At 41.7% G+C, this 60948-nt stretch overlaps 4 protein-coding genes and 1 non-coding gene across 6 annotated transcripts; 1 reads left to right on the forward strand and 4 right to left on the reverse strand.

Moving 5' to 3' along the window:
* The first annotated feature begins 16221 nt into the window (after nucleotides 1-16221).
* s1pr5a (sphingosine-1-phosphate receptor 5a) lies at nucleotides 16222-19617 on the forward strand. Its single transcript, XM_061711998.1, has 2 exons — nucleotides 16222-16358; nucleotides 17057-19617. The coding sequence occupies exon 2, from the start codon at nucleotides 17359-17361 to the stop codon at nucleotides 18493-18495; it is 1137 nt and encodes a 378-aa protein (XP_061567982.1). The 5' UTR covers nucleotides 16222-16358; nucleotides 17057-17358; the 3' UTR covers nucleotides 18496-19617.
* Nucleotides 19618-20895: 1278 nt separating this feature from the next.
* On the reverse strand, nucleotides 20896-25467 carry spc24 (SPC24 component of NDC80 kinetochore complex). The gene is made up of 6 exons (XM_061711762.1): nucleotides 25402-25467; nucleotides 24088-24263; nucleotides 23806-23950; nucleotides 22973-23077; nucleotides 22168-22244; nucleotides 20896-21137 (listed from the first exon to the last, which is right to left on the reverse strand). Exons 2-6 carry the CDS (start codon nucleotides 24251-24253, stop codon nucleotides 21031-21033), a joined length of 600 nt encoding a protein of 199 aa, XP_061567746.1. The 5' UTR covers nucleotides 24254-24263; nucleotides 25402-25467; the 3' UTR covers nucleotides 20896-21030.
* Nucleotides 25468-26440: 973 nt separating this feature from the next.
* Nucleotides 26441-36543, reverse strand: kri1 (KRI1 homolog). Its single transcript, XM_061711146.1, has 18 exons — nucleotides 36354-36543; nucleotides 36145-36218; nucleotides 35966-36068; nucleotides 34766-34865; nucleotides 32764-32821; nucleotides 32625-32674; nucleotides 32455-32554; nucleotides 32296-32373; nucleotides 32087-32196; nucleotides 31769-31997; nucleotides 31516-31686; nucleotides 29415-29481; nucleotides 29111-29238; nucleotides 28856-29015; nucleotides 28648-28778; nucleotides 27454-27518; nucleotides 27285-27377; nucleotides 26441-27191 (listed from the first exon to the last, which is right to left on the reverse strand). Exons 1-18 carry the CDS (start codon nucleotides 36436-36438, stop codon nucleotides 26729-26731), a joined length of 2265 nt encoding a protein of 754 aa, XP_061567130.1. The 5' UTR covers nucleotides 36439-36543; the 3' UTR covers nucleotides 26441-26728.
* Nucleotides 27630-27729, reverse strand: LOC133422839 (Z30 small nucleolar RNA). The gene has a single exon (XR_009770775.1). It is a non-coding gene; the product is annotated as a Z30 small nucleolar RNA (small nucleolar RNA).
* A 7719-nt stretch (nucleotides 36544-44262) lies between the features above and the next one.
* Nucleotides 44263-60003, reverse strand: ldlra (low density lipoprotein receptor a). Of its 2 annotated transcripts, XM_061711065.1 has the most exons (18): nucleotides 59795-60003; nucleotides 57189-57314; nucleotides 56978-57100; nucleotides 55303-55683; nucleotides 53751-53873; nucleotides 53535-53657; nucleotides 53296-53415; nucleotides 52956-53081; nucleotides 52115-52286; nucleotides 51798-52025; nucleotides 51593-51711; nucleotides 51327-51466; nucleotides 50275-50416; nucleotides 48743-48886; nucleotides 47779-48117; nucleotides 46111-46191; nucleotides 45848-46011; nucleotides 44263-45729 (listed from the first exon to the last, which is right to left on the reverse strand). In XM_061711065.1, exons 1-18 carry the CDS (start codon nucleotides 59847-59849, stop codon nucleotides 45673-45675), a joined length of 2763 nt encoding a protein of 920 aa, XP_061567049.1. In that variant the 5' UTR covers nucleotides 59850-60003; the 3' UTR covers nucleotides 44263-45672. The 2 variants fall into 2 exon arrangements, with proteins under 2 accessions (XP_061567049.1, XP_061567048.1); XM_061711064.1 differs by having other exon boundaries at nucleotides 53535-53873.
* Nucleotides 60004-60948: the final 945 nt, after the last annotated feature.

Genomic DNA, 60948 nt, shown 5'->3' on the forward strand with positions numbered 1-60948 from the left:
TGACCTGCATACTCAGATTTTCTGTCACGCCTCAGTGTGCACGGCCTTTTCCTCTCCAGTAAAAATAAAGATGTACATGTGCAGTCCAGACGCTGCTGCTTTATGTGTTCGTCGACCAGAAGACGTAAATCCTTACGAGCCGCACACGTACAGCAGCGGGGGCTCTGATTGACTGATCTGCCTTGAGACCGGATCATCGCTGTTAAAAACCGCTGGTATCCAAACGCAGCTCGAGCCAGGCCCGTTTGTCCTTCCAGGGCCGCTCTCTCATTTCCTGCAGAAGACTTCCAGTAAGACCTTGTATCTACACAAACAAACCCCAGGAGATCTTTGAACATCATCTGTTTATAGTCACATCGGCCAGCAACTGCTCAAAAACGGGCAAGATTGTCATACATAAACATCTGACTCAAAGTGAAGACAGTGGGAAAGGGATTAAGAGATAATTGGCTTGAATTGATCCAAGACGAGGACTCTGGAGATGTTTCCAAAAATCCGAATAAAGAAATCACTGAGGTTAATTGTGATAATAGTAACAGATACCATGTGTTCAATTGAAGAGCTTTGACGAGCTCTCTATTCGCTCTCTACCCAGCTCATCATAATAAACAGTAGAGTAAGATGAGATTAATGAAAACACTGCCAGCTTTCCAAGGAACACTAATGAGAAACGCAACACAATACGTCTTCTCTCCGTCACAGAGTCTAAATGAAGTCAGTTTTGGAGCATGTTGTCTCCCCGTGAAGCTGAGGTGCGTGAAACCTACAGTTAGTCAGCCCCAAGGGCCACACATAAAGCAGGAAAGAATATGGTCCTTGTGTCCCAGCTCGGTTTTATAGTGAAATACCTCACATAACTTCACAGCGACTACTTGAGACAGCAAGGAGTCTGCGTGGGGGGGGGGGGTCGTCTCCTGGTCACCATGTGCTAGACCTTGTCACCATTATACTGCCAAGAGTCCCAAAATATTCATCTCTGGGAGCAACAGGGAATTCACAACTGTTTTTTTATGTTTCTGCACCCCCAGACGTCACCCAAACGCACCGCCCAGGCCTGAAGTGTGGCAACCTGTCTGTCTTAGCGTAGGAGAAAAACTAAGATGTGATACTCTCTCTTTAAGAAAACCAAAGCATCTGTGCCTGGAAAGTGTCTTTGTGAGTTGTTTGAATATTCATCCTGGAAGATAAAGGCTTAAGTGAAATGAATGCAAACGATTCGAACACTTGAGATGAGCTTTAAACAAACTCTGTCACCAAAACACCAAATGAGGGATTATCTTCAAGACGAATGTTTGATCTTTTCTTTTTTTTATTAACACTCCTTAAGCTTCAGAAATTTGCAGAATAAATGCCACCGTCCTGAGGCAGATGAACTAAATGAATGAGAATCTAAGCTTTAATTTGCACTCTCATTTGAATGAACCACATTAACATTTGAAGTCTGCAGCCGAGCCTGGCAAATGAGGCTGAGACGGTGTGTGACGTCTGTGGAAGGATGTAGGCCCGTGTCTGTGTGTGTGCGGAGCGACGTAGGCGTGTGCGTGTATGATTTAAGTTTCTGCACATGAAAGTGGAGCTCAAGTGCAGAAATTGCCACCAAAGCAGTCCCGCTGAAGAACAAAACGAGTGAAGTCTGCAGACGACTGCAGTATCTCGCATCTCACGGTGTGACACACGGCGTGTTTCGTGATGCGTAAGAATCGTGACTGCGTGAGCATGCACGGTTTATGATGGTGTGTGTGTGTGAGTGGGTTGGGTGTGTGTGAGCCAAACCGAGCGGGTTTTAATAGCTTCCAGAGGTTGGACATGTGTCAGCCAATAAAAACACATGGCTCTACAAAATGTTGAGCAATCCAGTTCCTGTTTTATGGAGGTTATCACTCCTGCGAGGGCTGGACCCGTTAAACTGGTCGTGTACTGTATATATAGTTATTGTGTAATACTCTTATATATTTTTTCAGGCTGGTACGACTACTGGGGAGCGTCTGTGGACAGATGCATTCATCATCCAAGACATTCTACCCCAAACTGACATTTCAGAACAGTTATTGCCTTTATGAAAGTAATCAAAATGATAAAAAACAACAGCTCACTTTTCAAAGTAAAGTGCAAAAGCTAAAGCACAACAATATCTAAAACCCACACAAAGTTCCTTCCAGTGGACGAGCATTCCCTTTTCTTCCTGTCTTTTTTTTTTACGTTGTGAAACCAGAGCGGGAATAACAATACTTTTGGTTTCAGTTAAGTACAGGATCAGTGAAACGTGCGCGGCCTGGACTCTGTGATGGTCTGGGTGAGCTCAACAGCCTGCCCGCTCCCCCTGCATGGGCCCGCACCACATTCAGCAGAGCTGGCTTGTAATAAAGGGTTTCTGCTCTGCTTTTTTTGGAACGGCAATGTAAAGATTATATTTACGAACAAAATGAAGTCATTTAAAAAGAAAAGTATAAACAGTGGAACGAGGATGAGGAGAGGAAGTTCGGCCTCTCTGTGTCCGAGCAAGTCAAATATTTTCTAAATGACTGTCGTATAGCTATAAAAATTGTTTAACTACCTGCACTGGATCTATAATCATCTATAATAATGCTGTCATGTGTACAGTAATAAAAAAGGAGTTAATTAGCCTTTTCACTGCAGCGTCAGTTAACAGGCGCCAACTAAATAAATTATGATGTTCTAACTGCCAATGTATTACGGCTCACATTATCTGGATTTATTAAGGCATTATTATTGTACGAAAAGTCCTAAATTTAATTACATACAGTCATAGAAAAGGAATTCACCATCCCATCAAAGCCAATTGAATATACAAAAAAACACTATCATAGGAAAATAAACAGATCAACTCAAATTTTTTCTATCTATGTAGCAATTACCTGAGTTTCCAAATGTTTTACGTGACAACAGAAAAGAAAATACTGCCGTTGACCATTTCAAACAAGAAACAAAGACAATTAAAACAATGGAGAGCCAGTTAAACCAGACACACAAACACTTTTAAAAGAGCTGCTTCTGCAGCTGTGATTTAAAACAGCCGATCCTCTTCCTCTGTCTGCATCCGAGGTCAGAGAACACATTATCCTCTACGTTCTCACTCCAGAGAGAGAAACAGCCAGTGAACTTTACAGCTCCTGGTGCCTGGGCCGTGTCTTTCATTTGCTTAAACTTGGACATGACATCAGAAATGGTATGTGTAGATTTACATTTGATGAGACCGGCTGAACCGTAAGGTACGACGGATGTGAAATGGAATTTTCAGATTATGCTGACGGTAAATAATGAGCAAAACAAGGAGAAAATGATCCAGGGTTTAGTAGTATCCCCCATGTGTGTCAGAAATACAGTACTAGTGGCAAAACAGGAGCCTGTGATCGAAGAGCCGAGTCACACCGATTACCGTGTTGTGTTTTATTTGGCTGTGATCAAAGTCATGGATATGAAAGGACACCATCAGAAAATCATCCTTGGTCACCAGATCTCTGAGACAGCTGTTTCTGGACAACTCAGACAACCAACAACCACTAGTTCAGGAGCAACCAAAGACTTTTCCCCTTCTGTCATCTTTAGTCTGCAAAAGCTCCAAATCACGCTGTCTCCCGCAGGCATTACTCAGGAGATCTGGGCGGTTTAGTAGGAATGTAAGATGCTAAATGCTGACTTGGTGTATTGTGGAAGTTTCACAGACGAGAAAACACCAACGTACCCTTCCTACTGGCAGCAAAGAGGCAGCCTGAAGTCAGACAAGGTCTGAGTAGTAACAGCTTAAAGCAGCACTTTGTAACTTTTCCACCTTAATCTAATATTTCCAGGGTCATTGTGATGGTACATCAACTTCCAACAGGTTTAATGAACCTCTGTCATGGTCTGAGGGGTCTGTATCGCCTTCACTGGCACTATGTAACTTTGAGGAGCATGGTAGGAACCCTGCCACACTAAAAAACTACACATTTTTACGGCTTTGACTGCTTTACGGCATACGTCACTTCCCCCTCCTTCCCGATTCGTAGTGGAGACCAAAGCTGGGCGGGACGTGGAGCTCAGAGCTCAGCAGAAGCTGGTATCATGGCCAAAGCAGCGAAAAAAACGAAGAAAATAAACGTTTTATCGGAGGAGGCGAAAAAAAGAAAGGGGGAGAGTAACAAGCTAAATGCCAGGACAAAAAAAAAAAAATACATTTTAAAAAATGCCCGGACAAGAATAAACATTGGCTCGGCGTTCACTCGCTGGCGTGAGCTGAAAGACGAGGAGGGATGTCCGACAAGAGAGACAGAATTGTTATGATACTAATGTAAATGTAGAGTTCTATGTTCAATAAGAATCAAAATTATAATGTTTTCACATACAGGGGATTCTTCTTGGGTTCTAGTATTTTTCCTGAGAACTGTAAAATTGTGCAGGGCTGATCTGCAAAATATAAGGAATGGGCATTCAGTTATTCACAGGTTATAAAGTATTTTTTTATTTTGTCAGTATGTTTGACTACTAATATATGACGAAGTCCCTCTAAAAAACGTTTGTAGTTTGGGGCGCATTATCTGGCTGAAACAGCACAGGGGGGCGGGGGGGACTTCACTAATAAAACCAAGTTCAACTTAGTGATTTTCAACATCGTCATATTATATTGATTAGCCAAAAATAGATACATTACCTCTTCACTATCCATCCTGCAAACGACCACTGAAAACAGAAAAGTAGTTTTGAAAGTCCGTCCCGTCTTATTTCATTATCAAAACAAATGCAGCGACGGGGACAGGATCTTTCCGGCAGTACGGTGGTGCTCATGGGAAATGTAGTGTTCTTTCTGGTAAAGCACTACCGCTTTTGTCCAAAGGAGCCACAAAACTCAGCAAAAGCTGAAAGTTACATTGTGCTGCTTTAATTCAATAGCTCGAACAAATAAAACAAATAAAAATGCATTAAAGGTTCTTTTCCTGGGAGTTGTCTCTTAAATTAACAGGAAAAGTTAACATTAGTTAACATAAGCTGATTTGGCAGTTCCCTTTTTTCAGTGATGGGACAGCTGGAGGGAAGAGTTTGGGCTCTTCTTGAGTGGTCCTGCAGCAGGGTGAATGTAACAGAGTCTGGGCTTGGACAGAAACAGAAAGATTTACAGTACTCTATGTGAGAACACAAAAGCACGAGTTACCATCTGTAATTGCTGGCAGAATAATGCAAGGGCTATTTTTTCAACATTTCCCAGGTGAATATAGTTGGACTAAAAGACAGACTCAATATGTTAAACAAGTTTTGTTTATAGAAGCGACATATACTGTATGCTTTTTTTTAGCCGAGGATATGGTTTTAGCAGCTGATGGGTCAGAGGAACGGAGGATGTAACAGGAAACCGGATTCAGGACAGAAAGCAGCACTTCAGGGTGCAATGACACTGGGTCGTCAGGACCGTAACCAAACACGACTGACCCCTGACGTCTGGCCCGCTCGGCTGGCTGGAGTCTTAGACACGGGCCAGTTATTCATTAATGTAGGCGAGGTTTCCTGAAGGACGTGGAGGTCATTTCGTTTCTTTCAGGGACATCGTCAACTGAGAAACAGACAGAAAAGCAAAGCTGCTCCAACAAACCTACCTGCCTGTTTAGACGAACAAAATCTCTGTAACCCAACAGGTTTATTTATTCATACACTTTTGTCAATTCACTATTCTCTGGATATATTGCAATTATATCCAATTCATTATCATAATTCTGTTTCTTTACTTACTTTCATTACAATACTGATAAAGAAAACCTGACATTTCCATTATTACACAGCACAGTAATAATTAAGGACTATTTACCTGTCCAATAATGGATCGGGGTTTTTACATCAGTTATATGGAAAACTAGTTATTGTTTCACCAAATGTTAAATATAAAAAGAGAAAGAAAATTGCAACAATAAGAAATTGGGTGCATGTAGAGCTCGTTAGAGTTGCTTAGCTATGATTTAAAAAAATCCTCGTTTGCGGAGGTGTTTCAGTGCAGTTTCACTCAGTTTGTGAAACTACACTGAAACGTAATTGCGTGAAAGTAGTAGTACTTTGAAAGACCTGTAAGCCGAAACGTTTGGGAACCTTTAAGTTTGTGAGGAAAAAATATGGGCAAGAATAGCGTGACTGTCTCTCGCGTTATCGGCCTCACTGCATTTTGTTGCATTTGTCAGTCACAGAAAATGCTTCCTTAGAGGAAGTGAGCCTCCTGTGAAGTTTACAGCTGTATTTTCATTGGAGGTGAAGCACTGATACAATGGCTTGGTGAATGGAAATGTGTGGGGCAAATAGCCAGAGTATGCTGATGAAAAAAAACCCAAAAAACCAAACAATGGAGTGCTGTAATGGTACTTAAAAATCACTTTTACATCACTCTCTAATGCAGCAATTGTCTCAATTTACGCAGCACTTCTGGTTCATATCTGTGGCAGCTCCTGCATGTTTGTATTAGTCACTGTGATAATAAACTATCCCTAACTTTTCTAGCTGTCTGTGTATTGTGCATAGCAGGATTTAGTTTTTTTACCAACTAATGCCCTGGTTGAAGTGATTAAATTCATACTTGGTGTTTAAAGCAGATAAAGCCAAATCAGATGTGGTTTAGTTATATAAATAGACAATACAACCCCATGTGTAATCTTTTGTGCAGTATGGACTAAGTGTCTGTACCAGAAAGGATTGCTGAATTTTCCGAAATGACGTCATGTCACAAAAGGGGCTTTTCATGACTTTCTTTCTCCATGCTGCGTGCCTACGCTCCCCATGTGTGGAAGTGCGGGGAGCTCTTCCGAGAATCTGACCCCTGACAATAAGAGCCGGTCGGTTGCTGGCACGTCTGCCAATGAAAATGCTCGAGTGAACCTCACAGAGGCTAACTGCTAATTCTCATGACTCAAATGCACCATGCAGTCAAGTTATGCATCCTCCCCCCACCCACCCACACTCTTTTCTCCCCTTTTCCCCTGACTGGGAACGCCTTTTCTGCTCTTTTTTGCCATTTTGTCCTCCAGGATGAACTCATCCTCAACCGCCGCAGGATGAACAAAACAAGCTTTCATGAAACTGCCCCTTTCACATGCTTTTACTCCCAAAACATTTTATGTGGAAAATAACTCCATACATATTTAAGTTTGAGCCAGCCCACCAATGACCTGTGTATGAGAACTAGTGAATTATATATATATATATATATATATATATATATATATATATATATATAACAGCTTCACTGGAGAATATTGTAATTGTGGAAAACTTCAAACTGTCAACATTTCAAGAAAAAGCAGGACTTTTCAGATGGACCGTTGCACATGTTTTTGTAGTTCGGTTTAGATCATTTCTTCCTTTGATACAGGTCCTGACCATAAAGGCCTTGGATGAAGTCCTGCAGAAAAATGCGGGACTACGATAAAAAAGTACGGCTTCATCAAAAGACCTTCTGAGGTTTATCAGAGAATGCAAGAAGGAAAGTGGGCAAAAGGTGAAAGGTCAAATGTTAAAATGTGGAATGTGGAGACGCGGAGACAGAAATGTCAGGACATTCAGAGCTTGAAGGGAAACAAAGATGCTTTGGTTTGTCAAAGAACAAAAGATCACAGCTAAAGCCCCTGATTAACACTGTTTTAAAGTAATTCATTACATTGTTTATTGAGGGTAAACCCTTGAAAGTCACATGATCTACCTTGGGTGCAGTAACTTGATACTTTAGCTTTCTCCAGGGGAGTAAGATTAAAGGACTGACAGGCCATTATGGTCCTTTACATACGTAAATAGGGACGTCCGTTTCAAGTGTCTCCATACGTCACACTCCTCATACTTCCAGAGTGTTTTAATTCATCCACTATTGGTGAGTTCAGGGTTCACTGTCCCGTTTTGACGTCAGTTTCAGACACCAGTTGGTGGCGGAAAAGTGTTACTACAAAATAGTTTGCAGCTGCCCAAAAACACAAGAACAGGAAAAAGATGACGAAGAAGAAGAAGACGGAGTTTCAGCAAACATGGAGACGGTGGAGGAGATCATGATAATGCTAACTCTTAAGCCTGATTTAAAGTTCTGCGTTAAACCAACGCAGAGACGTCGTGAACCCTTCGGACTTCTCCGTCACTCCATTTCTCCGCGGTGCAATACCCCCCCACAGCGCTAGTTGATACTTTTGTTTAGCTTCCGGCTTTTCCGGTCACAGTGAATCAAAGAGATTGTGCAAAAAAAACAAGACAACCCCAAAAGAAAATCACACACACACGAAAAAAAGAGCGCTGAAAGTTCACTACTGCTTCACGAACCGGAACTGGAAATGCGTTGCTACCAAGCAAACCAATCACAGCGCCCTCGGTCTGTGTTGGGTGCGCGTCGCCTCGACGCGTAGTTACAATTTTTGGGAGGTGCACGTCAGGTTACGGCGTAGGCTACGGAGAGCCTCGTGTGTACCCTACGGCGTAGGCTCTGCATTGATTTAACGCAGAACCATAATTCAGCCTTTAGTAGAGGCATCAAAAGAGGCGGCCCAGTAGGCGGCGGTGGTCTGTTCCACCTTTAAATACATTGCAACACATGGAGAGCGAATTTCACTTCTTCTCTGATTTGTTACTTTTGCTGATCACATGTTAGCTATGCTGCTCAACACTGCCCCCTGTGGTTTCTGGTGGTATTGCTGGGTTTACTATTGGCGCTTTTGCATTAGTACCGCCTTAACTCGGTTCTACCCGCCACGGCCCCGTTTTGCGCTTTTGCACTAGGGGCTGAGGCGGGCAGAGCCGCTCCAAGCAGATACTATTTCTGTAACCATTTCAGCGAGGTTCTAATCAGGGCTGAGCAGGGACTATTTCTGACGTCACCACCCTCCACGCCTCTGATTGGTCGGGGCCGTCAAACGTTTGAATCAGGAAGCGGGAGTCAGCGCGAGAGCGACCCGCGGCTCGCAGCGATTTTATTATACAGCGCAAACGTCTGTTTGGTGATCCAACTCTGAGGTGCAGATGTTCATAAACCTGGTGGCTGAGGAGAGAATTAAAAAAGGGATGTAGACGGGCTGTTTTACTCTCAGCCGCTCGCGGCTCCAGCTGATTTCTGATCAGCGCCGACATGAACAAAGGTGTTGCGCAATCGAGTACGTCACAGCAGCTTCACCCCAACCTGCCCACTTCTCCCCTGGCAGTGGAAAAACACACGGAGACAAACGGGTAGAGCCGCGACGAGCCGCGCGGAGCCGGGCCGGGCTAAGGCGGTACTAATGCAAAAGCGCCATATGTCAAACGACGGATCCGCAAGGTCTTAAATACGTGTGTAAACAACACAGGAGATGGACGAAAGGGTCAGTCGGTCTGCGTGGAGCATAAATGGGCCTTGAGACTGTTGTCTGTAGTAGACCTATTACAAATGTGAAGCTATAAACTGAGATTTGTTATATATATATATATATATATATATATATATATATATATATATATATATATATATATATATATATATATATATATATATATATATATATATATATATATATCAATTCCCAAATAACCTCCACCTGGAAGTTAGATGGTTGGTGCTTGGGAGGGACTTGCTTACAGAATCGACCCCCCATTCGTCCGCTGGAGGTACAACTGTGATGGAAAGTGTAGCCCTGGCCTCTTGGATGAAATCACAACTACTGTGAGGACTATTTAGCCTTGGCCTGTACAGTGTGCAGACTGATACTCTATCCCTAAAAGATTATCTCTCTTTATCTGAACCGTAAGGATGAATCATCATCTATGCTTTAAAATCATAATGCTTCCCTTTGTTTTTGTCATTTCTGCATCGAGACGCCTGATTTATGTTCTGACTCATTTGCATGCAAATGCTTAATGTAATCTACTGAAATCTCGATCATCTCTCAAGTGTCATTCTTGGTAACTTAGATGCTCTCAGTTTCAATCCGGATATTCACCTGGTGGGAAAGAACATATTATGGAGGTTTTTCCACAACAACAAAAACAACAATCTTCTGTTTGCTCAGACAAGCACGTCAGACTGATGTTATCTGTATTACACTCATATTTATTGGCTTGTGTTTAACTTTTCAATCTCTTGTCATTATTGCAAGTAAGTGCTAAAATACACAGATTTAATATCAATGTAGAAAGGTCAGTACAGATAAATGTTGTTGTTTTTGTATCCATGTTAAACTACAATAACCTTTCCCCAGTGTTTCCAGTGTTTTTGCTGTCAGTCAGCATGTTTACATGGTGTTAGAAAAATGAATCAGACTTAAAACTGGACTAATACACACATGCAGCACGGTCGAGATCAAATAATCCCTGTGTGTAAACAGTCAAATTGGACTGGAACTGGAAACTGGAGCTCTGCACATAATCCACAGCTCCTGCCCCGGGCTTTGACCCACAACTACTGGAGGAAGCCAATGCAGAAAAAATGAATTAATAAAGCGAACGAGACAAACCGGTATATAATATGAAAAGCTGTAAGTCTGCCCTATTCACCATTCACTATTGTTCCCCTTCCAGCTAAATCTGAGTTTTATCTGTTGTCTTACCAGGTGTAATAGTTCAACCAGACAATCCCGGCACTAACAAGCTTCCCAGACATGGATGTATACTGAGATGGAGAAAGGAGGGCTAATTAAAAAGGCCTCGTCTAGCGAGAGCCATGTTTTAACTCAACATATAAAAGTATTGAGTGACTAATGTGTGAATGAGTTCATTTCAGCAACCAGAGCAGATGTGTGAATACAACAAATACAAGAGCAACGAAAGCATAGTGGGCGGCTGTAAACGTCGCCCTGCAAAGGCAGTGGGAATCACTTTCACAGAGGTCGTTGGGGATTTTAATAAACACAGCTGCAAGTCAGTCGTGAACGAGGCCTGAATGACGAAGCAATCATTTATGTGAGAGATGGACACCGTTCCTCCAGAACCTGAGCTCCAGTACAGTACCAGCTTGAGAAGGAGATGTGGAGAAGGTTTAAAGAGGAAATGACGATGTTTATGTTTCGACAGCAGATACAATTAGTTCCTTTTAAATATGAGCCGCTTATGTCTCATCAAAATGGTCCCATATGTTGGCCTCTTCCTGTGTTTATTTGTGCCAGAAAGTTCCCACTAACTGTTGCAACTTTATCCAACAAAGTGTTTTTCCAACTCCTGATTTGTAAGGCATGGTAGTAAAGTAAAAACGGAGCATTTTTACTATGCAGAGGCCTTTTACAAAGATCTGTTTGGGTCCAACGCATTTAAAAACAATAGTTAAACAGTTGTGTTTCCCAGATCAAAAGCATTTGTGGATGTTTTGCTGAGGTGAAAGAATTTACACATTCCACAGAGCAGACTGTATGTAAATTACACATTTTGCAACAAATTGAGGCCAGTTTTGAAGATTTGCATCTGTTTGAATAATGTGGAAAACAGATTTAAACTGGGGCTGAAGGAAGTGGCCCCCCCCAAACGTCTCGTCCCAATGCTCCCCCAGTCTTCTCTGACTTTTTGAAAACTTTGACTGAGGCGTGAAGCAGAAGGAGGAACAGTCAATTTACTTAGGCCCCGTTTACACGTAGCCGGGTATTTACAAAAACGGAGGCGTTTTCATGCGTTTTGGCCGTTCGTTTACACGGAAACGGCGGTCAAAGTCACCAAAAACGATCATTTCTGAAAACTCCGGCCAAAGTGGAGATTTTCAAAAACTCCGTTTTCCCGTTTGCGTCTAAACGGAGGAAAACGGAGGAAAACGGAGATTTAAGCTTCAGAACGTCACATTATGCACCAGAAACTCACCAGCGTCATGTGTGCGACCTGTGTTTACAATTAGTTTGGCCACCGTCAATATTTTCTTGTATTTTACCTGTTTAATATTCTAAAGTCACACTTAAAAGTAACTCCCCCCCCCCCCCCCCCCCCCATCCAGCCTCCTGCTCATTCAAGCCTGTGAGCGCGTCAGCCAGCAGCATGAAGCCTGAATTATGGTTCCGCGTTAAATCGACGGCGTAGGGTACGCGGCGACGCGCAAGGTACGTGCGCGTCGCCGCGTACCCTACGCCGTAGGCTCTGCGTTAATGTAACGCGGAACCATAAATCAGCCTTAACTGGAAGTTACACACGTGTCATTTGTTGATGTTTTTCCAGGATTCTGATTGGCTTGCATGACGTTAAGAGCGTTTTCATGCGGGTCCGTGTAAACGAGGATTTTTTTGAAAACGTAGAGGGGAAAATATCCGTTTTTGTAAATACCCGGCTACGTGTAAACGTGGCCTTAAAGTGGTGTTAGAAACTGCTAACTGTGGGGTAGTTTGCCTAATGGTTTTGTACCCAGCAATATGTAGCAGTGGAAAAAAATACATGTGTTCTTCCTATTTCCCCTTATTAGGGCGACTGCTGCAGCACAGCTGCACGCCAATGACAGGCCAGCCAGACTTTGACAAAAGCAGACTATTTCTAGGAGACCCGTAAATCTAGAACCAAATAGAGTCCTGGACAATACATTTGACTTTATGTACTGTGCTTTTCTCTTGTTCCCAATCACTATGTACTTTTCTCTCAAAAGGACCACAACTGAAAAAAGATCATGTAATCCTTTACTGTCAAGTAAGGCATCTTAACGCAGTTTCCTTCACCTGTTGACTTTTTTCTGTGTTTAACTTTTATATCTTTCATGCATTTTGATTTGATCTGTGCAAAAACCTACCATGAAGTTACAGTAAAATGTACTCAGGCGTGTGAACGTAACTTGCAGAACAAGAAGTCTCAAGACGTTTTCTCACTTAGCAAAGCCAGACTCGCTGTTGTTTAGCTAAGTCTTAGGTTTTGAGCTGAAGGGCTTTGAACCTGTGGCTTCACAGTCACAGGGAAAAGTGAAGAATCAAAACATTCCCACCTAACTCAAAACCCCCAACACCCTCGACTGTATATTCACTTAAAAACCCACTAAGACCTAATTGTTTGATTAAGAGAGGCGTGAATGCTCTCCGCTGTGTTTGCAGCAAGACACGACACGGAGAGGCTGTATTTGTTGTTGTTACCGAGAGGTTTGAAGGAGGTGTGATCCTACACCGTACTGTTTGGTGGCCCAAACAGTACGGTGCAGACGCACGACTGCAACATGTGAAATAACAGTATCACACATCAGAACCTGTTGCTACGGTGGCCGAGACCCGCCATTGCTGAAAATAAAAGTAACCCTGCAAACAGAAACAAACGCCGCTGCAAATAAAATAAACCCTTAGCAAATAAAATAAACGCTGCAAACAAAAAGAAACGCCGCTGAAAAATAAAATAAAAAATGACGCAAATAAAAAAGCCACAACAGAAGTGAATTACCGGGGACTGTTTTTGCCGATACACCGGTGTTTTTATGCGAGGACCAAGGTGTTGTTGTTTTTATCATTAATAATAATGCCAAGAATAATCTAAAGCGTGTGTAACAATAGTTATTTGTATGAATGTGAAGTTGAAGCTGTGTGTGGTGGTCAGGGACTTCTCCTCTCACGTGAAAAACACTGGTGCATCAGCAAAAACAGTCCCCGAAAATTCACTTCCGTTGTGGCTTTTTTATTTGCGTCGTTTTATTTGCAGCAGCGTTTTTTTTTTATTTGCAGCTGCGTTTTTTTTTATTTTCAGCTGCGTTTCTTTTTATTTTCAGCGTTTCTTTAATTTGAAGCGGCGTTTGTTTCTGTTTGCAGCGTTACTTTTATTTTCAGCAGTGGCGGGTCTCGGCCACCGTATGTTGCAGCCCTCGGCCTGTGATAAGGCCTACAGTGTGATGTTGAACAAAACAAGACCTTTTATTAAAGGAACCAAATAAGATAAAAAGTGCATGTGAACTTTTAGGGAAATGATCCTGTAAAGACAGTTTATTCAATGCAAATCATCAATCACTAACCAACAGCCGCCAGACAGGTGAAGCAGACAACCCACAAGCAGCAGCGAATCCCAGAGCGGGCCGTCTCTGCAGGAGGCTGACTGGCCGACTTCCTTTCTGCAAGAGCACTAACGTCACAGGAAAAAAGATCACACCGGTCTACGATATAGTAGACTGAACTTTCTGAAAACAGAAAGGGCCCACAGGCGGGGAGACGACTGGGTGGGTCCGAGCGGTCACTCTGTGCTAAAAGCTTACTTGTGGCCTGAGGGAAGGAATAGTGACAGAGCAGCTCCCTACTGTGGGAAGAAAAGAGAGAGAAAAAGAAAGAGACAGCGGTGAGGGTCCTGCTGTCACGTCTTTGTGTGTTAACTAATCAGAGACATCACACTGAGAGCTTGTCACGGAGACACGGCGGGGGGTTAACCGCCACTAAGCTGACGGGTCTCGTGCAGAGAGGGGGGGGTCTCAGCCAGGTTATCAAAGCAACAAGGCAGGCAACGCAGCTCTTGTATAACCTCGCTCACACGAACTGGGGGTCTCTAAATGAGGTCAAAACACTTAACCAAGACTTGCAGGTGTGCTGAGTGCAGCTATTACTTGAAAAAGTTAGTTAAACTTTTCTGAAACTGAGAGCAATTAGAGGCTAAAGTCTGTACCTGCAAGTCACAAGAAGACCAGGCCACAAATAGCATCCTTACAAATGCAGTTGTCATAAACCCTCTTAATACCGAGAAGGGAAATGAGTAAGCTGGCAAATATGTGCGCTGAGTGGTGGCTGCACGTCACTGTCCTGTGTGTCAGATCCCTACGGTGACCTCATCTGTGTTTTTTCTCAAGGATATCCCTCTCCTTTCGAGGCACAATGAGCGGCTTCCTGTTTAGAGACGGCTCAGTCCAGGCCTTCACTCAACCACCCTCGGCTTACGCAATTTCCTCGTTCTAATGCTGACACCCTCGTTTTAGATGAAGTTATTATTGTTTATTGGAAAAGCCCAGAAAAGCTCCTGCAGTAGCAAACAGGAAACAAATGTAACAGAATAAGCATGCAATGAAATTCCTTCAATATTTCTTCATTTGTTCATTCATTACTTTGTACATGATAGTTCACCAATTGTTTTCTAGAACAAGTCACGTAAAAAAATATTTTCCATGAGAAATAATTTGTCAAATTAATTCCTTTTCTTTCAGATAAACCTGAAATCAGTTGTTTCACTTTGCATTTGTTTGACAGAGAAAGTACAATTTCCCCTATTTAAGGACATGTATTGTAGCTACAATATGTAAGGGGAATAGAAACAAATCCCTTTGGAATTCAGCTGAAATTTGCAGTAGAATTTGATGGAAACTTGAAAAGCAGCACATCAGAGAGCTGAAACTTGCTCTGTGACGATTGACAGATCATAGAAATTGGTTGATGTGGTGGATATTTTTCTTTCTTTTCAGACACTGGCATCTCCAGAGTTGTGGTTGCTATGGTGATAGGGACTTTAATGAAAGGGTGAGTAATATCAGTCTGCAATCCATCAACGTCTTAATTTCTTCAACATGTCTCAAAACACAAATGAGAAGGAAAACAGCATCAGTCCTGCAGCTTGTAATGTTGTTTTTCTCTGAGCCGTCTTGAATCACGCAGAGCCGCCAGGAAAAAATACATAAACACCAAAAGCTGACTTTATGACGAAATAGAGGACAGGTTTGTGTTTAGCGGTTAAGCTTTTGAAATGTGAGTATTACTGATGACTTGCAGCGATATGGAAGGACAATGTAAACTATCTGAAATACCACTAGTAACACTAATAATCAAAGCATAAACATCCATATGTTTTGGGTCATGCCCAGGGGAAGATCTTTAAAAATAATCTCCTAAAAAGGCATGTTTAAGGGGGAAGAAGTGGGAGTTTTGATGTGTGAGGTAATTACAGATGAAGCATATCTAATTCTGAAGTTATTTTCTGTAATGTGAGGTTTCTTAAATACAAAACATGCCCAGCTGCACCACTCTCACAAATCAGTGTTTTTAAACTGACAAATTGACTTGTGAGGTTGTAGTTTAGGCATATTCCTCTGGGTGATCCTCCTCTCTTATTAACCCTGGGTTGGTTGGATAACGACTTCCACATTGTGTGGATAACCTGTAGAGCAGCATCAAGTCTTAACTGCTCTTTAACAGCAATGAGGAATAATACAAGCAGAGCAGGAGAAAAACCTGCGCGGATAACCAGCTCATTTTCTTCCTCCTCGGGTGCAATGACAAGCAGAAACATTTGATCTGTCGTCAAGCTCCAATTTATCATGAGGGTAAATCAGAGGTACAGAGAAGGAGAGAGGAAAAAAGCTGGAGGGGTCAGGGGAAGGAGGGAGAAGAATCGTTGAAGGGCACAGCCCACTGCATGTTCAGTCCTGCCCTGCTCCGTTCCCACACACTCACACTCGAGCGCTGCTGCGCTGATCGTCTGAGTCTGCGCTGCGCTCCGGCCGTGGGATCGTGCTTTTTACTGGATATTTACCGTAAACGTTCATCCAGGTGGGTGGAAAAGGTTTTTAACGGCTACAATTTTAGATTGCTTGCTTGTTTTATCTGATATTTCATTGCCTCCGTGCTCAATTCTCTCTCAATTGGTTTGGATACGGTATGCGTAATTACGCATGTGGAATTAACACAGGCATATGGAGATTATTAGAATATGTCAACTTTGAATCAGTGTCAGTGTTTTGTTTTGTGTTTTTCTTCACATTTAAATACTTAACCTTAACTATTTCTAACTTCTTTTGAACTTTTTTTCTTTGCATGTGCTTGAACGTTATTTTTTAAACTTCTTTAACTTTTGTTCTTGTCTGTATATGCTATTAAAAAGGAAAAAAAAAAAAAACCCGTTGGACATTAATAAACTTCAATTGTCTAATGTAAGAGTGGAATATGCTTTGTGCATTGTTGTCTTAAATATCAGGGGGGGCAGAGCCACCAAAACCAAAATAATGCAGGAAATCGTTTTCTTTCCTCTTTCATTGTATGAAATCCTTCCAATCCAGTAGAGTAATTACACTTAATTGTGATTTTCCATTTAGGAGTTTCCACCTCATTAGTAATTGTTGCTGCTATTCTTAGTTATTTCCTTTTGCGTATTTTGGACATTTCCCCCCATCCCCTTTTAAATAATAATTCATTCTCATGTTGTCCTTTGGTCACCAATATTAACTTTCTCCTTCTTTTGCTACTTGCAGGTTGGCTCTCCTCCCTTAGTGTTCCTCCAGGACATAGTGAAAAAAATACATTCTTGGAGGGGAAATTTTTCAAACCACAGGAAATCCTTTCTTTCAGCATGAAAAGGAACACATTTTCCCCAGCGTAGATCAATGTCAGGACACAGAAGAATGCACAACCACAGGACTATTTGACATCTTGTCTGGAAAACTGATTTGAAAAATCACAGAAGCTGAAGAAAGAATTCCTCTACATCCACGGGAATCCTGAGACTGACCACCGATTCCTCCCGTGCTCCCTGTACTTCCATCTAGCCGTGCCCATGTCTCCCTCTGCAGGAATGTTTCATGAATACCTGAGCAAGACGGTCATCATCGACCACTACAACTTCACCGGAAAGCTGAAAGAGAACAAGTACAAGGACGGAATCAAACCCGAGGCCATAGCCTTCCTGCTCGTCTGCCTGCTCATTGTTCTGGAGAATGCCGTGGTGCTCGTGGCCATCTGGAAGAACAAGAAATTCCATATCCCCATGTACTATTTGCTGGGCAGTCTAACTCTCTCAGACCTGCTGGCGGGCTTCACCTACATGGTGAACCTGGTGACGTCTGGCGCCAACACGTTAAACATGACCCCGCTGCAGTACTTCCTGAGGGAGGGCGGGGTGTTCATCATGCTGGCCGCCTCCGTCATCAGTCTGCTGGCTATCGCCATAGAGCGCCATGTCACCATGGTGAGGATGAAGCCGTACCAGGGGGACAAGCAGGGCCGGATGTTTGCTCTGATCGGAGCCAGCTGGCTGCTGTCCATGTTCCTGGGGGTCCTCCCCGTCCTGGGGTGGAACTGCATGGGGCAGCTGGATCGCTGCTCCACCGTCCTGCCCCTGTACGCCAAAAGTTACATCCTCTTCTGCGTCACCATCTTCAGCGCCATCCTCATGTCCATCGTGGTGCTGTACGTCCGCATCTTCCGGATCGTGAAGTCCAACACCCACCGCCTGGCTTCGGTCCCGCAGCGGAAAGGACTTTACCGCAAGTCTCAGAAGTACATGGCGCTGCTGAAGACGGTCACCATCGTGCTGGGAGTCTTCATCGCCTGCTGGCTGCCCCTTTTCATCCTCCTCCTGGGGGACTTCTTCTGCACCGTCAAGCAATGCGAGGTGCTCTACAAAGCAGACTATTTCCTGGGCATTGCCATGTTCAACTCTCTACTCAACCCCATCATCTACACGCTGACCAGCAAGGACATGAGGAAGGCCATCATCCGGCTGCTCTGCAGGCCCTGCCTCATCACCCAAGACGGGCAAGTGAAGAAGTTTGGGATGCCCTTCCTGGACTGCAGCACCAGTAAGACGGACGGAGCGTCTCACAGACTGGAGGGACTGGAGACGACCGTGTCTACTGGGAACTTAACTCCCTCCACCATTAAAGCCATCTATCCCCGGATGTCGAAGACATGACACGTTCGCTGTCTGACTTCTTTGGGAAGATGCACTGGGACTAAAGTCTTGACTTAGGTGCTTCTTTCCACCTGAGACGTAATCCAAACAGATACGGGATGAAGCACAAGTTTTGTGTTGCACTTTGAAATTGTTTCAGCCATCAGTCAACGTGAACAGTGTAGTGTCTGTGACAGATGTCCAAATTGGGAGATAGTTGTTTAAGCATTTACTTTTTCTCTTTGTTTTTTACTTTACTCTACATTTTCTTTTCCTTTTTCTTGTCATAATGAAAAACATGACTATCGAGGCCTTATTCGTAGCTAAATGGGTTGTTTTTCTTAGGAATAAAATAGCATTACTGTGATGCTTTACACTCTTAAACAAAGGCAGTATTAGTATCGTGGTATCGTAAGTCTATGATCATAAAGAGGAGTGGATGACTGCGTGCAGATGTGTCTCATAAACACAGCCTGTGCCTCTGATGGAGCGGGGAAAGCCCAGGCATTTACTCTTATCTCCTGCTGCCTTTGTAGCGCGTGTTGCTACAAACGTGGAGCATCCACACCCAGTGTAATTTCTGCCATGTGAGTTTTGGTCAGCGCTGATGCTGGGACATCAGAGGCTCGGCGGCCTCAAGACGCAGCGACCACGTCAGATCCCGGCTTGAGCTGGGCGGTTTGCAGCTCTGGAGGTCCCTGCGACATCTGCAGCATCCCATGATGAATGGCTAAGCGCAGTAAAAGCTGACAGCCGAGGCTTGTCGACGCCTTTGGTGGTTTAGCAGACTGGAAAAGTTACAGCTTGTAGCAACGCTCCTCTCTGGTGAGAGCTCATCTTTATTCTGATGATAGATGTTCATTTTTCTGGGGAAACAGCACAGGTATCACTTTTTCTCACATAACAATCTTGTCAAAATCCCAGGAAACATCATGTGAGTTGGGAAATGTCCTAGTGATAGGGAGATAAACACTTCCTCAAATGTAATATTGTATAAAAATACAAAAAAAAATCTATTAATTTTATTTGGTTTACCTTGTAAATAGTTTTTTACTTGTATTGTTTTGTAAAACCTTCACTTAAGTTATAAAGCCAGTTTTATAAATATATATATGCACTGAATAAACATGTGAATCATTTTTACACCTGCTTATTTTCTTCATTTCCGTCTCAACCAATGCATTTAAAGTTTAAGATGTTGCACTGATAATCAAGAGTCTAATTTTTCTAAATAAAACTCAGTTTTGGTTCAAAACTTCCTTTTGCATGGACCTCTTAACTACCAGTAAGTTAAAGTGAAACAAACCCAAAAACGTTCACTTCCTCTATTTTTGTGTGTACACATTTATGTAGCAAATGTGCATGTCTGAGGTTTATTTAAATTTTTTTTTCTGTGTGTGAAGTTTTGAAAAAACAAAACTTATAAAAAAATATATATATATTTATTAAAGTTTAATATTTTACAAATCCAGTGCGTCATATTTCAAATGCATTTCTTCAACAGCTGAACAGGAGCACTTTAAGTAGTGGAAATAACTGGTAGGTAACTCTGGGGTGTATTTAAATCCGTCTTTGTTTTCATGAGACCCAACACCCCATCTACCAGCAAACCACCTGTTAAAACCACCCTGGCTGCGTGCTGCAGAAACTGGCCTGGGTGCCTGCTGCTGTTTACCATAACCGCATATTATAGGTATGAAGAGAAACTCGGCAAGTCATCCAGCCCACTCTGAACCACTCTCCTCGCTGCTCTACACAGAAACTACCCCTCTTCACGTAAGTCAGTTCCTGTGAGGGAAAAGTGCCACCCACAGCAGGCTGTGATGAGATAATGGAGCTGCTTACTTTTATTGTAGATAAATTATTGTAACACTAACTGCTGATTCACCAACACCATGACTGTGCACGGATATAACAGCAATCTATTTGTTCCAAGATGTCATGTTCAAGTATCCAAAGGAGATTAATTTTAAATACATCAAAAATAGAAGACAAAGGACAAAAGTCAGTAATTTGCCAAACCTGTTTTTGCAAAAAACCCACCAAACTAAACTCCACTTAAATGTACACCAACACTTGTGATTTCATTATTGTCAGAAGAGTCATAATAACCTGTAAACTTCTAGTCAAAGGGTAACTCATTAAAAGGGACCATAAAAAGGTCAAATAGTGGCATATACAGTCAAAAATGAAACCTGGATGGTTTAATGGATGAAAAAAGCTTGAAATAAAAACGACCAAATCAAATTTGTAATCTGAAAGTCAGTGGCATCATGCGTTCATCTTTCAGAGAGAAAAGCTCACGCTGATGCAGGTCATTAACCTTCAGCCCCTAAGTAGCTCTACAGCGACATCTGGCGGCCACTTCATCCTCATCTACGATCCTGAGAGCAATTAAACATTCAAATACAACAACTCAACTGAAGCTCTGAGATTTTTTATTCTTGTAAAATATATACATTTTAATTTTGTACATGACAGAGAAAAATGAGCACATACACATACAGAACAAAAATAACACACACAACATCTTAAACGGCCGGATGTGTCTGCCCGCTACCATTTGGTGCTGACGAAGCCCCACAGCTGGTCGCTCACGTCGTTCCGAGACCTGGTGGAGACGTCAGTGTTGATGGGGGTGGCCAGGTCCGCACCATAGTGCACTGCAACGGAGAGTTTGTATCAATGCACACATCTCAGACGGGTGAACTGAGAGAGACACAGCTCAAGGATTATTGATTCAAGAAATGTAATCGATAGCAAACTCAATGACATTCCACAACGCTGGGAAATGGAACATTACAAAGTTAAAACAATCATAGGTCTGTTAAAAGCTGGTAGCGAGCGTAAACTTTCTTTAGAGACCAAAAAAACATGGACTAAAGAAGTTTTGAGTTGGAATACCATGTCTGCAGCTATTAATGAGGGAAACTAACCAACACCAGAATATAATAAGCTGCCACTGATGACTACAAATATCATAATATGGTCCCTACAGAAATATGTGGGTATTCTTAACTTTGTACGTGTTCAGAAAAGTCTTTGAGCAGAACACTCAGTTCAGTTGCTGTTATCTTGCCCCAACTCTGTACAAATCAATTACCAGCTACTGTCAATAGAAACAAGAGGAGAGGATCACAGTCGGTTCTTCTTCTAAACTTAGCGCAAAAAGCAAGGAAATTTGTGTTTGGTAAATTAATTCTTTGTTTTAACAATGCTTCTTTGCAATAAATCTTATACCGTTAAAAAGCCTGTTTATTTCCCTTTTAAATGGAGCCACATCTGTGAGGAACCTGCACTTGTGTGATGAGCAGCAGAGCTGAGTTTGTGGGTGGATTGGGTGATTAAAGTTTGGAGAGGACATATATCAGTAATTTAATAATTGATCCCTTTAACTAACAGCTTAAGAAAACTCAAATATCCTATCTCCAAAAATGTGAATATTCTGGGAATCTTAATCTTAAACTGTAAACCATAATCAGCAATATTAAAATAATAAAAGGCTTGCAATATTTCAGTTGATTTGTAATGAATCCAGAATGTATTACTTTTTTTTTTTTTTTTTTAAATTGCATTACAGAAAATAAAGAACTTTATCACAATATTCTAATTTTCTGAGACAGTCCTGTAAGTATGGTGTGGTCACATCTTTGCAAGGTATACACACAGAAAAATAATAATGCAAACATGTACCTCCTTTTAAAATGTTGGGTTGTGTGTCATATTCCCACTTGATCTTTGTTATTAGGTAGTACAGCTGAGCCACATATCTGTGAACAGAAGAAAAAATAACATCAGAGGATAAATAAAACTACACAGAACTCCTATAAGCAACTAATGACAGCAGATGATGGGTGACCATGAATGGATGACAGAGCTATTCTAGAGAGTCCAAGGGCCTGGACCACAATGCAGGTTCAACTTATCCAGAGTTTCTTTAGGTTATCTGGCTTAACCAACCCCAACAATGAAAATCACACTTAACTATATCACAACTGTGCCCTCAGCTAAGTGTTCATGTTGAAAAGGTGACGTCAGCATCAAGCAATCACAACCATGCACAAAGTCAATATAAAAAAAACTGCGATGATGTACCGGTAGTAGCTTAACATGTAAAGCAAAAAGATATTAAAGCTGCCAGCTGTTGCATAGGAATACAATTTAACTGAATTTGATTGTCTCTGATTGGACTCTACGATTTTTTTCAAAGTTTTTTGTGGTTTAGAAATAATAATTACAGGAAACACCTTGGTCAATGCTTGACCCCAAATTGAAAAGCTGAGTCAAGCTCAATGGGTAAGAGGTATAACCCTGAACTGTGTTTCAGTGTGATGTCTATCCCAAACACTGAAAGATCAGAAGTATTATCCATCATACCACAGTATGTAACATATTGCACGTTGCTGCCAAGTTAATTCCTACATTCGTCAATGGCTCATTCAATCAGGTTCATATTAAAGTAGTCATACATCCTTGTCTCTGACAGTTTGATACTCACACTGACGATGGGATGATTTCCATCGTGTCTTCATCCACCTCAATCTGCAGAGTCTGAAGCTCCTGCTCAGCGTTCCTCAGACTCTCCAGCTCTCTCTGCAGAAATCTACAGGAGAGTTAAGGACTCTAAGAAAGAAGAGGGTAAATACAACACAACAGGAGTTTGACTTTTGTTTTTCCTTTCCTTTCCACATTACCCTCCATTACTGTGGAACCAACTTCCAATCTGGGTTAAGGAGGCTGACAGCACCTCCACCTTTAAAACTAAACTGAAACCTTTCTGTTTAGTAAAGCCTATAGTTAGTGTTTAGTAAACCTCTAGCTGGTGTTGGTAAATCTATAGGTAGTGTAAACTCTAGTGTGTTAGAGTCAGTACTAGTCATAGTCGCAGCTATAGAACAAGACTATAATAGTTAGTCTCAAACATAGCTTGGTGGTAGATATGCTGCTATAGGCCTATGCTGCAGGGAGACACCGACATGATCCACTGCCTCTCACCCTTCTTCTCTTCCCTTCCTCTCTTCTCCTTTTCCATTTTTATTTATTATAAGTATCTATTATTATATAGTATCTCTATAAGTACAGACCCCAGTCTGGCCTTCAGCAGGAGGGTCCCCCCTTAAGAGCCTGGTCCTGCTCAAGGTTTCTTCCCTCTTAAAGGGGAGTTTTTACCTGCCATTGTTTATGTAATAATTGCTCGGGGGTCATGTTCTGGGTCTCTGGAAAGCGTCTAGAGACAACTTTTGTTGTATTAGACGCTATACAAATACAATTGAATTGAATTCACAGACTTTTCCCACAGCAAGAAGATCAGATGTAGAACCAAAAAGATACTGTATTTCCGAGTCTGTCATTTGGCTCTTGGCCGTGCACTGCCTCAGCTGCTCCTCCAAGTTATTCAGCTCCTGCTCCTTGTGGTTCCTCTGCTCCTCCGTGTCCAGCAGTCTCTGACTTTTACTCTCCTCAATTTGAACCATATCTGAGGACGAGAGACAATGACATTCAGGGAACATTTAAATGTAACTTAAATGTAACCATAAAATACAACCTGGAAAATTATAATCAAGCTGATATTTGCAAACACAGACAACAAAAAGAAGACGTCCGATTCCTTGCCATTTAAAATCAGTGCCACAGTCTTCCTCAATTCTGCATGTTGACCGAACAGAGCCTGGTGTTCCCGCTCGACCTGCACCAGTTTCTCCGCCTGGCTGCTGGCGATGAAGGCCTGCAGAGTCTCCCCCATCTCCTCCAGGTCCTGGAACTTGTGACCCTGAGCCATCCTGGAAATGCTGGAAAATAATAATAATAATAATAATACCTTTATTTATAAAGCGCTTTTCAAAAACAAGTCACAAAGTGCTTTACATGCAATTAAAAACAGGAAACAAACAATTAGTGCAATATTAAGACACAATTGAGAGATAATAAAAACAGACAAATAATACAATCAGTTAAATGCAAGTCTAAAATAGTGAGTTTTTAAAAGTGACTTAAAAGAAGACAATGTGTTAGCTACTCTGATCTCCTCCGGCAGGTCATTTAAGCGAGGGGCTAAAACAGAAAAGGCCCGGTCACCCTTGGTCTTTAAGTTAGACCAAGGAACGGCCAGGAATGACCCACCAGAGGATCTCAGGGTGCATTCAGGCTCGTATGAGGTCAGGATGTCAGCTATGTATTCAAGAGGTAGCCTCATACGAGCCTTAAAAGTAATAATTAACATTTTAAAATCCACTCTAAAACGGACTGGGAGCCAGTGAAGGGACTTTAAAATTGGTGTGATATGTTCTCTGGCTGCTGCATTTTGAATTAACTGTAGTTTATTTAGATTTTGCTGAGTGAGGCATGAAAAAAAGTGAATTGCAGTAATCTAACCGGGATGAAATAAATGCATGTATAACTGTCTCTAAGTTTTTAGATGAAAGAGGAAAACACTAAGTAGAAGAGGTGGAGGTAGCTCAGCTTAAAGCAGACTAAACTTCAGCTTCCAGATGCAGAAACATTCACCAGGAAGAATAGCTGCAGTTTTGCTGCAGCTAACAAATAAAACTATTCACATGAATTAACTGAATTGTAACTACCAATTTGTACATAAACAAAGCTGCTGTGACGCAAAAAAAATGCGATTATTTAAGTCAATCAATTTTATTATCAAAAATAAAACTCCACATATACCTTTTTTAAACCATGTACATTAACCTCCACTTTGGATATGTTGCTGAGTTTTAATTCAGTCAAGAGAATATCAACCAACACGTTACATAAACATAGTCTCAGCGTTTTTGCCGTTTTTTACGTAAATATTACAAAGCAAATACACAAAATATACTGACACGTACGTATATACATTTTTTTTTTAAACTTAGTATGTTTTGATAGCACGCTTTGTATAGGAAAATTGAGTTATTTGTTCAAATTCAGAGAACAAACCGTGAGTTGTTTTCCTCCGATTCAAATCCGAGCCGAGGGCGCGCCGCTTCTTCTCTTCTTCTGTGGTGCTTGGCGGACTCGCTGCAGCGGCTAACGCTTGTGCTGTCGCCACCTACCGGCTGGAGGTGATATGACACCCTTCAAGTTCTCTTTCATTAACACTTAGGACTCTTGTTTTGTTTGGATCTCAGAGAGTGTCAAGGACCTGGGTGTTGTCTTTGAGACAAATAACCACGAGGGGGGAAAACAGACAGCAATGAGGGCACAGCCTTATAGTAAAAGTTTAAAGCTCTCAGTGGGATTTGACATAATACAGAGAACAGAGAAAAATAAATAAAAGCTTAATTGGGAGACAACTTCCAGTGAGTCAAGGTTTAACCCTTTAAGGAAAGCATTATTTCTTCTGGTCTAATTCTTGGTCACAAACATTGGGATTACCCATTAAATGTACTCATATCTTTATACAGGACTGTCTCAGAAAATTAGAATATTGTGATTTTCTGTAATGCAATTACAAAAACGTCATACATTCTGGATTCATTACAAAACTGAAATATTGCAAGCCTTTTATTATTTTAATATTGCTGATCATGGCTTACAGCATAAGAAAACTCAAATATCCTATCTCAAAAAAATTTGAATATTCTGGGAATCTTAATCGTAAACCATAATCAGCAATATTAAAATAAAAGGCTTGTAATATTTCAGTTGATTTGTAATGAATCCAGAATGTATGACTTTTTTTTTTTTTTTTTTTTTTTTTTAAATTGCATTATAGAAAATAAAGAACTTTATCACAATATTCTAATTTTCTGAGACAGTCCTGTATAAGACAACACCAGAGGGGGTTTTCTTCACCTGAAGCAGAGCATGAATGCAACAAAATGTATGGCTACTGTCATACAAATGTCTGTGTAGCTTTACTGCCTGATTTTCACTCAAGAGGCCCTGTTTAAGAGGAGGGGAAAAGTCATTGTTTACCCCTGCAAAGTAACGGTGTAATGAAATTCAGCCAAGAAAAAAAAAACACCGGACAGGAAAGAACTCCAGAAGTGGTTATACATAAAATTTTTTACTGTACAAATACTCTGAAATGCTGACACATATGACAATGATACAGCAATCTAGTAAGTTTTAAACCCCAAAATAGCCAAAGGTCCATTTCCATTCCATCCCACTTCCATTTAAAAATTGTCATTTTAATCAAAAGGTTGATTGTAAGAAGATGAAAAATAATGGACCATATAGTTCATGCGCCAGTCAACCCCCGGACCATAAAAACCAAATGATTGTACTAATCTTCCACAGCAACTCAGCAAAAACCACTTCACTCTTTGCTTTTGTTCTTGAGCATCTTCTCCTGGGCCTTTCGTCTCTGTCTGCCCAGTTGTCTGAAGTACAGTCTCTTGGGGTTCAGGCCGTAGGCCTTCAGTCTCTGTCTGCTGAACTCCTTGCCTCCTATTCTCACCCCCGTGGAGAGCCGACCCCCTGAAGGCTTGTGCTTCTTATTGGACCACTTTGGTCTTTCAGTCCTGATTTTCCTCTCCTCTGGTTTGTCTGCTGCCTCCTCTGCCGGCACCTGGAGTTCCTCTTCGTGCTTGATTTTCTTTTTCTTGGGGATGAGGATCTCATCCTCCTCTGCCTCCCTTTCCTCCGTGCCATCTGCTATCTCCACAGTAGAAACTGCGCCACCGTCTTCTGCTCCTCCGTTCTGCTTTGCTGTGTTCATGACACGATCTCTTCTCTTCTTCCCCATTTTGCTCTTAGAGTCTGGTGTGTCTTTATCTTCCCTGTAAAGATAGTTCACACAGAACCGATATGAAATACTGCACATTGTAACAACAGTGGTTTTATTAAACGTGCAGCTGTGCATGTTTACTCACTCATACACAGAGCTGAGGATTTCCTTCTTCTTCCTTTCGTTCTGGGACTTGATTTGATAAGTTTTCAAATCACTCTTCTCTTCCTTGTCAGACCTGAGAGAGCAAAGAAAAGCTTGTAATCATCCCCAGATGTACACGTACAACATATTGGAAGCAATAGAGCAAATACCTGTACATGCAGGTCTTCCTCAGAGAGCACCAGCGGTTCAGCTCGTTGTCATTAGCTTTTAAAACCTGAGAAGAGAAGTATCTGTCATTAATAAAAGTCCTGTACTGGATCATCAGTCCAGAGACGGCATCTGCTTTAGGCACATGTGCAGCAGATTGATCCCATCACTGTGCGATCTGCTCAGAGAGAAGATTGAACTGTCGATCATTCCCTGGTCAGAGCTTTCCCCGGAGGGAAGCAATACCAGATCAGTCACATCGAAGCTCATCACAGCAGCACTGTTGCAGAAATACTGAGTGTTCGGTCTGTGAAACCTTCTCAGCCAAGTCAGAAGTATTATTGTTGCTTTCTTGATGAGATCGAGCGGATTAACAAAGTGGTAAATCTTTGCCTGGAGCTGCAAATTAAGCATTTTCACTAGGCCTGTGTTGGGAGGGAAAAAAAAAAAAATTCCCAATCCTAAATCGATTCTCATATTAATTCCTAAAAAAGAAAATTGATTCATATGTCTAAAGATCGATTTTTTTTTTCCCATTCTCTTTTATTTATTTATGTATTTTTTTTTTTTTTTTTTACAACTTTTGGTTATTTTTTTGTTTATCCCCAAAAAAGGAATGTTTTGTTGGACACGAGAATAACTGGTGCCATGTTTTTTCCTTTAAATATGTTTAAAGGTATGAAAACATTAAAGTGTTAGGTTATAATTGCATAAATTGTCTATATTTCATTACTTTATATACTGTATTGGGGTTACATTTGCAAAAAACCAAATGCTCAAAAATTAAAAACCAAAATAGACCGAAAATGGAACAAATAAAAACGGAATGTGGGAAAAAATAAAACCGATTTCATCCGTCTCCGTTTCTTCCCTGGATCTGTTTGGTAATTCTGACCCACAATGTTTCTGAAAGCAGTTCTATCAGCATTCTGGGAGCTGATTGGTCCTTACAGCATCATTAGCTGCCAATACTTGGTGTTGAATCTCAATATGATACTAGCAGTAATATTTTGCATAACTACAGTCATATAATTCATGCAACAGCTCAAAAAAAACTTTTAATAACAGTAACCCAAATCAATATCGGAATCGAATCAAATCTTGACATTTGAATCGATCCCCAGCCCTAATTTTCACTGTGCAGGAACAGAAAGCCTGACTGATCCCATCACAGCAGAAAACACTCCAGTTCTCACCTCGTCTGTGGTAAGACCAAAGTCGTTGGCCAAAACCTGCCTGTAGCGGAACCTGCAGGGAAGGTCGTCTATGATGTCCTCGTAGTCCAGCTTGTAGTACTCATCCAAGTACTGCTCAAAGCTCTTCTCCTCTGCAAAAACCAACAGCCTTCAGTTAGGTGGCAACCGGGAGACGTGCTGCACCTGCGGGACGTTTGCTGACACTTACGAGGGTCAAACACGGGCTTGTTCTTGGTGATGGCCTCCGCAAAGTAAGACTTCTTTCTCTTCTTGCCCATTTGTGGCAGATCTTCCTTCATCATCTTCTTCCTATCCTTTTTCTTCTTCTTGGAAACAACATGCTGGCTGGGGTCATAGTCTGCATCCATCTACGGGAAAGGAGTAGGATTTTTCATCATCTTAAAACGAACCCCTCTCTGGAGGATAAAACTGCTCTGAACAAAAAAAATAAAAGTTGACTCACAACGAAGTTCTCATCATCGCAGTGGGGTCCAGCAGCATCATCATCATCATCATCATATTCCTGTCCACCATCCCCCTCTCCATCATCGTCCTGCTCCTCTCCTGTCCATGTGTCCCAGTTCCAGTGCTCTGTCGGAAAATAAAGACAATGTCAAGCATTTTTACAACAGAGAACTTTTCCATCACATTGTAACACGAGTCCAAAGCCAATTAACTTTTCCCATCTTTACATAAAATCTGGATATTCATGTTGGCTGTTATCCGAGTTGGTGACAGTAACAAAACAAATCAATGCATCATCTTACCCTCATCATCCTCAAATTGAGGCTTCTCTTCTTCATCGCCTCCATAATATTCATCTCCAAAGAATTTCTGCAAAACACAACCTTCTGGTTAATTAAAATATAACATGAACATGAGCACACTCCCCCAGGGAAGCCGCTACAAACGAACAAAGGATTAAATATAATACAGCTGCATGAGCTAGTCTCATACCAGCTCGTCACTGCTCTGCACCGACTTCACATGACGCCTAATGGTCTTGAAGCGATGCATGCTGGTTCGAAATGTTGTCTGGGTCTTGTTGCAGAACTTCAAGTCATCTGCAGCCACAGGCCGGGAAGTGGCTGGAAACCATCTGAGATGACACAGCTCTGGCTCAAGGCAGAAGCTTGGATCTGTCGTCCAAGTCTGTCGTATAATTTATTTAATATCCTCTGTTCATTTTTGTGTATAGGGAGGTCACGAACTGTAGTAGGCATTTCCAGCAGGAAATGTTTAAAAGGAAAAACGCTAAGGAGTGTAAACTTTTGTTAGGGACCAAAATTATGTCAGAAATGTCAATTAAAGCTCCATATTATCCCGACAGAGCACTCGGCTCTCAGGTGTACTTGTGGTTCCTGGAGTTTCTCGGAGACGGAGCCTTCAGTTACCAGGGTCGTCTCATGTGGAACCAGCTTTCTGTGCTGGATGCAGACACTTTCTACCTTTGAGATCAGTCTTAAACTTAGTTTTTTTGATAAAGATAACGGCTGAAGTGAGAATCTGCACCTCTGAATCTGAAACCATGGTCGTCAGCTAGAAAAGGGTGACGTGTCCTCTCCGGGTCAGGGATCAGATCCTGCCCCAAGTAGAGGAGTTCAAGTACCTCAAGGTCTTGTTCATGATTGAGGGAACAATGGGGCGGGAGATTGACAGATCCGTGAGGTCACGAGCTGCGGGCAGTGATTAAAAGAACCCGGTCATGGATACAAGCAGCCAAAATGAGTTTCCTCCACAGGGTGTGCAGCTCTCCCTTAGGGACGGGGTGAGAAGCTCAGAGCAGAACTGCTGCAGCATCCAGGGGAGCCAGGTAAATAGGCTTGGTCAGCATGTCTCCTGGATGCCCCTCTGGTAAGGTTTTCTGGGTGTGTCCCACTGGAAGGAGACCCTGAGAAAGACCTAGGATACGCTGGAAGACTGTCTCTAACACCTTGGGATGCCTCCCGATGAGATGACACAGTGGCCGGGGAAGTCTACTCAGCCTGCGACCCGACCCCGGATAAGCAGAAGAGGATGGATGGACTCTGATTTATCTGATGGCATGTTCTATCGAATGTTATGATGCAAAACAATTCAAATACAGTAATTGCTCATTTTTCCAAGGAAGTTACGTTCCAAAAAGAACCCGTGATAGGTGAAATCCACGAAGTAGCAATTTTTTTTGGTTTTTTTTTACAATTATTATACAAGGCTTCAAATTGCGGAGATCAGCACCGCCCCACCCCGACCCAAATCATTTGAACGGGAGAAAATGAAAAATGATTATGGAAAAAAAAAAAAAATACAATAAGTACAGTAAGACAAATTGTGGCTTGCGCGTATTTCTCTGCTCTTCTGATGCTGCTGCATCCTGACTCACTCTGTAGCGTCTTTTTCTTGTAAAGCTAAAAAGGTGCAGGTGTGTTTTTTCGAGAGAAGAACATAGTTATGGGTCGTTGTTGTCGCTCTTTTTTTTTCTGGGCAAAAAGATTGTTATAAACAGACATGCCACCATCGATTATATTTGAGAACTGTAGTGAATGATTCAAAGGGTCCCATTCTTGAGCTGCTGCTGAAGCTCATTGGCCGTTCTCAGCATTGTTGCTAAGCGACCAACGTTATTAACAGGAAGTGAAGAAGCGGGGAGACTGTTTAGCCAATCAGAATGCAGAACACGATGCACAATGCAAATCCGTGAAAAGTGAACTGCGTTATAGTGAGGGACTACTGGGTTCACGCTTTGAAAGAGATTAATTGATAAAATGTTTTAAACTGAACTTACTCAGTCTTAATCAATGATTGGTTGCTTTGTAATTCAATGTTGTCCAACAACATCATTTGTGTGTCATTTACGTGCCTGTCTTTAGCGTGTGTGTGTCCACTGACCTGCATGAGCTGGTCGTGCTGCGCCGGATCAAAGTCCCCGTCCAGGTCCTTCTGACTGAAGGCCAGCTGCTCGTTGCCGGTCAGCTCCTGCAGCGTCTTCAGCTTATCCATAATCTCGTTCCTCTTCAGGTTCTTCAGCTGCTTCAGCTGCTCCCGCTTCTGCTCTTTTTCCTGAGATGGTTGTCAGGTCAGAAGTGTGAATCAGCTGGTGAATACAGGAGTATTTATCTCACATTCTGTGACGGACGCACACCTTCGTCTTTCTTTCTTTGATTTCTTCTCGTTTTTGCTTCCTCCTGTCATCCTTGGAGCGCACCGACGTGGCGATGTTTCGGGGGTAGGTCTTGATCTGCTGAGCATCAGGCTCTTCGAAGCGGAAGTTGTAGCTTCTCTCAAAGTCTTCCTGCCGTTCCAGGAAGGTCTCGTCCTCCTCCTCCGAATCGTCCTCGTCGTCCTGGACCACTTCCTCATACGTTGGGATCCTGAACACGGACAAAGAACTTTTAGTGAAAAGAACAAGCGCAACGCGGAGGCATGCGCCTGCATTCAAGCAAAGCAGTTTGCAGCTCACCGTTCGTCATCATGGTCTTCATCAAGGTAGCCCTTGTTCAGCACATAATCTCGGAGGAAACGCTCCCGCTCGTCCAGCTCCGGGTCGTTCCAGTAGTCCCGTAGGTATTTCTGTGCCGACACAAACCACAGAGAACATGAATGTGCATGAAGCATGAAGCACGACACCTTTCAGCTGTCACGCTCTGCAGTCTGACTGAAAACACCCACCATGTCCTTCACGTCCTCCGGAGCCTCCAGCTCAGCCTGGCCTTTCAGCCAGTCCAGGTAGTCCGCCTCTTCTTTATCCTAAAAACACAAAACGCTTTACTCCAGCCTGGAAAGCTTCTGTGCAGTACTAAAAACTACTTAGAGCTGCAAGACTCTGACCTTCTCCTCCTGAGTTTTGTTCCTCCTCATCAATAGCGTAGTCGATTCCTCTTCCGCACTACCTTCATCTTCATCAGTGTCCTCCACAAACTTCCGGAAGCTGCAGAGACGGTTGTATGTCGGTAAATCGAGTACGACGCCTCGCATCTCTGCTGACCGTCTCATCTTACCTCTGCTTCAGCGCCTCCTGCTCCTGCACGTAGCTCGGAGAGGCTTCTCTCTTTAGAGGAAAACAGAAGATAAAGTTCTTGATCATGTTGTTGTTAATAATATTCCCAGTGTGAACACATTCATGACAAGTCTGCCCACCTCTCTTCTCCTGAAATCTTCCTCGTCATCACTGTCATCATCGTCATCTTCATATTTGCTGCAGAATAAAAAACATTTCCACTTCAGCTTTCAACTATCCCACCTCACGGTAGCAATATGAACTTCAAAAATCAGTAATGAAAGCTGGTGATAGCCCAGTGAACAACAAAACACTCTGTTTAAGTATGTTTCATGATGCATCACAGCCTGCCTTAATAGATAAAAAAAAAACGTTTTTTGTATACTGGAACTGCCCAACAGCCTCAAGTATCTACCAGATCATAGCCAACTTTATCATCACAGCAGAGACCATATTAAAACCCACTGTCCATCAAGAGGAGGAGGAGTTTACTCATTACTAACACTGCTAGGGCCAACTAGACCCTCTTGAAGAGAGAAAAAAAAAAAAAAAAAAAAAAAAAAAAAAAAAAAAAAACACGTTTCTCATGTCTGTACTATATTTGTAATTACTTATTTAATTGAAAGGTTGTTTGTGTGAACCTAACCTTGTTGTTCCTGCTGAAGCCCCTACAGCAAACGTTGAAGCTAAATGTTTAAAACTTCATTTTTAACTGTGATCATTGGTTGCTGTTGCTTTGCAAGTACGGTAAAACTGGCTTGGCGTTTGACATCACATAACAGGCAGAAAATGCAGTTTGAGGAACACAAATGATCCAACATGTACATGAAGATCAGTCCAACTTTGGGATCTATGCTGACTTTTGTGTTTCTTGGTGACAGATTATCATCTCCTTAAACTTACCATTTCTCCCACAGCCACTGAAGGTCTTTATGACATCTGACTAACATATTTCTTACTTGGCAACTGAGCCAACTTCTGTCAGTGTTTACCATGAAAAAAACGACATGATTAACCACAAACTTTTGAGCAAAGCTGGTCCTGTTTACCAACACCTGATCAACTCCAGTGTTGTGCATGAACGCGTTCAAATGAACGCGTTCATTGAACAAATTCATTTCTGTGAGAACGTTGAACTGAACACAACATACTTGCAAATAAAGAACTTGTTCATTCTGCAGATCATGAACTGGAATTTGAACTGTTCAGATGATGTGAGTTTCAGCTTCATTGTTTAGCTCCAATTATTACGGAATAATCCTTCTCATTTCACCAGCGCGCACAGTTAAAATACTGGACGAGCCCGGTGCAGTCTTTACAAATGACAGGTGAAGAGAAACGTTGTGGACGCAGCGTCAGCGAGCCGTCATATGATGATCCTTATCTGCCGGAATTTTACACATCGTCTCCCAAAGAGTCCGACGGTAGAAATCTAACCTTTCTGTGCAAATTATGTCCACCTGCGCTGAGAAAACAAGTCAGAGCATCTGCCTCGTCAACTTCAAATTTGAAACGTAATGTGGAGTTAAAGCATCCGTCCAGTGTGTGAAAATATCTGCAAGTGCTTGACAATCAAAAAAGTTCCCAGAAAGAGCAAGAAGACCCAACAGCCCCAAACGACCCCAGTCACACCTGCAACATTCCCAGCAACAGGTAAACAAACTGATAATGGACTACATTGTTGGGGATTTACACCCTGAATAAAGTTGAAAAGCCACTAGGACAATACATGATAGTATACAGCAGTGGTCTCCAACCCTGTCCTGCATGTTTTAGATGTTTCCTTGCGTCATCACACCTGATTCTAATTAATGGTCGTCATCAGCTTGTCATCCAGGTCTGCACAAGTCTGTTAATGACAGTCATTTATATCAGGGTGCTGAAGCAGGAAACATCTAAAACATGAGGACAGGGTCCTGAGGACCAGGGTTGAAGACCACTGGTATACAGTGAACAAGTTTAGGATAGGGTGGCGTTTCATTCGTACTTCTCACCTAAAAATATTGAAATGAACTGAATTTGAACTAGTTCAAAATGAAAATGGTGAACTATGAATGTGAACCATTCATTTTTAAACTATGTGAACTGAACTTTGAACAAGTTCATGAGAAGTCTGAACTTGCACAACACTGATGAACTCACCCTTCCCTCTCCAGTATGACAGCGCGTTCATAGTCCTTGAGATACATGGACTTGACCGGCTCCGTCTTGGATGTTGAAGGCTGTGGGTCGGTGGACGCACCTGGAGGCAGAGGACACACCACATGACCGTGAGGACTAGGGTTGCCACCCGTCCCGTAAAATACGGAATTGTCCTTTATTTGAGAAAAAAAAAAAAAAAAAAAAAAAAAAAATTGCGTCCTGTATTGAACTAATACAGGACGCGATTTGTCCCGTATTTTCATTAACGCCCCATACACACGTCTGTCACACACACAAAATTTCATCAACACTAAATTTAACAATAATGAACAAAATAAAACACAGGAAACATTAAGGTCAGCAAAATCTTTGTGGCGGGACAACAGGACCTGCTGCGTCTGTGCCCAGATCTTTCTTTCTTTCTCTCATATATATATATATATATATATATATATATATATGCCAGACAGCAGGGAGGACTCGGGCTTCACCTCCAGGTAGGGGTTGGGAATTAAAAGTTCCGTATTGAACCAATACGGACATATATTATGCTCTTATTTATGCCATACAGGTGAAGGTCGGAAAATTTTAATATATTGCAAAACGTCATTCGTAATAAATTTAACTAAAGGTGTAACAAATATATTATTTCGCCACTACATTCAAAGCCTTTATTTGTTATGATTTTGGTGATTATGGCTGAGTTTATGAAAACCCAAAACAAAAAATAGAGAATATTTTATGAAATCAATAAACAGTTCCATCTTCAAAATAACAAATAAAGGTTTAACATATCTTGCATTGCATGTAATAAGACTAGGTAATATATTAGTTTCACATTTTAAGTTGAATTATTGAAATAAACTAACTTTTACACCATATTCTTCTATTCTCCTGTAGGCTATATTATCCATCTGGGCTGATGTGGACATACATAGGAGGCTATTTCATTTGCTAGTATGGTTGGCTGTCTGAACAGTCATGCAAGTTGAGTGCTACTTTAAATCAAAGCATTTTGTTTTTTCATATAAAATAAACATTTTTATGCAGTTTAGAAGTTTTGGGGCTTTTTTTTGGCTCCTGCGCTGCTGAAATCGGGGCGTCCCTTATTTCTCTTTCTGAAAGGTGGCAACCCTAGTGAGGACACCACGTGACCTGAGGCTACCTGCAGACCACGAGATCCTAACCCTGGAAACTCACCCTCGGAGTAAAACGTGGCATCCTGCTCGTAGATCTTTGGGTCCCTCTTCTTCAACAGGGACAGCGTTCTGTAAAAATCCCTCTCCACACTCGGGTCCAGCTCCTGTGAGAGGTTAATTCAGGTCAGACCGTTTAAAAGGCTCAACACGTTGATGGAGTGAGAGCAGATTGATGCTCACCACTTCACTGTCGTCGGAGCTGGAGGAGGAGGACTCGTCACTGTCGGCCACTTGGTCCCCATACCGGTCCTTCACTGCTCAAACACACAATAAACGCACCCTTTTCAGAGATAAAACCCGAGCTGGAGGATTAAAAAGCTATGAAGTTAATTACACTTCCCCAAGTTGAGTGGTTAGCATCCCCGCTAGCTGCCAGTCAACACACTTACGTCTCTGTAACTCTTCCTTCTGTCGGTACTTCTCGTATTTCTGCGCGAACTGGGAGTTGATTTTCAGCTCCGACTTGCCCGACATGTTTTTAATGACAGCGTGCTATAAGTTATATACAGCAAATGTGCTTCAATCAAGAGAAAACCAGCCAGGTGCTACACACGCATGTCGAGGTTGGACCACGTGGTTTCCGGTGGACGGAGCAGTGGCGGGAGTTGTCCTGCAGGGGGCGCTCAACCCCAGCTGTAATGCTCGTACTTATGTTTGCAATAATATTTATGACAATTCTCTTCAATCCAGCATTTAAAATGACAACATATTTGGATTAAACGTATATTATATTTGCAAAACATTAAACACAATGATTGAACACGTCTATATTTTGTTAAGAACAGAGACTGTTGATGTTTTTAAAAAAAGGCTCAAGACCCGTCTCTTTAATCAGGCTTTTAACTGACTCATTTAACTCTTATACATTTTCTATGCTCACCCCTATTTTTATTGGATCTTACTACTCTGTTTTATATTAATCTTTAGTTTATCCTGTTTTATCCTGTTTTATTATCTCATTGTTTTATCTTAATGTTATATTTATATATTTTAGTCGTTATTTATGGTCTATTTTATACATTCTATTGTCTTATTCTCTTAGTTTCTAATGTCTTGCCTTCTAGACATACTTTTAGGATTTTTTCTTAATGTTCAATGGGTTTGAAATGATGTGCAACTCAAAACATCACAAAAATATGGAAACGAGTAATTTTTATCCACAGGAAAACAATCAGAAGAAAGCATCAATGGTTACAGTCTGTAGAGTTTGATTGTAACTTTTTCTTGTGTACATCATCTCCAACCATTCTTATCTTTTAGTTTCTTCTTTATCTTTCTTATCTTTTTTTATCTTTTAGTTAGCTGTGCCTTAATCTTGCTGATATAACACATACATTTCCCGCAGATCCCACAAAATGTAAATAATATTAGAGATAAATAAAGTCTGTTTGAGATCAACAACTCACATTAATTTACTGGAAAATATGTTTACTCATGTAGGAGGACCTGAGTGGGTGAAGTCATGTGATGCAAGAGGCCTGAGGCCATGTGAGAAGTTTTGTTAAGTTTTTTTCTTAATCTACTGGTTGTTTTTAAATCTGAACATCCTCGGTAAACACAGGAGCAAGCCATTAGGTGTTTCAAGTTATGGACTGATGCAGGAGGTGTAGTTGTAAGTGTATTTGCATAATGGGAAATAGGCTTCATCCTTAGCTTACCACATTACGTTTGGGTACAGATATCCATGCCAACCCTAGGAGGCACTAATACAAACATGTATCTTATCAAAATGAGGGGGAGAAACTCAGCTAGAGGTTTATACCAAGAATTGACACCCAAACAAAACAAAACTCAAATCCCTTGCAATTATATGGACATGCAGCAAAAACAGGAAAACAGCACATATTCACGTTCGTGCATCTGCAAGTTTCACTACTTCAAAATAGAGAAGAACTGTAAATAGTTTGTTGTTGTGTTCCTGTGTTTGATTCTGCATGTTGTCTGTGTATATTTTACATTTCTTCTGTTAGTAACACAGCTGTTCCAGTTGGAGTCAAACCTGAGTTCTGCTTCATGGTCTCATTTAAAATCCACAAAGAAACTGTATAAAGGTGTGAATGAATCTTCAAAATATGTCAAAAACAGTTGTAATAACATGAAATGAAAAACCATAATGATATGTCAGTTAAATGAAATTTGGTTTCTGGATTCCTGAGAATTTGAATGGCACATATGGAGCTAAAATGTTTTCAAATGCCACCTTTAGTGGTTCCACCGGAACATATCTGTGTTAAAGGATTTTGAAACCTGCTCAGGCTGTGTTTTTGAGCATAAACGTTTGTACTTTTACTCATCAGATATTACTTTATTTTGTTCAAAGTTATCCCCCCACCCCCCCTCTGGTCATCCCCCTGCTGCTTCCACATGCCTGCTGTGTGCTGCTGAGGTCCCTGACTCCCTCCCTTATAAGCCAGGTCCTGCTCAAGGTTTCTTCCCTCGTAAAGGGGAGTTTTTCCTTGCCACTGTTCGGCTTAAGGCTTTTCTCCCACTATGGGAGTTTTTACCTGCCATTGTTTATGTAATAATTGCTCGGGGGATTATATTTATATTTATAATTATATTTATGTTTATGTTCATGTTCTGGATCTCTGGAAAGCGTCTAGAGACAACATCGGTTGTATTAGATGCTATATAAATAAAATGTAATTGAATTGAATTGAACTCAACGTCTTGATTCTGACACTTCTTCTGTAATCTTGCAAGTTTTAGTTTGTTGTTTTTGTTGTTTTTATACCAAGATTATGCATAAACCCTCATACTTGTGAAGATGTACTCCATTTGTTTTGGGTAAGTCATTTCAGATGTGAGGCAGAAAAGATAGACCTGGCAAAACAAAGTCTAGCAGGTTAAGGAATACATCGCTATGATGCGCTGGGATGCATCTTCAGTGATGTTTATGCGGTTTTGGGTCTTACAACATCATACTGCTTTACCCAGGTGACCCAGCTGGGGAGATCAAGTCCCAGCTTGCACCCCAGCAGCAACAAGCCAAGGGGTTCCCCTCTTCCTGCGGCTTCAGTGATGGACCGTGTGGCTGGCCTCTTTACTGGTCCAGACACATGATGACATAGCTTTGTAGAGGTTCCCTCTGCCCAGGAACCCTCGGCTGCCAACTTTAATGCCTTAACAGCGTGCCTACCAGGGTTCCTACACCCCTCCACCAACTCTTGATACTTGCTTATCTTCCTCTCGTGGGCCACCTCGGTGTGTTCCCCCCAAGGCACAGTGAGTTCCCATAAGATGGTGTTCTTGGTTGAATCTGAGAAGAGTACTAGGTCGGGGTGGGGTGTTGTGTGGGTGATGTGCCCTGGAAATCTCACCTGCACCCATCGGTCAGGGCGTTTGGACAGCTGCTGAGTAGCTGTTCCAAGGTTCCCCTCCCTCCACGCTGAGGACAGGCGGGCGCCTCAATTTTGCCCCATATGTGGAGGTTGGAGGGGCTTGGTAAGGTGTCCGCCTGGATGAAAAAGGAAAGGAAAATCTTCCTTTGTACCACTTTCCCCCACCTTGTCCAGGCTCCTTGTTGGCGCTGCCCCACTACCCTGCAAACCCATGTTTCTTGAGAGCACCTCTCCCAGCAGGAGTTTCTACCTCTCCTTTCCGGTGGCCTTGCCGACATGCTTGCTCAACAAAAGGCTGAGGCCCGCTTGTCCAACTGCAATGGTCCTAACAAGGGTCTCCTGCCTCAGGCGGGACTCTGCCACCAGCAGTTCTTCCTTGGGGTCCCACTTCCTGCCAAGGCGGATCTCCATTCCCGCTGCTGCTATCTTGGGGTCCCTAGAGTCCCTATACTGGATGGCCTCTCTTGTTGTCAGGACTACAACATCCTCACTGAGGGGAGTTGTAGGGCAGTTGACGTGCCATATAATGCAGCACCGCTCAGGCTTCTGGGAAGCCGAGGCATCTTCGCAGGAAGCTGCCAATCCTCCTCTCCTGACCCTCCACGTATGACTTTGGGAACTCATACAAAAGCAGAGGCCACAAAATACCGGGCAAGACCGTATTAACTGCTGCAAAAATTCAGACTCTTGAGGGTTAAATATGTACAGTATGTATGGTTCAATTTTCTATTTTTTGCCTGCAGATATTTCACAATAACCACAGAACACACTGTTCCTTCAGAGAGGTACACCGAGGCCCAGCATAAACTCTGGGATGTTGGTCAACAAAATGGGAAAAAATGCCAAGTGGGGTGTTTGAAGGTCACGTACTTCATGTAGTACTTTGGTCATAGTCAGTAAATCCATTGAGCAGAGTGTTCCCTTCAAATGAGGTTAGTTTCTCCTAGACAAAACTTTGTCTGAACAAAGGTCAGTGACTCTGGAAACACGTCACACAGAAAGCTGCTGTGGGTGAGGACAAGACATTTCACTTTGTGAGATTATACACGTCAAATAGTGGGTGAAACGTTTTGGAATATGTTCAAAATGTGTAGTACTTGTATGAAAGTGTAAAATTGTAATAATGACCATTTTCATTTTTTTTTATTAACCTTTATTTGTACAGGTAAAGCTCATTGAGACCCAGGGTCTCATTTACAAAAGAGACATATTTTAGGTAGGTTCATGACCTACAGAAATGTGACCGGATGAAAGGAACACCAAATTAGAGTTTCACACTACTTAAAAAGACACCTGAATCTAAAGCTGGAGTCCAGACAGAAACAATCCCAGCACTGGACAGAAAACACCGGTTTTACAACCAGCAGGAAGTGACTGGAATGTTCTGGTCAGTGTCCTTACCCATTGATGGTGAAATTAATGATTAATGAATTGAAATAAAGCTCGTCATTGAAAAAAAAAAGACTTTTTCTGCCATCTGTGCAAAGAGAAACAAACTGTACCAAAAATCAGGGGCAAAGCAGGAGAGGATCACACAGATTCATAAAGCTACACACTGATCATCATAGTAATTCTTAAAATAAAACAATAATAATTAATAATTGTTCATCTTTTTCTAGAAAACCTGAGAGTTGTGATGTTTTTTGTTTATCCTCAGGTGTAACGATCCACCAGATAATCTTTTCATTCTTTTTATTTATTCATCCAGACTTACATGCAACCTGTATAGGAGCAGTTATTATAATTAACAAAGACTACAACCAAAGCTAACTGTGAGAACATCATCCAGTTAACGGAGAGAAAAAGACAACTAAAAATGTATTTTATGAAATACAACCAAACTAAAATGATCAATGCAAGACTAACTGGAATGAAGTAGAATTGCAGGTAAAATTTACTTCGTTTTTCGTTTTTGTTTCGTACCTTGTTTTTTCTTCTTATAATTGCAGCTTCATCTTTCTAATTACAAAGTATTTCTCTTTAATTTATAATTACTCAGAGAAAGAATAAAGGATCTTTGGCATTGTTGATAGGATTCTTTCATCCTATATTTTTTTGTGTATCTGTAAGTAAAAACCTCGAAAAACTAAAACTAAGACTAAAATGAAACTATAAGGCACATTTTCAAATCTAAACTAAACTAAAACTACTGATGTCCTAGTTTAAGCAAATAAAAGTAAACTATATTAATCAAACAAACTATTAAACAATTCAAACCTATTATAACTTCATATAGGACCAGGTCCGATGACTGAGACACATCCGGGTCAGATCGGTCTCAAAGGCTTGAATTAAGGCAGCTGGACTTGAAGATGTCTCAGTTTCCGTCCTCATTTGGATGTGTGGCACCCGGGTGGATGGACGGTGGGACATTTTCAAAGATGCATCAGATCAGTCGTTTGAGAACCAGCCCAAATCATCAGCCCTCCACTGTCGTGCTTCAGAATGAGATATTTTACCTGATATGCTGTGTTTATCTTTATATCTTTATATCCTTTCTCAAATTTTCCATTAAACGGAAAAAAAGTAAAGCAAATATTTGATTAAGTTATTTTTGTTTTTTGAAAAACTTGAGAAAAAAACGACCTAGTCCATTATTTTAGAAGGGTGATGATATGTGTTGATGTCCTTGAGGGTGTGTTTACCTAATTTAGATACCTAGTAAAGTGCAGGTAAGGATTCTAATGATGATGTTTATATGTTGATATCCCTAAATCACTTGAATTGAGAAATGTTGTCCCTTCTCTTTCACCCGATTGTTTGTAATCTATAAACTGTTTGTAAAACCTTTCTTTCCTCCACAATCACACCAGTACGACCGAGTATTAGGGCCAAACTAAGACAAAAAAAATTGGAAATTACGTATAAAGTCATAATGTTGCAAGAATAAAATCATAATAGAATAAAGTCGTAATATTATGAGAATAAAGTCGTAACATTATGAGAATAAAGTCGTAACATTACGAGAATAAAGTCGGAATATTACGAGAATAAAGTCGTAATTTATGAGAATAGTCTATTATGAGAATAAAGTCGTAATATTATGAGAATAAAGTCGTAACATTATGAGAATAAAGTCGTAACATTACGAGAATAAAGTCGGAATATTACGAGAATAAAGTCGTAATTTATGAGAATAGTCTATTATGAGAATAAAGTCGTAATATTATGAGAATATAATTTATGAGAACTCTAACAGGAAGAGCAGTCTTCTCCTTGTGTTAAAATGAGGAATATTGAGCATCTTTTGAAGTTATATTTATATATGTATAATATATTTAATATTACGACTTTATTCCCACAATATTACGACTCTATTCTCAAAATATTACGACTTTATTCTCGTAATATTATGACTTTATTCTCTTAATTTTACGACTTTATTCTCATAATTTCCATTTTTTTTGTCTTAGTTTGGCCCTAATACTCCGTCGTACACCAGTGAGTATGTGTTGTTGGGGCTGTAGATGGGGCAGTGTTAGGGGCTGTTGTCTCGTCTAACAGCACGTGGAGTGATCTGAGGATCAAATTACCCACGTTCCCATTGGAGGAGAAGCGCTGTTCCGTCTGACCCATGGCCGCCCCACGGCGTAGGTTATCAGCTCGACACTTCCACTCTCCCTCAGCCTTGAACTTTGCACCTGGCATGTGTGCAGTATTGGTGGGCTCGACAACACGTGATCCGGCTCACAGCTGTCTCTTGTGCTGAATGTTGTGTTTTCCACAAAACATGGATTTATCAAACAGGGCAAAGGGAAAATAAGCATTGTGGCTACTTTCATCCAGACTACGTGATTTCATTTTACCTGACCTTTTAACTGACTATACAGTTCTTTTGTTAACCTTTCCAACTGAAATTTTTTTTTTCTTGTGTAGGAATTTCCTGTTTTAAAAGACAACATATATTGCCACAAATTTACTTTCAATATGTTTAAAAGAAAACTGTCTTCTCCCATTTTTACGAAAGTAAACTCAATTTTCCGCCAGAAAAATACAATAACTACCATGTAAATTAAAAGGTAAATATTTAAATTTTACTTTACAAGGGTCTACTTTTTGTTGTGAAATAAAAATCAAGGAGCAGCAATAACAGGCTGATTGTTCCAGTTTTCCCTCGTCTGATCTCACACTGAGAGAAACTCCGTGGGCTTGTTTTCGCTGTGACCCCCTTCTTTTTTAGGAAAAACCTTGCTTTCTAAGAAAAGCTCCAGGAGAAAAAAAAGGGGGGAGTGAGGAGGGGGACTCTGGTCTGTTTTTTTACCAGGCCAGTTTTGACTGCATACAAAAACCATATGTTCATGAAAACAACACAGAGAAATGTGAGACGCACAGTGTAGGCATGTGCGGTGTGTGGGAGGGAAGACGGAGGAAAAAATTACCGTTGCTGAGGAATCACCAAGTAAAACAGAGCAGGGGTTCACTTCGTTTGAGCGGGGTCATATTCCCACGGAGGAGCAGTTCGGATGGATGATTGTTTAAGAAAAATATGTTGTAGGTTAGGAGAGAAGCAAAAGAGTTGGCTAAAAGTAAAGAAACCCATTTCTGATGTTACAGAAATTGATCTGCAGCTTCCAGTATGAACCTCACCAGAGTTTGGTTTTATGGAATAAAGTTGATATGTTGATCACTTCATCCCTTATTCTTTACTTTTTCTAAGCAGCTTGACAAGAAAAGAACTGCTGTCCCATGTTAAGTTGGTAGATGTGCACACGGTCACTTCCACCTCTTAAAAGCAGCTTCATAATTGTTGTGATATTGGTGCCGTTGCCTCACCAACTAATACAACACAGAGATTTGCCTTTAAAAGGCTTGTAAGACAAATGAAAGCAGATTTAAGAAAAAAACAAAATATTTAATCCTGACTGGATAATAAATCTGTATTGCAACATTTACTTACAACAGATCACTGTGTCAGAAATAATTGAAAAAGCATGAAAAATTCAGTTTTCAAAAAAATCATTCAGAACAACTGACTGTAATAAATAGAAGCATTTATTTATAAACGGCTCATGTTGTATTTAACAGCTAAAACATCATTAACAAAACCAGTTAAGAACAAATATGTACATTTATGAACATGATATTTACATTCTTATTCTGTAGTTGCCAATGATTGAAAGAAAATGGCAGCAATAGTGGTTGTCTGTGCTTCTCTCGCTCCCAGCGGTGATTAACCGCCGCACCGAGAAGGTCTGATGGCCGTAACCGTGCCATGGATGCAACACTAACTCATCCTTCATCATCTTGATTTAATACAAATCCACCGACTTCACAATAGCACCAACATCAATATATAAGGCAAATATTTTGTTAAAAGGCATCTGCAGAGATCTGAAACATTGGCATGGCGAGAAGAGCACTTTCATCAGGAATGCAAGTATAAGACAAACGGGTCCTGAGGGAGCACGTACACACACAGGCCTTGGTGTGGAGGGTTAGACTAGGCCCGGTCCGACACACATGACTGCACTAAAGCTTTTCAGCCTTTAAGGAATGTACTGCTCCTGAAAAAAGGGTGGGGGGGATATAAAGATTACTGTACAATCCAGGAAGAGCCGATCAGCCTGGAGACGCTGTTGAGAAGCTGCACACAACCCCATGGATCAAAAGGATCATGTTGGATCTGAAGTCTCGGACGGCGTATATATGTCGAAGGCACAAAGGCAGCATGAACTATCTCCTCAGCGGTGATTTCCAGTCCCTTTAAATCACGGCTTTTAACACTTACTGAATCAGTTGCCAGTGTGAAACTCAACATTTCACACATACACTGTTTATGGGGCGCACCGAGGTCACAATGGTTAAACCTAGCGTCTGAACTAGCATCGCAGGTGCTGACAAAAGTCACTGCAATAAATATATCACCTCACTGTCAGCAGATCAGCTCTGAACAGAAGACTAGAAATCATAGACAGTTGTATGAAGTAACCGTCTCCCTCCACAGGCTTACCAATTAGATCATTTACCACTCTCAATTTAAATTATAAATAGTGCACAATATAATAATCCATCAACAGATTGTCTCTATTAGAATAATATTTACAAAATGTTTCATGAAATCAGTCCAAATCAAGTTGAAAGACTTGACCTTTGAGAAATCTTCACAATAATACCACTCTTTCTCCACGTCAAACAATCATTTTTAAGCTTGAGTATCATGTATATGAAAATGAAATGAGAAGATCACGGAGGAAAAAAACACTGTTGTGCATTCAGATGAAGATTTTTCACTGCAGAGCGCTTGTTTGTGGGATGACCGTGGCTCAGTGTTGCCAGATACAGACTATGACTGCTATATCTTTGTGCTGTGAGGTAAAAATGTTGAAGGACTTTGAATGTAGCTCATCACCGAGGCTCCTCCCTCCACTCAGTTCTCAATAAAAATGGGATTGTCTGCTTCTTCATCCAAGCTCACTATTTGTTTCTGACAAGACACAGGATTGAAAAAATATTAGACACAGGAGACGTTGCAGCACATGTTTGCTCATTACAGTAAGATACTACTGTGATTTTTAATGTAATGTTTCACGTATCAAGCTTACTTTTGGGTAGGCGTAACCGTTAGGACTGTGGCTCCTCAAAATGTGAACCTGGTCCTCGGTGGTTTTCTGGTAGACGGGGTTGTCGAAGCGCATGGTGTTGGTGCTCTTCAGCCGGTAGTTCCTCCACAGCAGCGCACCCCCAGCAGCCAGCAGGCAGAGCAGAGCTGTTTGAGAGACAGAGAGGGGTGATGCACGGTAGTTGGTGGCTGTAGTTGATATTAAAATGTGGCATCTGAGCAGCAGCGCCGGCAAACACCACTCACCCAGAGGTAAGAGGAAATAAAGAGCTACTGGGGCCGTGGAGGTGGTTTCAGGTAAAGCTGCAGCAACCTCATGCCGGTTATCTGAGGTAAACACAAGACTGTAGGTTAATGACACATAAAGCTGACCTGAACCCAGGGGGGGGGGTGGTGTGAGCGGTGATCTCAGCAAAACAGAAAAATGCAAAGTCACCACTAGGGCTGGGCGATATATCGAGTATAGTCCATGTATCTCGGCTGTACAAAATTACTACCATATTTTCTGCACTATAAGGCGCACCTAAAAGCCTTTAATTTTCTCAAAAACCAGCAGTGCGCCTTATAATGCAGTGCGCCTTATATATGATCATTACGGTAATTTCTGTTACTGTAGTCAGGGGGATTGTGTGTAATGTAGTTGGTGTCGCCGAAGTAATGGCGCTAAAAACGTCAGGAATCGTCACAGACGTTCAAGACAACAGCAGCGACGCTGACTCGCATAATGGCGACTTTGACGAGACGGAGAAAAAGCTGGTTTTTATTTTGTTAATAAAGTTTGACATACGGTACTTTTCTTCTTGTTTTTTTTTTTTGGAATTTGCTGTAGGATTTTGTAGCATTTCCTGTAGTGCAGCTCCATCAGGTAGATATTTAACTCAACCCCAGCCACTATAGTATGGTATTTTACCAGATATTTAGTGCGCCTTATAATGCAGTGAGCCTTATAGTGCGGAAAATACGGTATATCGTGAATATTCAAGTATACATTGTCACGCATTTGCTTTTGCGGGCATTAAATTACAGGCTTTTCTCACTCTCTCGTCTCGTCTCGTATCTCCTTCTCAGAGACATCTCATCCGCGCGGTTGCTACGTGCGACGGACTCTTTTCAAACCACACTGGGACGGTTTAGTAAAGACGGGAGGGGATGTTTTCTCCTCGCACGGCTCTCCGGAGAGCCGAGGAGCCGCTCAGTGCGACAAGCGCCGGCGCGCCGCCGAGCCTTTCTCTTCCACAGCTGAGAAACGTCAGTGTTGCTTAAATGTGGCCACATGAAATCAATCGCTATCATCGAAACAAAGTCAAACAAGACTATATGACGTCATATTTCTAAAAGTAAGTGAAAGTGATGCAAAGTAAAGGAGGAGAGGATGAAACATTGCAGTCCCTACAACTACATTAGTCTGAATATAAAGGTGCTCTAAAAGCCCTCCTGCTCAGAGCAGCTCATCCTGGTAAAACCAGGTAAAACCTGGTAAAACCAGCTCATCCTGGTAAAACCGGGTAAAACCAGGTAAAACCGGGACCAGAACATGTTCTTAGCAGATGTTCTTCAGACGGGAGTCAGAGAGATGCAACGTGCACTTTCTGTTTTGAAATGACACTTTTTATGTCTGTGCCACTCACTGCTTAGTAACTGTTTAATAAATACAGTTTTGATAAATTTGACTTATTCCCCCTTTTTGCATGAAAGTTATTTAAAATTAGCATATATTAATGCAGTATGAACAAGAATGTTTTAATGTAGACGTATAGAATCATCATACTGGTGTGATTGTAGCATCAAAGTGTTAATTCAAGGCTAAGGCAAAATATCGAGATATATATCGTGTATCGTGACATGGCCTAAAAATATCGAGATAATAATAAAAGGCCGTATCGCCCAGCCCTAGTCACCACTGAGAAAACCTGCCTGGAGAGGTGGCCGGAGCCTCTGCGGTGGTCTGCAGGACGCCAGGCTGCGCTGTCTGGAGCCCGGGGGCCTCTGGTGGAGGTAAAGGTGTGGTGGCCCTGACCGGGGGCCGGGTGGTCCTGACCGGGGGCCGGGTGGCCGGCTGCACCGGCTTGGGAGGGGCCCTGGTGATGACGGCCGGCGCCGCTGCGCTGGTGCGGGCGGCCGGCGCTGCGGCGGTGGTGCGGACGCGAGGCTCCAACGTGGTCCTTACTGGGGTTCTGTGTGTCACGGGGGGCCGTGGTGGAGGGGGGGTAGTGGGAGCCTGAGGCTGTGGAGGAGCTGCCGTAGTCGGCACAGCTGGTGACGGACAGAGACAGAGGAGTTACAGATATGGGTACAATACAAGAATCACATCAGAAAGGAGGTTCATACTACCAAGGGTGAGAACAGGTATGATTCAGATAACTTTGTTTTACAGAGCCATGGTTGGCTGGAACTCTATACCAGTTTATATTTCTCATGCAGGTAGCAAAGAATGGTTTAAGTTTCAGTTGAAACAATATCTTTTAAAATGAATGAAGATTTGTCATTTAGAAGGAACAAAGTGAAGGTTGAATAGAATTATAGGTAGTGTAAACCATATCATAATAAAGGTGAAAAGTGGTCAAATAATTCTAGATAAAGTCATTTCAGGCAGCTATTGGTTATGAAGGTGTTTTATTTGATTTGATTTCTATGTATGTATGTCAGAGAATGATGGTGATTTAGTTATCCTCTGTATAGATTGTGATTAAGGGAGTTGTGTTTATTATTGTTTTGTTTTGTCATGTATAATTTATGTCTGTTATGTATTAAGTGTTAATTTGTGTGTTGTGTGTCGGACCCCAGGAAGAATAGCTAATGCTGTGGCTAATGCTAATGGGGATCCTAAATAAAACAAACAAACAGAAACAACTACTATTATTACTGAAGATGGTCTCACCAGGCACACACGACCTCATGTCCCTCGCCAGCATCATGTGGTCCGGGCAGACGCAGGTGTATTTGGGGGGGTGTCTGCCCACTTGGGGGGCTGCAAGGCACATGAACTCACAGCTGCCATTAGATACGCCACACCAGTCCCTCCCTGCAACAGAAGAAGGTTCATTTCAGCTGTGTCACAGTCGGACCGACTCCAGCCAGTGGGATCGATGTCCGTCTCTCAGAACCAGGACAACCCAGCAACCGGCTGGAAAACAGCTAGGGCTGGGCGATATATCGAGATTTTAATATATATCGATATATTTTCAAACGCGATATGGTACGAGACAATATCATTTATATCGAAACATTTTTTTTTTTTATGATTTTGATATAGTGCCAAATTGACTTTAATGTTTTATTTGAGATTTGCACAAATGTTTTGTTATTTGCACAACTATCAACCTCAGTGGAAAAGTCTGCCTGTTACTGTCTACATTGTATTAATTGCACAGTGTATTTTAATTTAATTGTTATGCAGGAAAAGGATATTTGTTTTATTTTATTCAAGAAGAAAAAATGAAGCTAACAGAGATGCTATGCTATAATGCTTTGGGGGAAACCCCAATTATGGCACAGAAAAAATATCGATATATATCGAGTATCGCCATTCAGCTAGAAAATATCGAGATATGACTTTTGGTCCATATCGCCCAGCCCTAAAAACAGCCAACACTCAGTTTTAACTTTGATTTCTCTCTTTGTGACTAACTTTAATAACTTATCAAACTCAAATGGCGAGTAAACTACTTGAACCATGACGGATTTAGATGCAAACTCGTATTTCCCTTTCAGGCAGATGGTGGGAGCCTCTTATGAAGCGCTACGGTGGTTTATCCAAACCACTAAAGCGTTGAAGCTTAAACAGGTGCTAAATACCACTAAGACAAAGCCTGTTTTGGTGCAATAAAGTAGATAATATAGTCGCTATGTAAAATATCACCAATGCAAACGAACACCACAATCTATCAAGAGCACTTATTCAGGAATGTCAGCAATTTGAAGAAAAAAAAAGAGCTGGGAGGAAACTGGAAAGACAATGAAACCAAAGAAGTGCTGGCTGCTCGTCGTCAGCGATGGTCAACAAAACTCATGACTCAAAAAGTCTTTGTCTACGATCATCAACACCAAAGTATGGGAGGTCAAGAGGTCTGACAGGCGACAGCCGTTGGCAGGTTTCTGACCCCGGGGACGTACATGGATACAGGAATACGGGGTGAGACACAGGTGACAGGAGCAGCCAGCAGGGACTGAACATGATCTGATGTATTCTGTTGAACCCAGACGAGTACGAACGCTGGCTCGTGCTCAGGTAATGGTATTCACAGCTCTCCCCAAAGTGTCTGTTTTCTCTCTTCCACTGTGAAAACTCATGGAAACCAGCAGCGCTGGAAAATACCTAATACCTAATAAATGATCATCGTTGACCTGATTTTTCGACCGTTTACAGCGGCTCTTGTTTGAGTGTGAGGAGACTAGTACGGTGCAAGTTACCAGAAGGCTGCTTGAGGTTGTGGTAGAGGATGATGTCCTCGGGGGATGACAGGTGCTCGGCCACGGGTGCAATGCCCTCGCCAGTCAGCCTGTTAGCACTGAGGATGGCATTGTTGCTCACATCTGTCCAGAACACCCTTTCCTACGAGAACAGGAGCAAAGAAGCTTGAACATTTGATAAATTGGGGAAAGAAAAGCTGCTTCTATTCTATTCTATTCTATACTCAGTACTGGAGTTGAGGGGGGATGAGGGGGGATGGCATCCCCCCCTGAAATAAAAACATTCAAAATCATCCCCCCTGTAAAACTGCCATCCCCCCTTTCCATCCCTTATGTCATTTCATCAATGAATGTGGTTTTACTGCTATTTCAACATTTAGAGTCATCACCAGAAAAATAACACCAGAAAAATAACTTATTTGACAATTTTCACCCGTTTCAAGTAAAATTTCACTTCTGCCAAAATCTGCCAGTGGGACAAGATTTATCTTCTTATTACATGCAAAAAAATCTTGTTCCACTGGCAGATTTTTCTACTTATTTTAAGTGAAAATCTACTTGAAACAGGTGAAAATTGTTGTTTTTTCCAGTGATGAGTCTTGTTTTAAGTGTAATGAGATGTTTTTACTAAAATGAGACATTTTAACTAGAAATAAGACAAATATTCTTGTTAAGATTTTGAGTTTTTGCAGTGATCCATTTTACTTATCCTGTGAAGGACAGAGTCATATTGATAAGTTCAGAAAAGTGTTTTTTATTGTTGTGTTTTGATGTATTCTATGTAAGCCCAGTGGATATTTAAAGCTTACAGAAGGCTGCATTTAACTGCTGCTATGTCATTCCTGCAGTATTTCTGCAGGTGTTTTGGCCAGTGCTATTATTTGTAATATATTATATTATTTGTAATCAGCACAAATGATCTGTCCCCATATGATAAAATCCACCATCCCCCCTGATCTTTTTTTACAACTCGAGGACTGTCTATACTTATATTTACACTTGCAGCGAGAGGTTTATCATTAATTTGGGCATGCCCGCTGGTAAGTATCCACCTCAAACACGGTGAGTCCCAGAGGGTGAGCCAGCTTGTGCTCGTCGATGATGAGGGTGCGCCGGCCCCCGCCCTGCGCGTCGATACTGGAGAGCGTGTGCAGCTTGGAGTCCACCCAGTAGAGCCGCTGGTTCAGCAGGTCTGAGGAGGAAGCCAGTGGGTTTCAGTCGGGGGTGGAGGGGTCAGACCAGCACCACCACTCGTAGGTATGCGCACATGAATAAATAAAGCACTTGAAACCGGAGGAACAGGAACGCTGGCGTTTACCGAGGGTGATGCCGTTGGGCCACACGATGTTGTCAGTGACCAGAGCCGTGCGGTCTCCTCCGTTCAGACCCGCCTTCTCGATCTTGGCTGAACTCCCCCAGTCAGTCCAGTAGATGAAGCTATGGAGTAGAGATAGTAGAATAAAAACCCTGACGGTAAACTCCCCGGAACGCTCTGAGCGCCGTGGACGGTCCCGTTGCCTCACTTGCTGTGGGGGTCGACCACGATGGCCCGGGGTTTGGACAGGTCCTGGTGGAAGAGCGTTTTGCGGCGGCTCCCGTCAGCGGTCACCACGGAGACGGTGCTGCGAATGCTGTCGGTCCAGTACAGGTTGCCGTGGATCCAGTCGAAAGCTATTCCCTCAGGAGCGTCGACGTCAGTGCCGATCACGATGTTGTGATGGGAGGAGTCTTCAGCCGAGTCCATGGAGGTTCTGGGTCAGAGCAGAGCAGGGGTCAGACAGCGGGAGGGGACGCTAACGGGCTAACGGGCCTCTGGGACTGAGTCGGCAGTCCTGCTTACTTGTAGATTTTCTTCTGGGACAGGTCTGACCAGTAGATCTCCTCGGTGGCCATGTTCATGTCGAGAGCCACCACGTTCTTGAGTCGAGGGATCACTCTGGTGTACTCACTCCTGTCCAGCGTCATCTTTCTGACCTCGTGTCGGTTCGTGAAGAAAAGGTACGCGATTGTACCTGCAAACAAAACCAAACTCATCTTAAATGAGTAATCTCGTCTCTCATCATCCAGGGAGAGGATGATGTAAAATGATTAAATACATCATTGCAGTGCAGAATAAAAGCAGCAAGCCTGTGCTTTAGGCCTGTGTTGAAAAAATCGATTTCCCAATTCTAAATCGATTCTCATATTAATTCCTAAAAATCGATTCATATGTCTAAAGATCGATTTTTTTTTTTTTTGGGGGGGGGGAATGTTTTGTTGGACACGAGAATAACTGGTGCCATGTTTTTGCCTTTAAATATGTTTAAAGGTATGAAAACATTAAAGTGTTAGGTTATAATTGCATAAATTGTCTATTTCATTACTTTATATACTGTCTTGGGGTTACATTTGTAAAAAAAGCTAAAAACCAAATGCTCAAAAATTAAAAACCAAAATAGACCGAAAATGGAACAAATAAAAACGGAATGTGGGAAAACACTAGTAGTAATATTTTGCATAACTACAGTCATATAATTCATGCAACAGCTCAAAAAACAGTTTTAATAACACTAACCCAAATCAATATCGGAATCGAATCGAATCGGATCGAATCAAATCTTGATAATCGATTCTGAATCTTAAGAATCGGAATCGAATCGATTCTTGACCTTTGAATCGATCCCCAGCCCTAGTGTGCTTACCGATGGCCTTGCAGGCTTTGGTTGCCGGGTCAACCTGGTAACCGTCCTCACACTCGCACTTGTAGCTGCCCATCTGGTTAATGCAGATTTGACTGCAGGTGTCCGGGTTGGCGCATTCATCGATATCTGATTCACAGAGGGGGGGAAAAGATTTTAATAATAAAGACAGAAATAAGAGTCCACAAAAATGACAAGTCCCCCAGTTATCTGCAAACCTGGAGACAGAGAAGAGTTTGCATCCCAGTGAAGAGGTTATTTGAATCATTTTTCGATGACTGAAGTCCATCCTAATTAGCCTGAGTGAAACAGTGTTTAACCGTGTTCTTCTGCTATGTCTCACCTTCACAGCGTTTTGTGTCGGCGAGTCTATATCCAGTTGGACACAAGCACTCGTAACCGATCTTCAGATCTTTGCAAATGTGAGAACAGCCCCCATTGTTGTACGTGCACTCATTGGAGCCTGCAGAGAGAAGAGGACATACTTCGTTTTTCCGGGGACATTCACGAAGCACAACTCTGAAGCTGCGGAGACTTTAATTAGATACACGGAGCAGTAATTAAACAGGTCTTTGTACTCACCACATTCCCTAAGAGGCTCATCTGACCAATCCCTGCAGTCGCGCCGGCTGTCACACACCCTCTCCATGCTTATGCACTCTCCACTGCGACACTTGAACCTGGTCGGGCCATCGCAGTGAGTCACTGTGAATGAGACGTGGGAATAAACACACCGGGGTGAGATGATACGCTCACAAATCTGAGATTTTGCTCTTTTTTCGGGGATGAGGTGTGTACCGTTGACACAGCCGACTTCATCGCTCCTGTCTCTGCAGTCGTAGTGGTGGTTGCACTGGCGACTGCCATGGATGCACGTGCCATCGTCACATTCAAACTCATCCGGACGGCAGGTGGTATGAGCTGCAGGGATGAAGGTGCCGAGAGGAAAACTATATCAGGGCCGGAAACCAATCAATGAGCAAGAAGAGAGTTTGAATGATGCGATTGTGACCGCAATTTTTGACTTGGATTTGCCCAAAGCTAAACTCAGTGTTCTGGCTTTTGCTTCCTTATTGGCTCGACGGGGTATCACACTTAAAGGAGCTTGAGGCTCCTTTTAAGAAATGAGACTCTCTAGCGCCACCCTTCGCCACGACGGCCGTTGGGGGTACTGCAGCCAACAGTGAAGCCGGCACGGGAGAACGGGGAGAACGCACATGCAGCGTCATGTGACGTCACATCCCCAGCCCAGCGCGGGAAATTCGGGACCGAATTGCAGCACATTTTGCAGCACACAGCCTGTTCAAGGCAAAGGAGAGATACACTAGAGGACTCATTCTTTTTGGTTTGGAACGCTTCATCTGACATTATTACTAGAAAACTTAAAACGTATACGCATTTTTTTCATAAATCCTGCCTCAATTCTGCCTCATGCTCCTTTAAATGGAAGGAGTCTGCACCTCCTTCTGTCTCACACTGGCTTAGAGAAATAATGTTATGCATGAATCTGGAGAAGATTCGATACACTATCTGGGGATCAGAGAATGCATTTTACAGATTGTGGCGCCCCATTTTTTGAGAAACCCACAACGGTAGTCTCTGAGTAGCTTCACCCCCCTTTTTTTATCTATTTAATTTTTATCTATTTTTCAATTCATTTGTTTATTTATTTACTTTCTCTCCCTTGATATATACAGGACTGTCTCAGAAAATTAGAATATTGTGATAAAGTTCTTTATTTTCTGTAATGCAATTAAAAAAAACAAAAATGTCATACATTCTGGATTCATTACAAATCAACTGAAATATTGCAAGCCTTTTATTATTTTAATATTGCTGATTATGGCTTACAGTTTAACATTAAGATTCCCAGAATATTCTAATTTTTTGAGATAGGATATTTGAGTTTTCTTAAGCTGTAAGCCATGATCAACAATTTTAAAATAATAAAAGGCTTGCAACATTTCAGTTGATTTGTAATGAATCCAGAATGTATGACATTTTTGTTTTTGTAATTGCATTACAGAAAATCACAATATTCTAATTTTCTGAGACAGTCCTGTATATTTTTTTCTGGCTGTGCCTTGTTGTTTATTAATCTAACTTCAATACTAATTTCAACAATACCAATATGCATTTATTCCTACTTTCCATACACTGTTGTCTGTAACTTTGCTATGCTGGATTTTTACATATTCACAATGTTGTGTTTATCTCTTGTGGTCAGCTGGGGTTGTTTGCTGGGTGGTGGCTGATCAGGAAAAAATCTTCCTCTTGTAAAGTGTTTGTTTTATTCATGACTTTTCATTAATAAAAAGACCTCTGAAAGAGAATGATGCGATTGGCGTACCACAGTTGAGTTCATCTGATCGATCTAGGCAGTCTGCATCTCCGTCACACTTCCAGCTGCCGGGGACGCACTCCCCGCTGGAGCAGTGGAACTCCTGGGAGGTGCACTGGTGGGCGGCGGGAGTCGGGGGGCTCTTCGTGCCGCAGTTTTGGGGCCACTCGTCCGAGCCGTCGAGGCAGTCTGCGTCGCCGTCGCAGGCCCAGAAGCGGGGAACGCAGACCGTGTTGTTGCACTGGAAGGACGTGGAGCTGCAGGTCACCGGAGGACAGGAGGCCTCGTCACTGCCGTCGTCACAGTCCGCCTCGTCGTCACACACGAAGGAGGACGAGACGCACTGGCCGTTGCTGCAGCGAAACTCGGAGTCGGTGCACTGCTTGGCAGCTGGAGAGAGAGAGGATGAAAACCTGATCAGATCAGTGGGACAACAGACGGATAAAGAGGGAGGCTGGACAGCAGACGTGTCAAGTAACGAAGTACAAATACTTCATTGCCTTACTTAAGTAGAAATTTTGGTTATCTACCATATTTTCTGGACTATAAGCCGCACCTGCATATAAGCCTCATCCGCTCTATTTAAAAAAAAGATATGCAAGCCGCAGATATTTATGTTGTTAGATTAGATATTTACTACATGTACAGAAGGATTTTGAACTTTAAATGATGTACATGTTTGTACCTAAATAGATCCTTTCCTAACATTGGCCTTTAACACGGCAGCAACTTTGCTGATTAAAACGGGACAGAACCAAGAGAAAATAACCAGTATTTATTTATCTATTTATCTGTTTGAAATCTGCTTCTATCTGCTAAAGAAGAAGTAGTGTATTCTTCTATGCATTTATTTTGTCTTAGTTTTGATTGTAATTCCGGTTAGAGCGCCCCGAGTGGTGGAAGAAAAGTTCACAAAATAGCCGCACCTTTGTATAAGCCGCACGGTTGAAAACCTATGAAAAAAGTAGTGGCTTATAGTCCAGAAAGTACGGTATACTTCACTGGAGTAATTATTTTTCAGACGACTTTTTACTTTTACTCCTTACATTTTCACACAATTATCTGTACTTTTTAGTCGTTACATTTTAAAAACAGCCTTGTTACTCTATTTCATTTCAGCCTTTTAAAAAAAACTATCCAGTTAAATTGCTCCATCCGGATAGAGTGAATTTGGTTGTGGTTGTTTCAGATGTTCTTGTCCAGTTTTGTTCTTACATCCGTTCCCTCAGATTCCTGCAACTAAACTTGGATGTACATTCCAATAAAGGTTAGGATAAATGATAACATGCCTCTGAAGTTTGACTTTTTGCACCATTACAATACTTATAGGCAACTAGTCATCATATCTCCTGCTCTCTGAAACACATGTTAATGCTCAATAGTACACATATATGCTTCTTTAATATATTTGCATTATACTAAGATGCACTCATTTTCAATGGCTTTTTTCCCCCTTACATTACTTTTACTTTTATACTTTAAGTAGTTTTGAAACCAGTACTTTTATACTTTTACTTGAGTAAAAAACTTGAGTTGATACTTCAACTTCTACAGGAGTATTTTTAAACTCTAGTATCTATACTTATACCTGAGGAATGAATGTGAATACTTTTGACACCTCTGCTGGACAGACACGAGGGCAGCTATGTTGAAAGAAACCCGACAGGACAAACCCCATGCTTACCGCAGCTCTCCTCATCAGATCCATTCTCACAATCAGCTTTTCCATCACAGCGCCAGCTGATTGGTACACAGTTGTTGTGGCGGTCTGCACAGCTGAACTCTGTCGGTTTGCAGGTTCTGGACACTGGACATAAAGAGACATAAGAAGTATTTTCACCATTCTGAGAGACGGGAGATGTGCAGGAACTACAGCCTGGTGTAAAGATACTCACAGCAGTTTCCAGGAAGTTCATCTGTGCCGTCTCCGCAGTCGTCATCGCCGTCACACGCCCACCTCACCGTGATACACTTCCCATTCCCACACTGGAACTGGTTTGACCCACATGTCGTCTGTGCATCTGTGGCAGGCAGATGTGAGAAATGTTTTATGTAGAACCTTAACCTTATTTAAAAAAACATTGAAAAGAAGGATGATTTCTTTATATCAAATTAATCAGAGGTGATGCTTGTTATGTTGAGTTGGGTATTTATTTAATTGGTGATTTGATTTGATTTTTTTAAGGATGAAGGTAACATGTAGATGCACCTTTATTTTTATTTATTTTTTTATTTTTTTGAGGAATTTTTGTTATCCCCATGGAGGCAAATTGTTTTACTGGCAGTCTTTTCTCTTACTTCTTGCTTTTATTTCATTACTTTAATTAATCTTTTTGAGGGTAGGCAAATAATAAGCTTTGCTTCAGCCTACACCTTTTTCGGTCTAGATGGTATTTGTATATTGGAAACTTTTTTGTAATGTTTTCTTTGATCAGTGTATTTGTTTTCTTGTTGTCATTTTTATTTTTATTTTTTTGTGATGTCATGACCGAAATGAACTAAACTAAACTAAAAAAAAAAAAAAAACATACAGCTGAGTCAACCAGATCCATCATACTTGTGCTAATTATTGATTTATTGATTGATTGGTTGATTTATTCCATTTTTCAGAGATTGATCTTGTTTAAAGATCATAACTAACTTCCTAACTGCCTTAAGAACCAGATTTTTCTCATCACTTTTGGTTCCTTCCAGCAGAAGCGATGAAGACAGTGCTAAGTGACCCCGCACCCCCCAGTCCCAACCCCCCATACAGACTCTAATTGGTTCTTCCGGTTCAGTCGCTTGACTGAATCCATTAAAAAGAGGCAGAAGATACCGGAGCTGCTTCCTCTGTCTCCAGGGACTGAAGACCCTGCAAGGCCAGCACTTTCTGACCGGGGTCAGAGCAGCTTCTTCAGAAAGCAGCTCAATCTATGCTTTTTTATGCCATTTTCATATCAAATATTGATATTTATGTATTTACACTTTCATAGCTGTGCCTGATAAGAATGAGTGTACAGACTCATAAATTATGCATCTTTACACAGCATCAGAAGTACATTTTAAAACCTTTATGGTCTCAGCGCAGCACTATCGTTCTCTTGTCTTATCCTTAAAAAACGATTATTTCTTTCAGCTTCTGTTGACTGGGGAAATTGTTTTACAGTATTTTGTATGACTCCATAATTGTAAAAGTGAGCAAATTTATTTCTTAATGACTTTACATCTGAGGCTGCGCATTATCGCCCGTGTTATAAAGATAACGATCACTTTGATACCGATATGTACCATCTTGACAAATTATTTCCGTCTTGGTAAAAAATGTAATAAAATACAGTCACACGTCCGGCACCAGGTGCTGAATCAAACTGTTCTTCTCTGAAACTGAATACATGTTGATAAACCCAAGTCCATGCTGCTTATTTACTTACAGGGCTTAAAGTTCAGCCCTTGAAAGACAAACTGGACTCAATGGCAGCGTTATTGATTGGGGGCAAATCATTGCTGGGAAAATAACAAATGTTCCCTCGCTCTCGCCTGGTGCCAGGTCGCTGACGTGTTCATCTGACTGGAAATGACCCAAATAATCTCTTCCTCTTGGATATTTTCTTCCATCTCATCTTCAAGGGCCCCCTAGCTGGCCAGACAGTTGAGTATAGAGTCATATGTATTAAATAAAAAGGCTGGTCAAAGGTTTCTCCTCAGTGTGACACAAATAAGGGGTATGTGTCCAGATCTATGTACAGGTGACAACCAGTTTCAACTTGTTTTTCCATCAAACAGACCAGTTTAAAACCACCGGACTGGGAAACAGGTCTGACTGGGACTTTATGAGTAACTGAGAGCTCAACCAAAACCAAAGGAATGCTGCTTAAACACAAGGTGTCTGTTTGAGCCTGAAGTGGAGGGTTCACATACATTTCAACAGTTGTAGCCACTTGCAGATTTGTAACACGTTAGTCAGATATGTGCACCTGTCATGCAGGATGCCATGGCTGGTTTCCACCGCTCTTTCTTTGCATCGATGAATAAGACTTTTTAGATTAACTATCTTTTTTAAATTATTATTATTATTTTTTTTTTTTTTTTTTTTGACACAGTCACTGTTCTCTCTGCTGACACCTGATTGGCTGCAGGAGCCGACGCGGGGCCGCTACAAGAAAGCGATGAAACATAAAGCGCGTCTTTCCAAAAAAAGAAAAGAGAGACAGAGAGGGAGAGAGGGAGAGGGGGGGAGAGAGAGAATAAAAGCGCTGCAACTGAAAGCTGAACTATTTCAGTGAAACGAATACCCTTATTACATTAAAAGTAGCCTAATAATAAACGAGACTATAGTGAAATATGAGACTGATCTCCTCCACATATTTCAATATGAACTTTATTCGACCCCATCCCCAAAAAATGAATAGATTAATATAAAAACAAACATTTCTATCAATTTCATCCATGCAATAATTTTTAAAACACAAGATAAGCCGGTACTACTTATTCTTACAAAGTTGCAGGTCTCTGAACTTACTTGAGTGAAGGAGACAGATGAGTAAGTGGATGGAGACGCAGCACAGCAGTCTCATGTTTCTGGGCTTCCCTGGAGCACCGACCCCTGAAGCTTTACCGGTCTCTGCCGAGCCGCAACGCCGTCTGCACCTGCAGAGTGATCGGGGATAGTGCGGGCTGCTGCTGCTGCTGCTGCTGCAGAGATGCTCCTGCAGGCAGATCTGACGAGGGAGGTCTGCACAATGTGCTGTTTGACAACATCTCCCCCCATTTCAATGTGGTCCAGCGGTGGGTGGAGCCGCGGGGGGCCCAGCACGGGGGAGGCGGGCTTCTGGGGTGGTGTGATTTCGGAGGTGCACACCCTCAACAATCGCGAGGCGGAGCCTGGAGGAGATGAGTTTCAAGGAGGATTTATGGTTCCGCGTTACACCGACGCAGATCTTACGGCGTATGGTGCGCGTCGCCGCGTACCCTACGGCGGAGGCTACGCCGTCGATTTAACGCGGAACCATAAATCAGCCTTCACTAGGAGTTTAACCCTTTCAGGATGTCCATCATTAGTGTCCGCGCTGATTTCATGGCATCTTACTTTTAAGAGCCTTGTAAATTATGTTCTTCATTACTGCACATTTGTGAAGTAAAACTTTCATGTGAAATGATCAAAAGGGACTCTGATAACTAAATGTCTCCACTTCCTAAAGTGAGGTAGTTACGACCCTCATAAAACGGTTATTATTACCAGAGGTTCAAAGTCTCTGGTAATAGACCAACTAATCCAAGTGAGTTTAGACTGAGATTAATGTCGGGGTAGGCGCGGAGATAAAGTACAACCAAAGATAACACTTAAACAATAACCTTGAACCAAGAAGAGTGTGACACTTTGATATAAATCAAATAAATAATTGAACTTCTGAGAACTTCTTTTTATTTCCTTTTTCTTTAATCTCTTGGGAAAAAATTATAGAAATTCACATTTGCTTTGGGTTACACTTGGTGAGAAGGTTCTAAGTATTTGTACAGACTTGATTAACTTAAACACTCAAGTGATTCAGTTCAGATCATTGCATTATTTTCAGAAGTGTATTAACACTTGAGCAACGGTTCTACTACATATACCCCATTAAATTTGTGGTTAACACAGAAAATGTGCTTTTTATTTTTTTAACTACAGTTAAA

Source organism: Cololabis saira, chromosome 21 (genome assembly GCF_033807715.1).
Source record: "Cololabis saira isolate AMF1-May2022 chromosome 21, fColSai1.1, whole genome shotgun sequence".
NCBI lineage: Eukaryota > Metazoa > Chordata > Actinopteri > Beloniformes > Belonidae > Cololabis > Cololabis saira.

Coding starts and splice junctions, on each gene's coding strand:
- kri1 (XM_061711146.1), bottom strand. CDS start 36,438: ATGTCGGGCAAGTCGGAGCTGAAAATCAACTCCCAGTTCGCGCAGAAA. Junction 36,069..36,144: donor GCTCCGACGACAGTGAAGTG/GTGAGCATCAAT, acceptor AACCTCTCACAG/GAGCTGGACCCGAGTGTGGA. Junction 27,378..27,453: donor AGGAAGACCTGCATGTACAG/GTATTTGCTCTA, acceptor TTGCTCTCTCAG/GTCTGACAAGGAAGAGAAGA.
- s1pr5a (XM_061711998.1), top strand. CDS start 17,359: ATGTCTCCCTCTGCAGGAATGTTTCATGAATACCTGAGCAAGACGGTC.
- ldlra (XM_061711064.1), bottom strand. CDS start 59,849: ATGAGACTGCTGTGCTGCGTCTCCATCCACTTACTCATCTGTCTCCTT. Junction 57,101..57,188: donor TGAACTTCCTGGAAACTGCT/GTGAGTATCTTT, acceptor CTTTATGTCCAG/TGTCCAGAACCTGCAAACCG. Junction 48,887..50,274: donor CAACCTCAAGCAGCCTTCTG/GTAACTTGCACC, acceptor CTTCTGTTGCAG/GGAGGGACTGGTGTGGCGTA.
- spc24 (XM_061711762.1), bottom strand. CDS start 24,253: ATGGCTCAGGGTCACAAGTTCCAGGACCTGGAGGAGATGGGGGAGACT. Junction 23,078..23,805: donor ATGACAGACTCGGAAATACA/GTATCTTTTTGG, acceptor ACTCTCCTGTAG/ATTTCTGCAGAGAGAGCTGG. Junction 21,138..22,167: donor ACCCAACATTTTAAAAGGAG/GTACATGTTTGC, acceptor TCTCCGTTGCAG/TGCACTATGGTGCGGACCTG.